Consider the following 68012-nt stretch of genomic DNA (forward strand, 5'->3'; position numbering starts at 1 on the left):
CCATTGCACTCCAGCCTGGGTGAAAAGAGTGAAACTTCGTCTCAAAAATAAAAAAAAGGAAAATTAAAAACTTAGCTGCATGTGGTGGTGTGCACCTGTAGTTCCAGCTACTACAGAGGCTGAGGATGAGGTGAGAGAATAACTTGAGCCCAGGAATTCAAGACCAGCCTGGGCAAGATAGCAAGACTCCATCTCTATTTTAAAAATTAAGTAAAAAAGGCCAGGTGTGGTGGCTCATGCCTGTAATCCCAGCACTTTGGGAGGCTGAGGCAGGCGGATCATGGAGTCGGGAGATCGAGACCATCCTGGCTAACACAGTGAAACTCCGTCTCTACTAAAAATACAAAAAATTAGGCCGGGCGCGGTGGCTCACGCTTGTAATCCCAGCACTTTGGGAGGCGGAGGCGGGCGGATCACGAGGTCAGGAGATCGAGACCACGGTGAAACCCCGTCTCTACTAAAAATACAAAAAATTAGCCGGGCATGGTGGCGGGCGCCTGTAGTCCCAGCTACTCGGAGAGGCTGAGGCAGGAGAATGGCGTGAACCCGGGAGGCGGAGCTTGCAGTGAGCCAAGATTGCGCCACTGCACTCCAGCCTGGGCGACAGAGCAAGACTCCTTCTCAAAAAAAAAAAAAAAAAAAAAAAAAAATACAAAAAATTAGCTGGGCGTGGCGGTGCACGCCTGCAGTCCCAGCTACTCGGGAGGCTGAGGCAGGAGAATGGCATGAACCTGGCAGGCGGAGGTTGCAGTGAGCCGAGATTGTGTCACTGTACTCCAGCCTGGGGGACAGAGTGAGACTCCGTCTCAAAAAAAAAAAAAAAAAAATTAAGTAAAAAAATTTAAATGTAATAAACTAGTTGGAGCGGGTGCAGTGGTTCATGCCTCAATCCCAGCACTTTGAGAGGCTGAGTCGAGTAGATCACGAGGTCAAGAAATCGAGACCATCCTGCCAACATGGTGAAACCCTGTCTCTACTAAAAATACAAAAATTAGCTGGGCGTGGTGGCCTGCGCCTGTAGTCCCAGCTACTCAGGAGGCTGAGGCAGGAGAATCGCTTGATCCCAGGAAGTGGAGGTTGCAGTGAGCTGGGATTGCGCCACTGCACTCCAGCCTGGTGACAGAGTGAGTCCCAAAAAATAAAAAATAAAAAAAAAACTACTTAACATAAGTATTTCCCTGAGCTCTGTGAGCCATTCTGGAAAATTATCTAACTCCAGGAAAGGGTTTTTGGAAACCCCAGCTTTTAAAAAAATTATTTCTTGGGGCCGGGTGCGGTGGCTCATGCCTGTAATCCCAGCACTTTGGGAGGCCAAGGTGGGCGAATCACGAGGTCAGGAGATTGAAACTATCCTGGTTAATACAGTGAAACCTTGTCTCTACTAAAAATACAAAAAATTAGCTGGGCATGGTGGCGGGCGCCTGTAGTCCCAGCTACTTGGGAGGCTGAGGCAGGAGAATGGCGTGAACCCAGGAGGCGGAGCTTGCAGTGAGCCGAGATTGCGCCACTGCACTCCAGCCTGGGTGACAGAGTGGGACTCCATCTCAAAATAAAATAAAACAAATAAATAAAAATTATTTCTTTATATTTATTTATTTATTTTTGTTTCAATAGGTTTTTGGGGAACAGGTGAACAGGTGGTATTTGGTTACATAAATAAGTTCTTTTTTTTTATTTTTTATTTTTTTTTTTTAGAGTCTCGCTCTGTCACCCAGGCTGGAGTGCAGTGGCATGATCTCAGCTCATTGCAAGCTCTGCCTCCCGGGTTCAAGTGACTGTCCTGCCTCAGCCTCCTGAGTAGCTGGGATTACAGGCATGTGTTACCATTCCTGTGAGACGGAGTCTTGCTCTGTCACTCAGGCTGGAGTGCAGTGGCATGATCTCGGCTCACTGCAATCTCCGTCTACCAGGTTCATGCCATTCTCCCGTCTCAGCCTCCCGTAGCTGGGATTACAGACGCCCGCCACCATGCCCGGCTAATTCTTTGTATTTTTAGTAGAGATGGGGTTTCACTGTGTTAGCCAGGATGGTCTCGATCTCCCCACCTCATGATCCGCCCACCTCGGCCTCCCAAAGTGCTGGGATTACAGGCGTGAGCCACCACGCCTGGACAATTTTTGTAATTTTTTAGTAGAGGCAGGTTTTTGTCATGTTGGCCAAGCTTTTTTTTTTTTTTTTCCAAATAGAAATATGATGTCACTATGTTGTGCTGGTTGGTCTTGAATTTCTGGGCTCAAGCAGTCCTGCCACTTAGGCCTCCCAAAGTGCTGGGATTACACATGTGAACCATCACACCCGATCTGAAAGCAAGCTTATCAGGAAAGTAAAGGAATAGCCAGGTGCAGTGGCTCACGTCTGTAATCCCAGCACTTTGGGAGGCTGAAGCTGGTGGATCACCTGAGGTCAGGAGTTCGAGATCAGCCTGGCCAACTTGGTGAAACTCCATCTCTATTAAAAATACAAAAATTAGCTGGGTGTGGTGGTGCATACCTGTAATTCCAGCTACTCGGAAGGCTGAGGCAGGAGAACTGCTTGAACCTGGGAGGCAGAGGTTGCAGTGAGTCAAGATCGTGCCACTGCACTCCAGCCTGGGCAACAGAGTGGGACTCTGTCTCAAAAAAGAAAAAAAAAAAAAGAATAGGAAAGGAATAAAGAATGACTCCTCCATAGGCAGAGCAGTGGCATGGACTGCTTGACTGAGTATACTTACAGTTATTTCTTCATTCTATGCTAAACGAAGTATGGATTATTCATGAGTTTTCCAGGAAAGGGCAGGGATTTCCCAGAACCAAGAGTTCTTCCTTCTTTTAGACCAGATAGGGTAACTTCCAGGTGTTGCCATGGCACTTGTAAACTGTCATGGTCCTGGTGGGAGTGTCTTTTAGCATGGTAATGTATTATAATTAGTGTATAATGAGCAGTGAGGATGACCAGAGGTCACTTTCATCACCGTTGGTGGGTTTTGGGGCTGGCTTCTTTACTGCATCCTATTTTTTTTTGTGTGTGTGTGATGGAGTCTAGCTCTATTACCCAGTCTGGAGTGCAGTGGTGTGATCTCGGCTCACTGCAACTTCTGCCTCCCGAGTTCAAGCAATTCTCCTGCCTCAGCCTCCTGAGTTGCTGGGATTACAGGCGCCTGCCACCATGTCTGGGTAATTTTTGTATTTTTAGTAGAGACAGGGTTTCACCATGTTGGCCAGGCTAGTCTTGAACTCCTGGCATCAAGTGATCTGCCTGCCTCAGCCTCCCAGAATGCTGGGATTACAGGAGTGAGCCACTGTGCCCTGCCAGCATCCTGTTTTATCAGCAGGGTCTTTGTGACCCGTATCTGGTGATACCAGTTCTGCCAACCTCCTGTCTCATCCTGTGAATAAGAATGTCTCACCTACTGGGAATGCAGCCCAGCAGGTCTCAGCCTCATTTTACCTAGCCTCTATTCAAGATAGGGTCACTCTTGTTCAAATGCTTCCTTCCAAAAACAAAGGATAACAGGCTGGGCGCAGTGGCTCACGTCTGTAATCCCAGCACTTTGGGAGGCTGAGGTGGGCAGATCACTTGAGGTCAAGAGTTTGAAACCATGGCCGGGGGCAGTGGCTCACACCTGTAATCTCAGCACTTTGGGAGGCTGAGGCAGGCGGATCACGAGGTCAGGAGATCGAGGCCTTCCTGGCTAACACAGTGAAACTCTGTCTCTACTAAAAATAGAAAAAATTAGCCGGGCGTGGTGGCAGGCTCCTGTAGTCCCAGCTACTCAGGAGGCTGAGGCAGGAGAATGGCGTGAAACGGGGAGGCGGAGCTTGCAGTGAGCCAGGATCGGCCGCCACTGCACCCCAGCCTGGGAGACAGAGCGAGACTCCGTCTCTAAAAAAAAAAAGAGTTTGAAACCAGCCTGGCCAACACGGTGAAATCCCGTCTCTACTGAAAATACAAAAATTAGCCGGGTGTGGTGGCACATGCCGGTAATCCCAGCTACTCGGGAGGCTGAAGCAGGAGAATCACTTGAGCCCAGGAGGCGGAGGTTGCAGCAAGCCGAGATGCCACCACTGCACTGCAGCCTGTCCAGCAGAGTGACTCTGTCTCACACACACACACACACACACACACCACAAAGGATAATAGGAGACAGGAAAATTAGAGGACCATCTGAATCTTAATGTTTTCAAGGTGATTGCAAAAAAAAAAAGGGAGAGACAAGATATGAAGTATTCTGTAAAATGTAAAAAGAAAAGTGTTAAGACTTCAGTAGAGAAAATTATGAAGTATTTGTTCACAAAACTTAAGAAATTTTTTTGTTTTTTGAGACGGAGTTTTACTCTTGCTGCCCAGGCTGGAGTGCAATGGCGCAATCTCATCTCACTGCAACTTTCCCTTCCCGGGTTCATTGATTCTCCTGCCTCAGCCTCCTGAGTAGCTGGGATTACAGGCATGCGCTACCACACCCGGTTAATTTTGTATTTTTAGTAGAGACAGTGTTTCACCGTGTTGGCCAGGCTGGTCTCAAACTTCTGACCTCAGGTGATCCACCAGCCTCAGCCTCTCAAAGTGCTGGGATTACAGGTGTGAGCCACTGTGCCTGGCCTTCCTGTCTCTCTTTTTAGTATATGTGCTGCCAAAGGGAGCACCCGTCTCTCTTTTTAAAAAAAGGAAGGGGCCAGGCACGGTGGCTCTCGCTCAAGCCTGTAATCCAAGCACTTTGGGAGGCTGAGGTGGGCGGATCACGAAGTTAGGAGATCGAGACCACCCTGGCTAACACGGTGAAACCCCGTCTCTACTGAAAATACAAACAATTAGCTGGGCGTGGTGGTGGGCGCCTGTAGTCCCAGCTACTCGGGAGGTCGAGGCAGGAGAATGCTTTAACCTGGGAGGCGGAGCTTGTAGTGAGCCGAGGTCCCACCACTGCACTCCAGCCTGGGCGACAGAGCGAGACTCCGTCTCAAACAAAAAAAAAAGGAAGGAAGGGAGGGTGGGAGGGAGGAAGAGAGGAAGGAAGGAAGGCAGGCAGGCAGAAGATCTGAAGAAATATGAGTGGCCAATAAACACATAAAGATGCTCAACTATAGAGGAAATCAGGGAAACTCAAATTAGTCCCACAGTAAGATACTGTATTGTACCTGTTAGTCTGTAAAAAATTGAAAAGATCTGGACAACGAAGAATCTGATATACTGCAAATGAGACCGTAAATCACTAGAACTGCTTTGAGAAACAATTTGGCACTTTTCTTCTCTTTCTTTTCTTTTGCTTTTTCTTTTTTTCTTTCTTTTTTTTTTTTTTTATGAGACAGGGTCTGGCTCTGTCACCTAGACTGCAGTGCAGTGGTGCAATTATAGCTCACTGCAGCCTTGAACTCCTGGGCTCAAGCAATCCTCCTGCCTCAGCTTCCCAAAGTACTGGGATTACAGATGTAAGTCACTTTGCCTGGCCTTTTTCTTTTTTCTTTGTTTTTGAGATGGAGTCTTGCTCTGTTGCCCAGGCTGGAGTGCAGTGGTGCAATCTTGGTTCACTGCAACCTCAGACCCCTGGGTTCAAGTGATCCTCCTGCCTCAGCCTCCTGAGTAGCTGGAATTACGGTGATCCGTCCCAAAGTGCTGGGATTATGGGCATGAACCTCTGCACCTGGCCTTTTTTTTTTTTTTTTTTTAATTTATAGAGGAAAAGGCTGGTCCAGGTGGTGTGGTGGCTCACTCCTGTAATCCCAGCACTTTGGGAGGCCGAAGCAGGCAGATCACTTGAGGCCAGGAGTTTGAGACCAGCCTAGCCAACATGGTGAAACCCTGTCTCTACAAAAAATACAAAAATTAGCCAGGTGTGGTGGCTGGTGCCTGTAATCCTAGCTACTCAGGAGGCTGAGGCAGGATAATCGCTTGAACTCAGGAGGTGGAGGTTGCAGTGAGGTAAGATTGTACCACTGCACTCCAGACTGGGTGACAGAGTGAAACTGTCTCAAAAAAATTTTAAAAAAGTATAATTTAAATCCTCAAATAGGATTATTGACTTTTTTTTTTCTGTGCACCATGCCTGGCTAATTTTTGTATTTTTAGTACAGTCGGGGGGTTTCACTATGTTGGCCAGGCTGGTCTCGAACTTCTGACCTCAGGTGATCCACCTGCCTTGGCCTCCCAAAGTGCTGGGATTACAGGCATGAACCACCAAGCCCAGCTGAGTTTGGAGCTTTAAATAAAAGAGATCCACCAGCATAAGCCCCAGCCGAATGACCTATTGATCATTAAGGGTTGCCCTGTTTATGGAAGATTTACCAATACTTGAAAAATGGCTTTAATTTGGTATTGGAACTTTTTTTTTTTTTTTGAGACGGAGTCTCAGTTTGTCGCCTGGGCTGGAGTGCAGTAGCACGATCTTGGCTCACTGCAACTTCCGCCTCCCAGGTTCAAGCGACTCTCCTGCCTCAGCCTCCCGAGTACCTAGGATTACAGGCGCCCGCCACTATGCCCAGGTAATTTTTTTTGTATTTTTAGTAGAGACGGGGTTTCACCATGTTGGCCAGGCTGGTCTCGAACTCCTGACCTTGTGATTCGCCTGCCTCGGCTTCCCAAAGTGTTGGGATTACAGGCGTAAGCCACTGCGCCTGGCTGGAGCTTCTTAAAGTAGAGTTTTAAAGCTTTTTGTGAGCAGTTTTGGACCAACCCCAGAAGGAAATGTAGCATATTTTATATGCTCATGATTTCTCTACTGTGTTAACCCTGCAGCTTTTAAAACATTTTTATTTTTAGAGACAGGGTCTTGCCATGTTGTCCATGCTGGTCTCAAACTCCTGAGCTCAGGAATTTGCCGGTCTCAGCCCCACAAAGTGCTGGGATTACAGGCATGAGCCAGTGTGCCCAGCCAAGAAATTATATACTTTTTTAAAAGCCATATTAATTTGTGTGAAACAACTGACTCTGTTATAAACTGTCATGAAAATCCTTCATAATTTGATTTAGTACTTAGGTGGTACTTTTGCAGTGGAAATTATTATTAAAGTCATATATGACTCCAACAAAAACACAGTTTTATTGTATTACAAAGTACTGTATTGATTTGCCAAAATTTTATAATTTGGAAAAGGTATTACCTTCTTTAGATCCGTATTTCTAAAACACTGTATGATTTACAATGCTATATTCTAGGCTGATTATATTAACTGAAAAATATTACCTAAATATTGTTGCACTCTACATTTAAACAGAGGAACCATTGTTCACCTCTTTTATAGCATTTTTTATTTGCTAACCTCATAAAATTTCTATGTGTCAAAATCACACTTCTATAATTGCCAAAGCATGAGCTATTAGATTATTTGAATGTAATTGGGTTTTGAAGTAATTGTGACCACAAAACATTCTTATAAAAGGAGCTTTGTACATTATGTAACTTATAAATCAACTATAGCATGAATTCCAAGTGCTTAATGCTTTTAATAATATGATGTCACAGCCGGGGGAAAAACTCTACGTACACTAATCACTAAAAGCACTGCAGTGGTTTTTATTTATAGGAAATCATTATTTCCGATTACCGAAGGCCAGGTGCTATCTTAAAAACAATGTAGTAAATGAATTTTGTTTCATGTTTCAGGGCAAGTAATTGTCAGCCATTAAATGGTATTTTTGAAACCAGACACAGTGGCTCACACGCCTGTAATTGCAGCACTTGGGAGGCTGAGGCAGATTGATCACCTGAGGTCAGGGGTTCGAGACCAGCCTGGCCAACATGATGAAACCCTGTCTCTACTAAAAATATAAAAATTAGCTGGGCGTGGTGTGCACATCTGAATCCCAGCTACTCAGGAGGCTGAGGCATGAAAATTGCTTGAACCCAGGAGGTGGTGGTTACAGTGAGCCAAGATTGTGCCACTGCACTCCAGCCTGGGCAACAGAGCAAGATCCTTTCTAAAAAAAAAAAATTACCCAGTTTCAGGTATTTCTTCTTCTTCCTCCTTCCTCCTTCTTCCTTCCTTCTTTCCCTCCCTCCTTCCTTCTCCTTCTTCTTTTTCCTCTTCTTCTCCTCCCTCTCTTCCTCCTCCTCCTCCTTCTTCCTTTTTTTTTTTTTTTTTGAGACAGAGCCTTGCTCTTTCACCCAGGCTGGAGTACAGTGGTGCAATCTAGGCTCACTGCCACCTCTGCCTACCAGGTTCAAGGGATCCTCTTGCCTCGGCCTCCCAAGTAGCTGGGACTGCAGGCACACACCACCACACCTGGCTAATTTTTGTATTTTTAGCAGAGACGGGGTTTTGCCATGTTGGCCAGCCTGGTCTTGAACTCCTGACCTCAATTGATCCACCTGCCTCGATCTCCCAAAGTGCTGGGATTACAGGTGTGAGCCACCATGCCTGGCCTGGAAGACTTAATATTATTATGATGTTGATATTCCAGTATTCCCCAGTTCACATATAGATATAAACCAATCCCTATCAAAATCCTCAGCTGGACCAGGAGCAGTGGCTCACGCCTGTAATTCCTGTGGGAGGCTGAAGCAGGAGGATCACTTGAGGCCAGGAGTTTGAGACCAGCCTGGCCAACATGGTGAAACCCCATCTCTACTAAAAATATGAAAAATTAGCTGGGCATGGTGGCAGGCTCCCATGCCCATCAGCTACTTGAGAGGCTGAGGCAGGAGAATCACTTGAACCTAGGAGGCAGAGGTTGCAGTGAGGTGAGGTTGCGCCATTGCACTCCAGCCTGGGCGACAGAATGAGAGTCCATCTCAAAAAAAAAAAAGATCAGCCTGGTAGGTCAGGAGTTCGAGACCATATCTCTACAAAAATTAAAAAATTAGCAGGGCATGGTGGCATGTGTCTGTATTCCCTGGTACTCAGGAGGCTGAGATGAGAGGATCACTTGAACCTAGGAGTTCCAGGCTGCAGTGAGCTAGCAGTTGTGCCACTGCACTCCAGTCTGGGTGACAGTGTGGCATCTCGTGTCTAAACAACCAACCAACCAAACAAACAAATCCCCAGCTGGCTTGTTTTCAGAAATTGACAAGCTCATCCTAAAAATTTATGTGGAGGCCGGGCATGGTGGCTCACATCTGTAATCCCAGCACTTTGGGAGCCTGAGGTGGGTGGATCACTTGAGGCGAGGAGTTCGAGACCAGCCTGGACAACATGGTGAAACTCCATCTCTACTAAAAATACAAAAATTAGCATGGTGGTGCATGCCTCTAGTCCCAGCTACTTGGGAGGCTAAGTTGGGAGAATTGCTTGGACCCGGGAGGCAGAGGTTGCAGTGAGCTGAGATCTCAGCACTTAAAAAAAAATTCTTGTGGAAATTCAAGGAAATTCATATAGCCAAAACAATCTAGAAAAAGAAAAACAAAGTTGGAAAGCTCACATTTCTCAATTTCAAAAGTTACGACAAAGCTACAATAATGAAGATAATTAGTACCGATACAGGCATATAGCTAAGCCCCCAAATTGTGGATTAGCCTGGGAGGGTTTGTGGTTTCACTCAAAGAATTCAAGGGTAAGCTGGTGGTGTTAAACAGCAATCTTTTATTGAACCAGAGCTGCTCCTTGCAAAGCAGGAGTTAACTCATAAGCAATGCACCCAGAGCTGCGCTTGTGGGCAGTTGGCTAGCTGTAATTTTTTTCTTTTTTTTTTGAGATGGAGTCTTGCTCTGTTGCTCAGGCTGGAGTGCAACAGTGCAATCTTGGCTCACTGTAACCTCTGCCTCCCAGGTTCAAGTGATTCTCCCGCCTCAGCCTCCCAAGTAGGTGGGATTACAGGTGTGGGCCACCACGCCCAGCTAATTTTTGTATTTTTTGGTAGAGACAGGGTTTTGCCAAGTTGGCCAGGCTGGTCTCAAACTCCTGGCCTCAAGGGATCCTGTCTTGGCCTCCCAAAATATTGGGATTACAGGCGTGACCCACTGCACCTGGCCTCTTTTCTTTTTTTGAGATAGCGTCTTACTCTGTTGCCCAGGCTGGAGTGCAATGGTACAGTCCGGCTCATTGTAGCCTTGACCTTCTGGGCTCAACCAATCCTCCTGCCTCAGCCTCCCAAATAGCTGGGACCACAGGTGTGTGCCACCATACCTAGCTAATTTCCTTTTTTCTTTCTTTCTTTCTTTCTTTCTTTCTTTCTTTCTTTCTTTCTTTCTTTCTTTCTTTCTTTCTTTCTTTCTTTCTTCTTTCTTTCTTTCTTCTTTCTTTCTTTCTTTCTTTCTTTCTTTCTCTTTCTTTCTCTTTCTTTCTTTCTTTCTTTCTTTCTTTCTTTTTCTTTCTTCTTTCTTTCTTTCTTTCTTCTTTCTTCTTTCTTTCTTTCTTTCTTTCTTTCTTTCTTTCTTTCTTTCTTCTTTCTTTCTTTTTTGAGATGGAGTCTTGCTTTGTCAGGCTGGAGTACAGTGGCACGATCTTGGCTCACTGCAACCTCCGCCTCCCGGGTTGAAGCAATTCTCCTGCCTCAGCCTCCTGAGTAGCTGGGATTACAGGAGCCCGCCACTGTGCCTGGCTAATTTTTGTGTTTTTAGTAGAGACAGGGTTTCACCATCTTGGCCAGGCTGGTCTCGAACTCCTGACCTCATGATCCACCTGCCTTGGCCTCCCAAAGTGCTGGGATTACAGGCGTGAGCCACCACGCCCAGCCTAATTTCTTTTTTTTGTTTTTTTAAGTAGAGATAGGGTCTCCCTACATTGCCCAGGCTGGCTTGAACTCCTGGGCTCAAGGGATCCTCCTGCCTCAGCCTTCCAAAGTGCTGGGATTACAGGCGTGAGCCACCACGCCCGGCCCCTAGTGGCACTTTTCTTTTCTCTGCTGGGATATTCATTTTGGAGGCTGCTGTGGGGACTCTGAAGTAGCCCTATGGAGAGGCCCATGGGATAAACTGAGGCCTCCTACCAGTGAAACCGTGCCCGAAAGAGTTAAAGAAACCAATGACTAGCAGAAATTTTCCAGTTTGCAGGATGGCAGATTAAAAAAAGAAACGACTTGCAGAAATGCTGAAATTCATCTGCTGGTGGGATTAACACGCTGGCTGAAATAGATTGGAACCAATATGGCCAACTGCGGTTTGCACAGAACAAGCTTGCTGATGTCACAGCCCGAACTTCCACTGCATGTTACATACTAACCACCCCCGGAAATTTGCACATGCCCCCCATGAGGTAACATGAAGAGGGAACTGCGCATGCCTGAGCACTTTCCAGGCCTCCCCTTTCCTTCCACCAATCACCTAATCTCAGAATCCACCCCCTAAACCTTTCCTAATAAAATTACCGCCTTAAAGCCGGCACAGGGGAACAGATTTGAGCTAGACTTCTGTCTCCTTATTGGTTGACTTGCAATAAAGCTATTCTTTTCTCAAAAGCCTGGTGTCAGCTGGGCGTGGTGGCTCATGACTGTAAGCCTAGCACTTTGGGAGGTCGAGGCAGGAGGATCATTTGAGCCTTGGAGTTCAAGACCAGCCGGGACAACACAGTGAGATCCCAACTTTAAAAACAAAAAACTGGCCAGGCGTGGTTGCCCATGCTTGTAATCCCAGCACTTTGAGAGGCTGAAGCAGGTGGATCACTTGAGGTCAGGAGTTTGAGACCAGCCTGGCCAACATAGTGAAACTCTGTCTCTACTAAAGGTATAAAAATTAGACGTGTGGTGGCACACGCCTGTAGTCCCAGCTACTAGGGAGGCTGAGGCATGAGAATCCCTTGAACCTGGGAGGTGGAGCTTGCAGTGAGCTGAGATTGTGCCACTGCACTCCAGCCTGGGTGACAGAATGAGATTGTGTCTCAAAAAAAAAAATAAATAAATAAATAATAAAAACAAAAAACCAGCCGGGCATGGTGGCTCACGCCTGTAATCCCAGCACTTTGGGAGGCTGAGGCGGGTGGATCACCTAAGGTCAAGAGTTCAAGACCAGCCTGGCCAACATGGAGAAACCCTGTCTCTACTGAAAATACAAAAATTAGCTGGGTGTGGTGGCACATGCCCGAGGCTGAGGCAGGAGAATCGCTTGAACCTGGGAGGCGGAGGTTGCGGTGAGCCCAGATTGTGCCATTGCACTCCAGCCTGGGCAACAAAAGCGAAACTCCGTCAAAAAATAAATAAATAAATAAATAAAATAAAAATAAAAACAAAAAACCAAAAGCCTGGTGTCATAGTATTGGCTTGTAGCACATTGGCTCAAGCCCGTTTTGCTCTGTAGAATCAACTGCTAGCACCAAATTGCCCACCATGTGAGTGAGCCACATAGGAGGGCTCTCGGAAGGGACCTTCAGCCCCAGTTACACCCTCAAAGGACTGCAGCCCCAGGAGAGACCCCCACATCCAAATCCCCCACCCAAATGACTCCCAAATTCTTGACAAACAGAAATCAAGCCGGGCGCGGTGGCTCACGCCTGTAATCCCAGCACTTTGGGAGGCCAAGGCAGGCAGATCACGAGGTCAGGAGATCGAGACCATCCTGGCTAACACAGTGAAACCCCATGTCTACTAAAAATACAAAAAATTAGCTGGGTGCGGTGGCGGGTGCCTGTAATCCCAGCTACTCGGGAGGCTGAGGCAGGAGAATGGCATGAACCTGGGAGGTGGAGCTTGCAGTGAGCCGAGATCACACCACTGCACTCCAGCCAGGGTGACAGAGCGAGACTCTGTCTCAAAAAGAAAAAAAAAAGAAATCGTGAGCAATGAGTGATCACTGTTACTTTAAGCAACCAAGTTGAGAGGTGATTTCCTATGCAACATTAGGTAACTCAAGTGATCACCTCTCCCCGTCAATCCCCCCCGCCGAGGGTGGTAGCTCTCTCCTGCAATCATCTCTGGGTTATCTAAGTATCCACTTTTGGCCTATTCCTCTGTCTTTCAACAGCCATGTAAAAATTTCCCCGTATTGGCCGGGTGCAGTGGCTCACGCCTGTAATCCCTGCACTTTGGGAGGCCGAGATGGGCGGATCATGAGGTCAGGAGATCAAGACCATCCTGGCTAACACAGTGAAACCGTGTCTCTACTAAAAATAGAAAAAATTAGCCGGGCGTGGTGGCAGGCACCTGTAGTCCCAGCTACTTGGGAGGCTGAGGCAGGAGAATGGCGTGAACCCGGGAGGCGGAGCTTGCAGTGAGCGAAGATCATGCCACTGCACTCCAGCCTGGGCGACAGAGCAAGACTCCGTCTCAAGAAAAAAAATTTTCTCGTATTAAATGCGGCTGAACTTGGAGGCTCATGCCTGTAATCCCAGCACTTTGGGAGGCCCAGGAGACTGCTTGAGCCCAGGAGTTTGAGGCCAGCCTAGGCAAGAAAGTGAGACCTTGTCTCTAAACTTTTTTTTTTTGAGATGGAGTTTCACTCTTGTCACCCAGGCTGGAGTACAATGGTGTGATCTCGGCTAACTGCAACCTCCGCCTCCCAGGTTCAAGCGATTCTCCTGTCACAGCCTCCCGAGTAGCTGGGATTACAGGCGCCTGCCACCACATATGGCTAATTTTTGTATTTTTAGTAGAGGTGGGGTTTCACCATGTTGGCCAGGCTGGTCTTGAACTCCTGACCGCAGGTGATCCGCCTGCCTCGGCCTCCCAAAGTGCTGGGATTACAGGCGTGAGCCACCATGCCTGGCCTCTCAAAAAAATTTTTTTAATTAACTTGATGTGGTGGCTTGCTTCTATAGTCTCAGCTACCTGAGAAGCTGAGGTGGGAGGATTGCTCGACCCAGATGTTGAGGCTGCAGTGAGCCATGATTGTGCAGTGTCCAGCCTGGGTGACAGAGTGAGACCTGTCTCAAAACAATAACAACAAAACAGAAACAAAACACCAAATTAAATGCCCTATATTTGCAATACCTAGTGTGTTTTCAAAATTTTTTATTTATTTTTGAGACAAGGTCTTGCTGTGTCACCCAGGCTGGAGTGTAGTGGCATGATCACAGCTCACTGCAGCCTTGACCTCCCAGGCTCAAGCGATCCTCCTGCCTCAGCCTCCGAGTAGCTGGTACTACAGGGACATACCACAGCATCTGGATTTTTTTTTTATTTTTTTGGGTAAAAACAGGGTCTTGCTACGTTGCCCAGGCTGATCTTGAACTCCTCGCCTCAAGTGATCCTTCCACCTCGGCTTCCTGAAGCACTGGGATTCTAGGTGTGAGCCATCACGTGCAGCCCATCTTCTTGATAGGACCCTTTAGTTTAGTTTAGTTTAGTTTAGTTTAGTTTTGTTTGAGATGGAGTTTCGCTCTTGTTGCCCAGGCTGAAGTGTAATGGCATGATCTCGGCTCACCGCAACTTCCACCTCCCAGGTTCAAGCGATTCTCCTACCTCAGCCTCCCCAGTAGCTGGGATTACAGGCATGCGCCACCACACCTGGCTAATTTTTTGTATTTTTAGTGGACGGGGTTTCTCCATGTTGGTCAGGTTGGTCTTGAACCCCCGACCTCAGATGATCCGCCCACCTTGGCCTCCCAAAGTGCTAGGATTACAGGCGTGTTTTACAAGAAAACATTAAGTATGAAAGCAGTACCTCCGGAATATGCGCGGCCCTCCAAACCCAGCTTTTGAAGAATCTTCACTTGTCCTGGCTGGGCCACCACCTCAGCTCCACCTAAAACTGGGCTGTGCTCTCTTCCCCTCTACATCCCCTGATGGGCCCCTTGCTGCGCCTCCATCCCTTTTTTTTTTTTTTTTTTTTTTGAGACAGAGTCTTGTTTTGTTGCCCAGGCTGGAGTGCAGTGGTGCAAACATGGCTCATTGCAGCCTTGATCTCTTGGGCTCAAAGGATCCTCCCACCTCAGCCTCCTGAGTAGCTGGGACTATAGGTGCATGCCACCATGCCCAACTGATTTTTTTTTTTTTTGAGATGGAGTTTCGCTCTTGTTGCCCAGGCTGGGGTGCAATGGTGCAATCTTGGCTCACTGCAACCTCTGCCTCCTGGGTTCAAGCAATTATCCTGCCTCAGCCCCCCAAGTAGCTGGGATTTCAGGCATGTGCCATCACACCTGGCTAATTTTGTATTGTTAGTAGAGATGGGGCTTCACTATGTCAGTCAGGCTGTTCTCAAACTCCTGACCTCAGGCGATCCTCCTGCCTCGGCCTCCCAGAGGGCTGGGATTACAGGCGTGAGCCACTGTGCCTGGCCTGCCCAATTAATTTTTTTTTTTTTTTTTTTGGAGACAAAGTCTTGCTCTGTTGCCCAGCCTGGAGTGGAATGGTGCCATCTCGGCTCACTGCAACCTCTGCCTTTCGGGTCCAAGCGATTCTCCTGCCTCAGTCTCCCAAGTAGCTAGGACTACAGGCACGTGCCACCACGCCTGGCTAATTTTTGTATTTTTGGTAGAGATGAATTTTCACCATGTTGGCCAGGCTGGTCTTGAACTCCTGACTTCAGGTGATCCACCCGCCTCTGCCTCCCAAAGTGCTGGGATTACAGGCATGAGCCACCACACTCATCCTTGTCTTCTGGTCAGGGAAGACTAACTCCTCTTACCTTGACTATTTCCCCAGGGCCCCAGACACACATCGCCACGCAGGACCTGGGTGGGGAGTATGGAATTTATTTTATTGTTCTGCGTCTGGGTTTGGTTCCTTGGACGTCATGGTTCCTGGATGGGGGTGGGTGGGTCCCACCTCCCTAAGTCATGGTCCCACGGGCCTGTCGGGATTGTTTTCCAGGTTCAAAGTGCACTGAGAAAGCTTCACAGTTTTAATACTTCCTAGATGCTCAACTGAGGCAAAGTGACAAAATGGCCCTCCCACCCCCGCCCGCCACAAAAATAAAACCCCAAGCCCCTGGCAGCTGCTGCTGCAGCCGTATGAAAAAATAATACAAACTCTTCTTAAAAAATAGATTACACAGAAAAAACGCAGAGGACAGAGGGGCATGAGGAGGGGCAGGGAGCCTTGGGGGAGAGGCCCGGGAAGGGGCTCTGAGATGACTGCAGGGGCTGAGCTGCTGGTGGACACCTGCCCTGTCCACTGTGCCTATCCTCTCGCTGCCCGAGCTGGCTCCTCCCCATCAGCGCCGGCCCGGGCACCACAGCTCCACACTCCCTCAAGGGACCCCCTTCACCCTGAGGCTTGGTACCTGCTTCTCACTAAAGTGGCTTTGAGAAAGAAACAAAAAAAAGACCCAAAGCAAGAGAAGGGGCTGTTTGCTCAGCCATCGGGGACCTCTGCCCCAGGGGATCAGCCCTCTCTCTGCTTTGGGGGTTTGGAGAGTCCTCGATACCTGTTGCTACCTAGACACCCCCTGGGGGGAAAACGGGCCCCAGACTCCCCGTTTGGTTCCTGGGAACACAGACACATGGGAACTTGGCCTCTGCCCTGATGTGCGCCCTCCCATGCACCCAAGCGTTATATGGGGCATGGTTCGGAGGCTGCCTCCTGGCCCAGCCTCCAGGGAGCTACGGACCAGACAGGTGGAGCGTGCACAGGGTTGCTGGGGCAGCGGCCTGTGGAAAGGGGCATAACTCACATGGGCCCTCCAGCTCATGCAAGGAGAAGCGAGAGGGGACAGCCCTGCCAAGACAGAGGTTACAGCAGGGCGAGAGCATGGTGTGTGTGTGCAGCTGGGCCGGCTCCAGGCCACGGCAGAGAGAAGGCAGGGGAAGCGGCCCACGGGGTGGGAGAAGGCAAGTCAGGGCCTGGCTCTGAGGAGAAGCCTGGGCCCCCACTGTCCCAGCTGAGGCCACCTCCCACGGAGGAATCTGGCGGGGGTGGATTCTCCGGAGGTGGGGACAGGGGTGGCTGAGTGGCCCTGGCTCAGTCGGGGACCTCAGGGTGGGCAGGCAGTCCACTCTCGCCGCGCCGGTAGGTCTCCCAGAAACCTCTGTCCAGCTGCTCCAGCTGTGGGCCCAGTGGCAGGTGGCCGGCCAGGTGCATGCGGAGGGTCTCCAGCCAGTGTTCCAGCTTCACGAAGGACGGCCTGAGTGACAGGCGGGTGGGGAACGGTGGGTCTGGCTCTCCGGGAATTGGCCCCACCGTCTCCCAGGCCAGGGCCCCATCCTACTCACCTCTTCTCGGGGTCCAGATCGCAACAGCGCACGGTGATGGGGAAGAAGCTCGGGGGGCAGTTTGGGGGGCAGTAGCGGTCCAGGAACCCTCGCACGTTGAGGCCAAAGTCCATGGTGCGGGGCAGGTAGTCGGGGTCTGCGTTCACCCGCCCGATGATCTGTCCAGCACAAGGCCCAGCAGTTACTCCAGGAGGGCCCTCAGCCTGGGCGACTCGGTGCCATCCAGGTGGCTTGAGGGCAGGTGGCACCGGGCCTGGCTGCAGCCTGACTGCGGTACCCCACAGGGGCCAGCCCATGCCTTGCTGTGGGCAGCCTTCCTGGCATGAGGCCCCTGCAGATGCTGAGCCTGCAGCCTGGGTGAGTACGGAGGAGCCCAGGCCTCGACACTGCTGCTACCCACCCCTGGACCTACCTCGCACAGGACGATCCCAAAGGAGAACACATCCACCTTCTCATCATAGCTGCGGCCTGGACAAAGAGACTGACTGTCAGCAGATGAACACACAGGGGTGCCAGGGGTGCCAGGGATGCCAAAAGGCAGGGGACCGGGCCAGCTGGGAGGATGCCCCGGCCGGGAGGTCCAGGCCCAGGAGGCAGATGCCGGCAACCTCTATGGGAACCCAGGCTTAGGCTTTCCCCCAACCCCACCAGGTCTGAGCAAGCCTTTGGGAGCTCTGAGGAGCAAGGGGCAGAGCCCTGGACAAGGAGTTCGAGGCACCGATCAGCTGCATGACTTTGCACAAGTCATGAACTCTGTGCTCTGTGCTGGTCCCAAAAGGCAACCACGTCAAGTCTCCGGAATCCGTGAATGTTACTGGGTCAGAAAAAGGGTCGTTTGAAGATGGGATTAAGGATCTGGAGGTGAGATGGTGCTGGATGATCTGGGTGGGCCCCAATGCCACTGCAAATGCCCTCATGAGAGAGACACAGAGAAGACACAGCAGAAGAGGAGGAGGTGGCCCTGTGAAGACAGGGGTGGAGACTGGAGTGACGCCACCACAAGCCCAGGAATGCAAAACCACCAGAAGGTGGAAGAGGCAAGGAATGCATTCTCCCCTAGATCCCCGTGGAGGGAGAGCAGCCCTGTTGGATTTCAACCTTCTGGCTTCCAAAACTAAGAGGGAATCAATTTCTGCTGTTTATTTTACTTTGAGATGGAGTCTTGCTTTGTTGCCCAGGCTAGAGTGCAGTGGCACGATTATGGCTCACTGCAACCTCTGCCTCCTGGGTTCGAGTGATTCTCCTGCCTCAATTTCCCGAGTAGCTGGGATTACAGGTGTGTGCCACCATGCCCGGCTAATTTTTGTACTTTTAGTAGAGATTCTGTTTCACCATGTTGGCCAGGCTGGTCTCGAACTCCTGACCTCAAGTGATCTGCCCGCCTGGGCCTCCCAAAGTGCTGGGATTACAAGTGTGAGCCACAGTGCCTGACTATTTTCTGTTGTTTTAAATAATCAAGTTTCTAACAATTCATTACAGCAACCTCAGGAAACTGACACAGACTCTCTGAGCCAGTTTCCTTATTGTAAAATGGGAATGATACCAGCTACTTAACGATGTTAAAAAATTGGTACAGGGCCAGGCACAGTGGCTCACACCTGTAATCCCAGCACTTTGGGAGGCTGAGGTGGGTGGATCACCTGAGGTCAGGAGTTCGAGACCAGCCTGGCCAAAATGGTGAAACCCCATCTCTACTAAAAATACAAAAATTAGCCAGGCATGGTGGCAGGTGCCTGCAATCCTAGCTACTTAGGAAACTGAGGCAGGAGAATCACTTGAACCCAAGAGGTGGAGGTTGCAGTGAGCCGAGATCACGCCACTGTACTCCAGCCTGGTTGACAATGCAAGACTCCATCTCAAAAACAAAAAACTGGCAGGGCACGGTGGCTCACACCTGTAATCCCAGCACTTTGGGAAGCCGAGGCAGGTGGATCATGAGGTCAGGAGATCGAGACCACGGTGAAACCGTCTCTACTAAAAATACAAAAAATTAGCCGGGCATCGTGGCGGGCGCCTGTTGTCCCAGCTACTCGGGAGGCTGAGGCAGGAGAATGGCGTGAACCTGGGAGGCGGAGCTTGCAGTGAGCCGAGATCACACCACTGCACTCCAGCCTGGGTGACAGAGTGAGACTCCGTCTCAGAAAAAAAAAAAACAAAAACAAAAAACGAAAAACAAAATACCTGGCCGGGCGCGGTGGCTCACACTTGTAATCCCAGCACTTTGGGAGGCCGAGGCGGGCGGATCACGAGGTCAGGAGATCGAGACCACGGTGAAACCCCATCTCTACTAAAAATACAAAAAAAAAAAAAAAAAAAAAAAATCTTAAAAAAAAAAAGAAAAAAAAGAAAAACAAAATACCCAAAACAATTAGTACTAAATGCCAATTCTCATTTACTGAATGCCAACTAGGTGGAAATGAGTTTACAACCTTTAATCCTCACACTAATCCCTAAACATAGGAAACACTAAGACTTTTTTGTTTTTTGAGACGGAGTCTTGCTCTGTCGCCCACTGCAACTTCTGCCTCCTGGGTTCAAGCAATTCTCCTGCCTCAGCCTCCTGAGTAGCTGAGATTACAGGCGCCCGCCACCACGCCCAGCTAATTTTTGTATTTTTAGTAGAGATGGGGTTTCAGTGTTGGCCAGGCTGGTCTCGAACTCCTGACCTCGTGATCCGCCTACCTTGGCCTCCCAAAGTGCTGGGATTACAAGCGTGAACCACCGTGCCTGGCCACTAAGACTGTTTTATAGTCTTCTTTGGGGGCTATGTTAACTGTGTGTGTGTGTGTGTGTGTGTGTGTTTGAGACAGAGTCCCACTCTGTCATCAGGCTGGAGTACAGTGGTGCAATCTCAGCTCACTGCAACCTCCGCGTGCCGGGTTCAAGCAATTCTCCTGCCTCAGCCTCCCGGGTAGCTGGGACTACAGACATGTGCCACCAAGCCCAGCTAATTTTTTTGTATTTTTAGTAGAGACAGGGTTTCATCATGTTGACCAGGATGGTCTCAACCTCTTGACCTCGTGATCCGCCCACCTCGGCCTCCCAAAGTGCTGGGATTACAGGCTGGTTTTTTTTTTTTCTTTTTGAGACAGAGTCTTGCTCTGTCGCCCAGGCTGGAATGCAGTGGTGCAATCTTGGCCCAATGTAACCTCTGCTCCTGGGTTCAAGTGAGTTTCCTGCCTCAGCCTCCCAAGTAGCTGCGCCACCACACCCCGATAATTTTTGTATTTTTAGTAGAGACAGGGTTTCACCATGTTGGCCAGGCTGGTCTCGAACTCCTAGCCTCAAGCAATCCGTCTGCTTCAGCCTCCCAAAGTGCTGGAACTACAGGTGTGAGCCACTGTGCCTGGACTATTTTTTGTTTTCTTGAGACAGGGTCTCGCTCTGTTGCCCAGGCTAGAATGCAGTGGTATGATCACAGCTCACTGCAGCCTTGATCTCCTTGGCTCAAGTAAATCTCCCGCCTTGGCTTCCTGAGTAGCTGGGACCACAGGCATTAGGCACCACACCACATGCCAGGCTAATTTAACTAGGTTAACCATGATGAGGTGATGGCTGGGGTCTGCCGGCCCTGAACCTGTGTTCATGTGTCACCTGCTTGTAGAAGGACTTTATAACCTATAATCTGGGCATATATAGGACCACTGACAGCAAAGAAATGGACTGAGGGAGGCAGACCCTGTGGGAGACAGAATTATGGTCCCCAAAGATGACTGTGTCCTGATCACTGGGACTTGTATATGTCCTACCTTCCATCGGACTCTGCAGATGGGATTAAGTTGAGGGTCTTGAGATGGAGGGCTGATTTTGGATTATCCAGGTGGGCCCAATGTCACCATAAGGGACCCTATCAGAAGGATGGAGGGCCGGGCATGGTGGCTCATGCCTGGAATCCCAGCACTTTGAAAGGCCAAGGCAGGTGGATTGCCAGGAGTTTGAGACCAGCCTGGGCAACATAGTGAGACCTCCGTCTCTATCAAAAATTAAAAAATTAGCTGGGTGTGGTGTTTCATGCCTGTGGTCCCAGCTATTCAGAAGGCTGGGGTGGGATGACAGTTTGAGCCCAGAAGGCTGAAGCTGCAGTGAGCTATGGTGGCACCACTGCACTCCAGCCTGGGCAACAGAGCGAGACCCTGTCTCTTTAAAAAAAAAAAAAAAAAAAAAAGGGAAGGAGGAAGGTTAGAGCCAGGGAAAGAGATGCGGGGATGGATGCAGAGATCAGAGAAGAGAAGATGCTTTGCAGCCAGCCCTGAAGACAGAGGAGGGGGCAGCAACATGAGGAATGAGGAAGCCTCCACGAGCCAGAAAAGGTAAGGAAACAGGTGCCCCGGAGCCTGTAGAAGGAGCTCACCCTGCCGGCACCTTGATTTCAGCCCGGTGAGGCTGACGCTGGACTTCAGACTCCAGAACTGTATAATCATTTATTTAAGCCACTAAGTGTCTTTTATTTATTTATTTTTTGAGATGGAGTTTCGCTCGTCGCCCAGGCTGGAGTGCAATGGCGCGATCTCGGCTCACTGCAACCTCTGCCTCCTGGGTTCAAGCGATTCTCCTGCCTCAGCTTCCCTAGCAGCTGGGATTACAGGCACCCGCCACCATGCCCAGCTAATTTTTGTATTTTTAGTAAAGAACGGGGGTTTCACCATGTTGGCTAGGCTAGTCTTGAACTCCTGACCTCAGGTGATCTACTCACCTCAGCCTCCCAAAGTGCTGGGATTACAGGCGTGAGCCACCGTGCCTGGCTGCCACTAAGTGTCTTATAGGAGAAACAGGACCCACAGGGTAACTGAAGAGCCAAGGAGGCTGGGAGGGGCCAGGGGCTCGGGAGGTTGCAGCTCTGCTGGGCTCCCCCATGGCTTCCCGTGAGGGCCATGATGGGCAGGGCCGAACCACTCACCGTTGATCATCTCGGGCGCCATCCAGTAGGGGTTGCCCACCACGGTGTAGCGCTTCTTGCGGTCTGGCTTCTTGAGGCTCCGCAGGCCCTCAGGCTGAGTCTTCTCGTCCACCATGAGCCGTGCCAGCCCGAAGTCAGCCACCACCACATTCTTGTTCTGGGAGGGTGAAGCCGGGTCACGCTGCGACCTGATCCTGGTACTGCCCGCTTGGCCTGCCCCTCCCCAGGACCCCAAGCCAACCCGTAGACAGCCCAGAGAACATACCTCTGATACGCTGTATTGGCACAGGGTGGGGACCCCTTCCTTCCCTAAACCCATCGGCTCTTTGCAAATGGGGCTGCTGGAAGCATCTGAAGATAGCAGTGTGGCTTCCTCCCTCCCACCACACGCTGCACCCTCTGCCCCCTCCCCACTTGCTCCCCAAACCGTCCCAGCGGCCCCACTGCTCCCTCCTGCAAGCGCTCCCTCCCACCTACGAGGGCATTGACGCTGCTTTGTTTCGGAAAGAAGACAGGAATTATTATTATTTTTTTTCAGACGGAGTCTCGCTCTGTTGCCCAGGCTGGAGCACAGTGGCATGATCTTGGCTCACTGCAACCTCCGCCTCCCAGGTTCAAGCGATTCTCCTGCCTCAGCCTCCCGAGTAGCTGGGATTACAGGCGCCCACCACCACGCCTGGCTAATTTTTGTATTTTTAGTAAAGACGGGTTTCACCATACTTGGCTAGGCTGGTCTTGAACTCCTGACCTGAGGTGATCCACCCACTGCGGCCTACCAAAGTGCTGGGATTACAGGAGTGCGCCACCACGCCTGGCCCAATTTTATCTTTATTTATTTATTTAATTATTTTTTGAGACGGAGTCTTGCTCTGTTGCCTAGGCTGAAGTGCAGTGGTGCGATCTCAGCTCACTGCAAGCTCCACCTCCTGGGTTCACGCCATTCTCCTGCCTCAGCCTCCCAAGTAGCTGGGACTACAGATGCCTGCCACCATGCCCAGCTGATTTTTTGTATTTTTAGTAGAGACGGGGTTTCACCATGTTAGCCAGGATGGTCTCGATCTCCTGACCTCGTGATCCGCCCACCTCAGCCTCCCAAAGTGCTGGAATTACAGGCATGAGCCACCGTGCCTGGCCTAATTTTATCTTTAATATTCCCAATAAGCAGGTGAGGTCTATGTTTTTTGCTTTTCAGGTTTGATTTTTTTTTTTTTTTTTTTGAGGCAGAGTCTCCCTCCCATGGCCCAGGCTGGAGTGCAGTGGCACCAACACAGCTCATTGCAGCCTCGACTTCCCAGGCTCAAGCGATCCTCCCACCTCTGCCTCCTGAGTAGCTGGTACTATAGGTACTTGCCACCACGCCAGCTAATTTTTTCTTTTTCTTTTTTTTTTTGAGATGGAGTCTCGTTCTGTCACCCAGGCTGGAGTGCAGTGGCGTGATCTCGGCTCACTGCAAGCTCCGCCTCCCGGGTTCACGCCATTCTCCTGCCTCAGCCTCTCCGAGTAGCTGGGACTACAGGTGCCCGCCACCACGCCCGGCTAATTTTTTGTATTTTTAGTAGAGATGGGGTTTCACCGTGGTCTCTATCTCCTGACCTTGTGATCCGCCCGCCTCGGCCTCCCAAAGTGCTGGGATTACAAGCGTGAGCAACCGCGCCCGGCCAATTTTTTCTATTTTTTTGTAGAGACGGGGTTTTGCCATGTTGCCTGGCTGGTCTCAAACTCCTAGGCTTAAGCAATCTGCCCACCTTGGACTCCCAAAGTGCTAGGATTACAGGTGTAAGCCAACACAGGTCTATGTTTTTTATTTTTTTATTTTTTTTGAGATGGAGTCCCACTCTGTTGCTGGAGTGCAGTGACGTGATCTTGGCTCACAGCAACCTCCACCTCCTGGGTTCAAGCAATTCTGCCTCAGCCTCATGAGTAGCTGAGACTACAGGCACCCGCCAGCACACTCAGCTAATTTTTGTAGTTTTAGTAGAGAAGGGTCTCACTGTGTTGGCGAGGCTCGTCTTGAACTCCTGACCTCAAGTGATCTGCCCACCTTGGTTTCCCAAAGTGTTGGGATTACAGGCATGAGCCACTGTGCCTTGCTTGTTGTTGCTTTAAAAACAGGGGCTCTAGGCCGGGCGCGGTGGCTCACGCTTGTAATCCCAGCACTTTGGGAGGCCGAGGCGGGCGGATCACAAGGTCAGGAGATCGAGACCACGGTGAAACCCCATCTCTACTAAAAAATACAAAAAATTAGCCGGGCATGGTGGCGGGCGCCTGTAGTCCCAGCTACTCGGAGAGGCTGAGGCAGGAGAATGGCGTGAACCCGGGACGCGGAGCTTGCAGTGAGCCGAGATTGCGCCACTGCACTCCAGCCTGGGCGAAAGAGCAAGAATCCGTCTCAAAAACAAAAAAAAAACAAAAAAAAAAACAGGGGCTCGCCCTGTTGCCCAGGCTGGAGTGCAGTGACACAATCAGAGCTCACTGTAGCATTTACCTCCTGGACTCGAAGCATCCTCCCACCTAGCCTTCCAACTAGCTGGGACTACAGGCCCATGTCACCATGCCTGGCCTGACTCTAGTGTTAAGAGGCAGGGCCTGTTAAGAGGTGATTGGGTCATGAGGGCTCTGTATGAATTAATGGATTAATGGGTTATTGAGGGAACAGGTTAGTTATCACAAGAGTGGGTCTGTATAAGGGTCAGTTTGGGGGTCTCTTGTCAGCCCCTCTTGCCATGTGATGCTTTTTTTTTTTTTTTTGAGATGGTGTCTGACTCTGTCACCCAGGCTGGAGTGCAGTGGCATAATCTCAGCTCACTACAACCTCTGCCTCCTGGATTCAAGCAATTCTCCTGCCTCAGCCTCCCAAGTAGCTGGGATTACAGGCATGCGCCACCATGCCGGCTAATTTTTGAATTTTTAGTAGAAACAAGGTTTTGCCATGTTGGCCAGGCTGGTCTTGAACTCCTGGCTTCAAGTGATCCACCCACCTCGGCCTCCCAAAGTGCTGGGATAACAGGTGTGAGCCACAGTGCCTAGCCTTGTTTTGTTTTGTTTTTTGAGACAGGGTCTGGCACTATCTCCCAGGCTGGAGTAACCTCCACCTCCCAGGCTCAAGTGATCCTCCCACCTCAGCCTCCCAGATAGTTGGGACCACACGCTTATGCCACCACGCCTGGCTATTCTGTTTTGTATTTTTGGCAGAGATGGGCTTTCGTCATGTTGCCCAGACTGGTCTCAAACTCCTGAGCTCAAGCAATCTACCTGCCTTGGCCTCCCAAATTGCTGGGATTTTAGGTGTGAGCCACTGTGCCCAGCACATTTCTGTTGTTTTGAGCCATCTGGTTCACAGTACGTCATGATGGCAGCCCCAGGACACGAATCCACTACCTCTTCAGACGGGCATGGTTACTCGCTCCTCTGCTTTCAGTGGAGAACCGGGCTCCCCTCCCTTGCCAATCCTTAGACACTGGGTTCTTTGCCTGCCCATCCCCTGCTTAAATATCCACCTAAAGCCTCCTCTTTTTTTTTTGAGACGGAGTTCACTCTGTCACCCAGGCTGGAGTGCGGTGGCGCGATCTTGGCTCACTGCAAGCTCCGCCTCCCAGGTTCACACCATTCTCCTGCTTCAGCCTCCCAAGTAGCTGGGACTACAGGCACCCGCCACCATGCCCGGCTAATTTTTTGTATTTTTAGTAGAGATGGGGTTTCACCGTGTTAGCCATGTTGGCCAGGCTGGTCCTGAACTCCTGGCTTCAAGTGATCCACCCACCTCGGCCTCCCAAAGTGTTGGGATTACAGGCGTGAGCCACAGTGCCCGTGTTAGCCAGGATGGTCTCGATCTCCTGACCTGGTGATCCACCTGCCTCGGCCTCCCAAAGTGCTGGGATTACAGGTGTGAGCCACCGTGCCCGGCCAAGCCTCCTTTTTCAGGAAGCCTGCCTTGACCACTCCAGCCCACACGCCTATGCCCCCCACTCTGTGGCCCCCAGATGCTGGTGCTGTCTGGTGTAGCCCGTGGCCACTTTGCTGTGGGCTGTGCTCTATGAAGACCACGGTCCTGGTCCTTTGCAGCTTACATGTCACTTTCTCCTTCATTGATTTATGAGACCCTTCTACCAGCCTGGGATGCTGATGGTCCACCATGAGTCAGTGGCAGAGACAGGACTCAAACCCAGGTCTGTCTGCCTCCTGACCCTGCGCTCTTCCCCACGGGCTGCTGCCCCCCACCCCCACCTCAAATTGAAGTCACGGAGGCAACCCAGGGGCCTCCAGTTCTGGGAAGGCCCTGAGGCTGGGAGTGGGTGGGCTCCTGCTGTCTCCCCGACACCCAGCCACATTGGGGGGGGCCCTGGTACTCACCTCACGGACCAGGCAGTTGTGGGAGTTGAGGTCTCGGTGGATAATGTTCATGGAGTGGAGGTAGGCCTGGGGACAGGGACACGGGAGTCAGGGGGTAGCTGTGCAGAAGGACCCCAGCCCATTCTGGCCCCCCAGGAACTCCCTCCGCTCCCACCCCAATCAGGCCAGTTGGGACGATTCTTCCCACTCTCCCATCGACCCCCTCTGCCCTCTTTCAAAGCTTCTTTGTGGGTTCTGTTTGCAAATTCCTGGTGGGATTATGAATGGAGTTGGAGCACCCGGCTCACTCACCATCCCCGACGCGATGTCCTTGGCAAAGCTCACTCTCTGGCTCCATGGGTACTGGCTGTCCTGGGATGGAGAAAGAATGGCCAGGGTGGGGCCGGCGGGGGCCCCGGTGGCAGGGATGGTTGCATGAGAGAGAGAGGCAGGAAGGGGCAAGTGTCCTAGAAGGTCCCACGGGCTCCCCAACACCCCGATTTCTTTGGGCACCCACAACTGTCTGCTTCTAAGGAGTATGAGTCAACACAGCTCACAGACGTTATTTCCTTTTTTTTTTTTTTAGATGGAGTCTCACTCTGTCACCCAGGGTGGAGTGCAGTGGTACCATCTCAGCTCCCTACAACCTTCGCCTCCAGGGCTCAAGTGATTCTTGTGTCTCAGCCTCCTGAGTAGCTGGGACTATGGGCATGTGCCACCATGCCCGGCTAATTTTTTGTATTTTTAGTAGAGATGCGGTTTCACCACGTTGGCCAGGCTGGTCTTGAACTCCTGACCTCAGGTGATCTGCCCACCTTGGCCTCCCAGTGTTGGGATTACAGGCATGAGCCACTGCACCCGGCCTCAAGCAATTCTCTTGCCTCAGCCTCCCAAGTAGCTGGGATTACAGGTGTCCACCACCAAACCCAGCTAATTTTTGTAGTTTTAGTAGAGACGGGGTTTCACCATGTTGGCCAGGCTGGTCTCAAACTTCTAACCTCAAGTGATCCACCTGCCTTGGCCTCCCAAAGTGCTGGCCTTACAGGCGTGAGCCACCGTACCCGGCCCCTACAAACATTATTTCCTAACAGAACTGATTTCAAACTCTAAGCAGGAATATTCCTCTATAGCTCCCAATCTGCCTCCTCTGAGAAAACAAGCTATATTTATTTTCTATAAAATCTCATCTTTCTGTTGGGTGCAGTGGCTCACGCCTGTAATCCCAACACTTTGGGAGGCCGGAGCAGGTGGATCACCTGAGGTCAGGAGTTTGAGACCAGCCTGACCAACATGGTGAAACCCTGTCTCTACTAAAAATGCAAAATTAGCTGGGTGTGGTGGCGGGCTCCTGTAATCCCAGCTACTCGGGAGGCTGAGGCAGGAGAATCGATTGAACCTGGGAGACGGAGGTTGCAGTGAGCTGAAATCGCGCCATTGCACTTCAGGCTGGACAATAAGAGCAAAACTCCGTCTCAGAAAAAACAAACAAACAAAAAAACTCACCTTTCTAGGTTTTTAAAAAATTGGAACCTACTTTCACAGACAGGTAAGAGGTAGAAGGGCCCAGTAAGGTCACCTGCAGAGTGGCAGCACTGAGCCACACCAGGAGAACAGGGCTTTGGGCTCAAATCATTTGGGGGAGATGCCTCATTCTCAAACCCCATCCCCTTGGAGATCTTTATTTTTTATCAAGACAGGGTCTCACTCTATCACCCAGGCTGGAGTGCAGCCTTGACCTCCTGGGCTCAAGTGATCCTTCTGCCTCAGCCTCCCGTGGAGCTGGAACCACAGGCATGTGCCACCACATTTGGCTAATTTTTTTTATTTTTTTTGTAGAGATGGGATCAGGATCTCATTATGTTGTCCAAGCTGGTCTTGACCTCCTGACCTCTAACGATCCTCCTACCTTGGCCTTCCAAAGTTTGGGAATTCAGGTGTGAGCCACTACACTTGGCCTAGCCCAGAGTTTCTAAATTACACCTGACAACGGAACCCGTTGTGTCAAGTTACACCTAGCAGGAGCCCATAGGGTCCACACCTTGGATACAAGGTAATCCAACCTGAGGAAGATCCCATGGTCTCAGGGTGGTACAGAAATGGGGCTGGAGGCCAGGACTGGATCCCCAGGGTGTGGTCCAGCACAGGGCTCTGTGAGGCTTCCTCCAAGCGCTTTTTTTTTGAGACGGAGTCTCGCTGTCACCCAGGTTAGAGTGCAGTGGTGCAATCTTGGCTCACTGCAGGCTCTGCCCCCTGGGTTCTACGCCATTCTCCTGCCTCAGCCTCCCGAGTAGCTGGGACTACAGGCACCCGCCACCTCACCCGGCTAATTTTTTGTATTTTTAGTAGAGACGGGTTACCAGGATGGTCTCAAACTCCTGACCTCAGGTGATCTGCCAACCTCGGTCTCCCAAAGTGCTGGGATTACAGGTGCCCGCCACCACACCCAGCTAACTTTTGTATTTTTAGTAGAGATGGGGTTTCATCATGTTGGCCAGGCTGGTCTCGAACTCCTGATCTCAGGTGATCTGCTGGCCTCAGCCTCCCAAAGTGCTGGGATTACAGGCATGAGCCACTGCACCTGGCCTGAGTACTTTATTTCTAAAGATGGATTTGTAATTTTATAAATCCTTAAGGAAAGCTCTGATTTTTATTTTAGTTTTTGAGATAGGGTCTTGCTCTGTGGTCCAGGTTGGAGTACAGTGGTGAGATCACAGCTCACTGCAGCCTTGAATTCCTGGCCTCAAGTGATCCTCTTGCCTTGGGCTCCCAAAATGCTAGAATAATAGGTGTGCACCATTGAACCTGGCCTTTCCCAGCTTTAGATGGAGTCGATCGCTCCCCTATTTGATTAGGAATCGGAGTTCAGAGGGCCTTTGAGACCCCTGTGGCTGCCCCCCATTGAAGAGATGAGACTGAGGCTCACAGAGGGAGCTGCTTTGCCCGGGGCCACGCAGCGGGGGTGGCTGGCTCTGCCCAGGACTCACCATGCTCTTGATGATGCCCCGGAGCGTGCCGCCCTTGATGTACTCAGTGATGAAGTTGAGCCTCTTGTCCTTGTAGAGTACCCCAATGAACTTGAGCACGTTGGGGTGTTCCAGGCATCGCATGACCTTCACCTGGCGGGGCACAAACAGGCTGGGGCCTGGCCTAGACTCTGTGTGGTCCAAGCTGTGCTTGGGTCTGCTTCTCCCTTCCCCATCCCACCAGAGCTGTAGGAGGTCTCAAAGATACAGAACCCCCAGTTCCCCTCTCCTGCCTCTGCCACACCCACTGGCGTGCTGTGCCCTCTGCTTGAGCTGCCCCCATCCCCAGCAATGCTCTTTTTCCCAGTCCCCTGCCTGCATTTACTTTCTTTCTTTCTTTTTTTTTTTGAGAAGGAGTCTCACTCTGTCGCCCAGGCTGGAGTGCAGTGGCACTATCTTGGCTCACTGCAACCTCCACCTCCTGAGTTCAAGAAATTCTCCTGCCTCAGCCTCCAGAGTAGCTGGGATGACAGGCACTCACCACCACCATGCCGGGCTAATTTTTGTATTTTTAGTAGAGACGGGGTTTTGCCATGTTGGCCAGGGTGGTCTCAAACTCCTGACCTCAGGTGATCCGCCCGGCTCAGCCTCCCAAAGTACTGGGATTACAGGTGTGAGCCACTGCGCCCGACCAATGCAGTTACTTTTTTTTTTTTTTGGACACAGGGTCTTGCCTTGTTCCCCAGGCTGGAGTGCAGTGGTGCGATCATGGCTCATTGCGGCCTCCAACTCCTGGGCTCAAGCGATCCTCCCACCTCAGCCCCCCGAGTAGCTGGGATGACAGGTGCACATCGCCAAGCTTGGTTAATTTAAAATTTTTTTGTAGAGACGGGGTCTTGCTATGTTGCCCACGTTGGTCTCAAAGTATCCTCTCTCCTTAACCTTCCAAAGTGCTGGGATTATAGGTGTCAGCCACTAGGCCTGGCCTGCTCGCTCTTCTTTCAATGGTTCCCAGAGTCCTTTTCGGACCTGTGTTGATGGGGCAGGGGTGAGCACCTGGAAGTCCCTCTGGAGGGAAGAGGGCATTCCGCTCACTGACCTCCTTGAGGAACGTCCTCTGGGTCTCCTCGTCGAACCGGATCAGCTCCTTCATCACCATCACCTCACCTGTCTCACGGTGTGTCACCTGCGTGTGGGACACAGAGGTGTGAAGACAGAGGCTCTGCTGTAAGCCCGCCTTCTAGGAAGCCCCATCTCCACCCAGCACTGCCAGGGAGATGTGCAGATGGCTTCATACTCTAGGCTGTGCATGGGATGCTCCCAAATACCCAAGTGGATGGGATGTATTAACCCCTTGTCTTTTTTTTTTTTTTTTTTTTTGAGATGGGGTCTTGCTGTTGCCCAGGCTGGAGTGCAGTGGCATGATCATAGCTCACTGCAGCCTTGAACTCCTGGCTCACAATCCTCCTGCCTAAGCCTCCCAAGTAGCTGGGACCACAGGCATGCACCACTATACCCAATTAATTTTTAAATTTTTTGTAGAGATGACGTCAAGGCTGGTCTTGAATTCCTGGGCTCAAGCGATCCTACAGCCTTAGCCTCTCACAGTGCTGGGATTACAGGGATAAACCACTGTGCTGGCTAGGAGCCACCTTTCAATGACCTCCCGCACATAAGGTCTCAGTCTACCTGACCTGTAGGAGGTCCCCTGCTCCTAATTAGCTCCAGGAGGCCAAGGGAGGAGAGGGCACTGGCCAGGGAGTCTAGAAGCCAGATATCCCTTCCACTGTGTATCCATAGACTGGGGAGGAAGGAGGACGGAGGGGTCCCACCCAGACTGTCCCCAGAGACCCTGGCATGCCCTGTACCTTGATGGCCTGGCCGAAGCAGCCCTTGCCCAGCACCTCCCCATGGATGAGGTCCGACGGCCGGAAGATGCGGTGTGGCCGGCAGACTACGCGGAGGGACTCAGAGCGACCCAGGTCCTTGCGCTGGGAGGCCGGGGAGCCCAGTGAGCCGGCACCCGGAGACCTTTCGATGCTGCAGCTCCTCCTGGGGGGCATACATGGTGCCCAGTGCCACCAGGGGACAGGTGGCACCCGGCCAAGGCCCTGCCTCTTCCTCCTCCTGCCTGCATGCCCCTGTCCATGCCAGTCTGTGCAATCACCCCCTGCTTTGGGAGGGCCCGCCTGGGACAGTCCAAAGGCTGCCCATCCCAGTGTCTCGGCCTATCCTGGCTCTAGTGGCAGCCCCCAGCTCCCCCCAACCCCTCAGATCCCGCTCTGTCATCCTCTTTTTTTTTGAGACAGAGTCTCACTCTTGCCCAGGCTGGAGTGTAGTGGCGTGACCTTGGCTCACTGCAACCTCCACCTCCTGGGTTCAAGTGATTCATCTGCCTCAGCCTCCTGAGTAGGTGGGACTACAGGCACCCGCCACCAAGCCCAGCTAATTTTTGTATTTTCAGTAAAGATCGGGTTTCACCATATTGGCCAGGCTGGTCTTGAACTCCTGACCTCAGGTGATCCACCTGCCTCAGCCTCCCAAAGTGCTGGGATTACAGGCATGAACCACTGTGCCTGGCCCCGCCCCTGGCTTTTAAAAAAATTTGTTTCCTCTTTTGTTTTGAGGCTGGGTCTTGTTTTGTCACCCACCTCCCTGGCTCCAGCCTCCCTGGCTCAAGCCTCCCTGGCTCAAGCCTGGGCTGCATTTGTGCAGGGATGGCTCCCCAACCTAGGTCCCACAGCCCCTGAGCCCCATCAGGAGTGAAAGCACCCAGCTGAACCGAGGAGCAGGCTGACTTACAAGACAGGTTTCTGCCGGGCAGAGCCGCCCGCCTCCCCGCTGGGAGTATAAGCTGGAGAGCTCAGGGGGCTGGTCTCAGGCCCTGGCCCATGGCCCAGTGTATCGTGAGGGTCATGCTCGAGGGTCAGCTGGAGCAGGCGGCTGGTTTCCTGAATCAGCAGGTCAATCTGGGGACAGCAGGCATGTGAACGGGGGTGGAGTGGGGAGGGGGCTAGGCATGAAGGCACTACCTCCCATCCTGCCCCCCAGACTCAGGACCGTACCTCGTCCAGGGGCACATTTCGGATGGGCGTGCCATTGATTTCCAAGATCCGGTCTCCGACGTGGATGGAATTCTTCACATCTGGGCTCATGCAGCCCGGATCCACTCTGTGGGTAAGGCAGGGGTCAGGCCAGTGCCCACCTGTCCCTCAGAGCCCCAACAGGAAACCAAGGCGAACGGGACCAGATCCAGGGTGAGCAGGCGGAGGATTCTACTTCGTGTGACTGGGAAGTAGCAGATGGCCAGAACACCGAGTTCTGGTTTCAGGGGAGGAATTCTGTAATCAATTACTGATGTCTGCCACAGGTGTGAGCTGGAGAAAGGTGGCGTGCTTGTAGGCACTGGCCACCCACACGAGATGCTCAGCTGTTCCCATTCAATGGACCATTGTCTCCACCCTGGGGGAACAGATCTATCTATCCTTCCAACTCCCAGGTATGCTTGGTCTCGATTTTTATTTTTTTTTTTTTTAGAGACAGAATCTCACTCTGTTACCCAGGCTAGAGTGCAGTGGCGCAATCTCAGCTCACTGCAGCCTCCACCTCCCGAGTTCAAGCGATTCTCGCACCTCAGCCTCCTGAGTAGCTGGGATTACAGGTGCACACCACCACACCCAGCTAATTTTTTTTGTATTTTTAGTAGAGATGGGGTTTCACCACATTTCCCAGGCTGGTCTCGAACTCCTGAGCTCACGCAATCCACCCACCTTGGCCTCCCAAAGTGCTAGGACTGGCCGGGCGCAGTGGCTCACGCCTGTAATCCCAACAGTTTGGGAGGCCAAGGTGGATGGATTACTTGAAGTCAGGAGTTTGAGACCAGCCTGGCCAACATAGTGAAACCCTGTCTCTAATAAAAATACAAAAAAATTAGCAGAGCATGGTGGCGGGTGCCTGTAGTCCCAGCTACTCGGGAGGCTGAGCCAGGAGAATGGCGTGAACCCAGGAGGTGGAGCTTGCAGTGAGCCGAGATGGTGCCACTGCACTCCAGCATGGGGGACAGAGCCAGACTCTGTCTCAAAAAAAGAAAAAAAAAAAAAAAAAAAAAAATTAGCCGGGCGTGGCAGTGGGCACCTGTAGTCCCAGCTACTTGGGAGGCTGAGGCAGGAATTGCTTGAACCTGGGAGGTGGAGGTTACAGTGAGTCAAGATTCTGCCACTGCACTCCAGCCTGGGTGGGCAGAGCGAGACTCCAACGCAAAAACAAAGTGCTAGGATTACAGACATGAGTCACTGTGCCTGGCCTGCCTGGTATGCTTGGGGCAGATGAGTGCCTTGGGTCCCAAAAAGGTCCCGGATTAGTGGCTTCCTATCTGACTCCCAAACTCGCCCTGCAAGAGGAGGCCAAGCTCTATTGCTCCTGCATTGGCAGGAGGGAGCTGGCAGCTTGCCCTGAGCCACAATGGCAGGGTGAAGACGGGACAGAGACCCTCGATCAGTTGCCCATAAGCTAACTCACAAAAAGACCAATTTGCCAAATTTACTTATTTCTTTTAACTCTTCAGTGTTAAGGACCTGGTTTTCTTTTCTTTTCTTTTTTTTTTGAGACAGAGTTTTGCTCTTGTTGCCCAGGCTGGAGTGCAATGGAGTGATCTCGGCTCATTGCAACGTCCGCCTCTCAGGTTCAAGTGATTCTCCTGCCTCGGGCTCCTGAGTAGCTGGGATTACAGGCATGTGCCACCACGCCTGGCTAATTTTGTATTTTTAGTAGAGACGGAGTTTCTCTATGTTGGTCAGGCTGGTCTTGAACTCCTGACCTCAGGTAATCTGCCCACCTTGGCTGCCCAAAGTGCTGGGATTATAGGCGTGAGCCACCACGCCCGGCCTGGGACCTGGTTTTCATTTTGCCTCATAAAAGCTTTTTAGGGAATGCTCACTTTGTCTCTGCCTTAGGTCCTGGAGATGGAAAAGGGGATGGGGGTAAGGCAGAGAGGAGATTGAGAACTTTAAGAAAAACAGGGCCAGGTGTGGTGGCTCATGCCTGGAATCCCAGCACTTTGGGAGGCCAAGGTGGGAGGATTGCTTGAGACTAGGGGTTTGAGACCAGCCTGGGCAGCATAGCAAGACCCCATCTCTATGAAATTTTTTAAAGAAAATTAGCTGAGCATGGTGGCATTCCTGTAATCCCAGCTATTTGGGAGGCTGAGGTGGGAGGATCACTTGTGGTCAGGAGTTCGAGACCAGCCTGAGCAAAATGGACCTCACCGTTACAAAAAATAAAAAATTAGCCAGGTATGGTGGTGCTGCCTGTAGTCCCAGCTACTCGAGAGGCTGAGGCGGGAGGATCGCTCGAGCCCACGAGGTCGAGGCTGCAGTGAGCTATGATCCTGTCACTGCACTCCAGCCTGGGCAACAGAGTGAGACCCTATCTCAAAAAAACAACCAAGCAAACAAAAAGACTATTCTTGTATGGGGGAGAAGCTCTTCCTTACAGTAACAAATGCAGAAGGAAGAACAGAGTTAGAAATTCAGCATTTGGTAGCCACCCTAGTAATAATCGCTACAGGCAAGAATCATCAATAGATGCTAAAATCATTTGGGGAAGGGTTTTTGGGAACAGGATATTTACAGACTCAAATATCACAAATGGTTTATTGATGACAAAGGGAAAAAAATCCTTACAGTAGAGAAAAAACAAGTAATCAAAGTGAACATCCTCAGCAAAGGGCACACTGACATCATATGTCTCCCGGCAAGATCCACTCGGAAGGACAGAGGATCACTTATGCAGTATCAGGCCAGACCCGCAGAGCCTGTCTCCCTAAGAGGAAACATCAGTCAAACCCAAATGCGAGGGCGGGTGCGATGGCTCATGCCTGTAATCCCAGCACTTTGGGAAGCTGAGGCGGGAGGATCACTTGAGCCTAGGAGTCTGAGACCAGCCTGGGTAACACAGTGAGACCCTGTCTCTCTTTAAAAATAAATAAATAAATAAAGGAAAAATATTTTACTTTAATGACTGGCCTGTATACTTCAAAAATGTCAAGATCATGAAGAGGAAATGGCCAGGCGCAGTGGCTCCCAGCACTTTGGGAGGCTGAGGTGGGTGGATCATTTGAGGTCAGGAGTTCAAGACCAGCCTGGGCAACATGGTGAAACCCCGTCTCTAATAAAAATACAAAAATTAGGCATGCATGATGGTGCATGCCTGTAATCTCAGCTACTTAGGAGGTTGAGGCAGGAGAATCACTTAAGCCCGAAGGTGGAGGTTACAATAAACTGAGATTGCGCCATTGCACTCCAGCCTGGGCAACAAGAGCAAAACTCTGTCTCAAAAAAAAAAAGATACTGATGAGACATGACGATTAAATGCAATGCTGATCATGGATTGGACTGTGGATGAGGGGGAGATTGCTATAAAGGACAGTTCAGTAGTTCAATATAGAGACAACTGGCAAAATTTGAATATGGTCTGTGTATTAGACAATGGTATCAATGTTAAATTTCCAAAATGTGATCACTGAACTATAAGATACAATTGATAATTATATAAGAGAATGCCTAGCCAGGCGTGGTGGCCCATGCCTGTAGTCCCAGCTACCTGGGAGGCAGAGGTGGGAGGATCACTTGAGCCCGTGAGGTTGAGGCTGCAGTGAGCTGTGATTGCATCACGCACTCCAGCCTGGTTGACAGTGATACCCTGTCTCCAAAAAAAAAAAAAAAAAAAAAGAAGAGAAGGCCCTTCTTTTGAGAATATCTAGCATATTTGTGGGGGAGTCAACGATCCCTGCAACTTACTCCCAAATGATCAATAAATAATAACATGTACATATATGTGCAAATATAAACAAGCCACTAAACATGTATATGTATCTGTATCCGTATCTGTATATATAGAGAGACACACATATAACTTCCAAATATGGCAGTTACGAATTGGTGAACCTTGGTGAAGGGTGTGTATATATTCAACGGACTTATTATTTTAGCAAATTTTCTATAAATCTGCAAAATATGAAGATGAAAAGTTGAAAAAAAAACAAAGAAAATATTTTCACTGATACGGGCTTTGCATGCATATAACCTTAAAAATAAGCCAGGCATGGTGGCTCATGCCTGTAATCCTAGCACTTTGGGAGGGCAATGTGGGAGGATCACTTGAGCCCAGGAGTTCGAGACCAGCCTGGGCGACACAGCAAGACTCAGTCTCTACAAAAAATTAAAAAATTGGCCAAGCACGGTGCCTCACGCTTGTAATCCCAGCACTTTGGGAGGCCGAGGCGGGCGGATCACGAGGTCAGGAGATCGAGACCTTGGTGAAACCCCATCTTTACTAAAAATACAAAAAATTAGCCGGGCGTGGTGGCAGGCGCCTGTAGTCCCAGCTACTCGGAGAGGCTGAGGCAGGAGAATGGCGTGAACCCGGGAGGCGGAGCTTGTAGTGAGCCGAGATCACGCCACTGCACTCCAGCCTGGGTGACAGAGAGAGACTCCATCTCCAAAAAAAAATTTAAAAATTAGCTGGGTGTGGTGGTGTGTGCCTGTAGTCTCAGCTACTCAGGAGGCCGAGGTGAGTGGATTGCTTGAGCACAGGAATTTGAGGCTACAGTGAGCTATGATTGTGCCAGTGCACTCCAGCCTGTATGACAGAGCAAGACCCTGTCTCAAAAAAAATTGTGTATATATATATATATATATATATATACATATATAAATTCCTTAGAATCTAATATCCTCTCCCTTGGTTTGCTAAAGCAGCAGGTGGCCTGGATAAATTAGACCTTCCTTAAAACGCTGCTATACACAAAATGAAAAGCGGTCAACTAAAACCAGTTAAAAACAGCAAGTCTTTGGCAAGTTGGGCTCTTTCTGGGAAGGGTGTGGCTCTTTGCAGAAATTACTGGGATGTTCCAGATGTTGGCTGGGCAGAATGCTTACCCAGTGAGGCAGACAGGGAGGAGACGTCATTAATTATCTTCTTTATTTTTATTTTAGAGACAGGGTCTCGCTCTGTCGCCCAAGATGGACTGCAGTGGTGTCATCATAGCTTGCTGCGGCCTCCACCTCCTGGGCTCAAGCAATCCTCTCACCTCAGCCCTCCAAAGTGGCTGAGACAACAGGCATGAGCCACTGCACCCAGCTGACTGTCTTCATTTCTAAAATTCTGCCTGGATTTCAGGGACCAGCTGCAGCCTCTGACTCTGTGGGGACCTCCCTTGGCCCTCTGGTAAGAGCCGCTGGCCTGGGAGTTTCCTCATCTCTTTCAGCAGCTGTCTGCTCACTCATGTACATAAAGCAGCTGCTGGCTTGGCTGATGTCAAGGGATGGAGACCCACAGTCAAGCCCAGTATAATTTTCTGTCCCCAGGGCCACCTTCACATCTCACCAGTGCCTATGCAGTGCCAGGCACCTGCCAGGTGTACAAGAAACATTCACGGCGTCAAATGAAAGCTAGCACTTGGGAGGGCCGGGCGCGGTGGCTCACGCCTGTAATCCCAGCACTTTGGGAGGCTGAGGCACGCAGATCACGAGGTCAGGAGATCGAGACCATCCTGGCTAACACGGTGAAACCCTGTCTCTACTAAATATAAAAAAAAAAATTGGCCAGGCATGGTGGCGGACGCCTGTAGTCCCAGCTACTCGGGAGGCTGAGGCAGGAGAATGGCGTGAACCCAGGAGGCGGAGCTTGCAGTGAGCCGAGACCACACCACTGCATTCCAGCCTGGGTGACAGAGCGAGACTCCGTCTTGAAAAAAAAAAAAAGAGAGAAAGCTAGCACTTGGGCCGGGCACGGTGGCTCACACCTGTAATCCCAGCACTTTGGGAGGCCGAGAAGGGAGGATCACTTGAGCCCAGGAGTTTGAAACGAGCCTGGCCAACATGGTGAAACCCTGTCTTTACTAAAAATACAAAAACTAGCCACGTGTGGTCGCCTGTAGTCCCAGCTACTCAGGAGGCTGAGGTGCAAGAATTGCTTGAACCTTGGGGGTGGAGGTTGCAGTGAGCTGGTATCACACCACTGCACCCTAGCCTGGGCGACAGAGTCAGACTGTCTCAAAAAAAAAAGAAAGTGACCAATTGCCCAAAAGTGGAAACACTGCATGCTACTTCTCAAGGTGTCAATAAAGGCTCCACAGAAATCTTAGAAGGCTCCAATGTATCCAACTTCCTCATTGTTCAAACAGACCCCCAAAGCCCAGAGAGAAAGGAGCTGCTCAAAGTCACACAGTAATCTAATCTTTATTGGCCCTGCCCCATTTTTTTTGAGACAGGGTTTTGCTCCATTGCCTAGGCTAGAGTGCAGTGGTGCAATTATAGTTCACTGTAGCCACAACTTCCTGGGCTCAAGAGATCCTTCCGCCTCAGCCTCCCAAGTAGCTGTGACTACAATGTTGCCCAGGCTGGTTTCGAACTCCTGGCCTCAAGTGATCCTCCCATCTCAGCCTCCCAAAGTGTTTCGATTATAAGTGTGAGCAACCATGCCCAGCCTTTACGTGTTCAGTGATTTCACCATGCCTGGCTAATTTTTTTTTTTTTTTTTTTTTTTTTTGTAGAGATGCAGGTCTCGCTATATTGCCCAAGCTGGTCTCAAACTTCTGGCCTTAAGTGATCCTCCCACTTTGGCCTCCCAAAGTGCTGAGATTACAGGTGTGAATTACCGCGCCCGGCCTCTTCACTCATTCCTGACTTGGTTCCTCCTCTTTCTTGTTGGATCAGACATGGACTAAAGAAAATGTCTTTTTATTTTTTGAGTGTGTTTTTTTTATTTTTATTTTTTTGATACAGAGTTACACTCTTGCTGCCCAGCCTGGAGTGCAATGGCAGCCTGGGCTCACTGCAACCTCCACCTCCTGGGTTCAAGTGATTCTCCTGCCTCAGCCTCCCAAGCAGCTGGGACTATAGGCACACACCACCATGCCCAGCTACTTTTGTATTTTTAGTAGACACAGGGTTTCACCACATTGCCCAGGCTGGTCTCAAACTCCCGACCTTAGGTGATCCACCCACCTTGGCCTCCCAAAGTGCTGAGATTACAGGTGTGAACCACCACGCCTGGCTGAAAATGTCTTTTTATTGTATCTGGCATTTGTAATGGTATTCAGAGGAATGACTGGGCCAGAAATCTGGTAAACCAGGTTGACAGAACTGGGCCCCATCTGTACCCAAACACTCGCCCATTCATTTTTAGGGCCCCCAGTGCCAGACTCTGCCACCCACATCAACAGCCACAGCCACACCGACGGCAGCCTCGACAGGCCGGCCACTCACCCCTGGACGCGGACGGTGTGTGAGTGCTCGGTGCCGCAGCCCGGTGGGCCGTGCGGAGGGTCGATGGAGACTGAAAGTCCACGCTTGCCATGAGATGAGGCTGGGATGGACACTAGGGTGACGGTGTGGGGCAGGTGGGAGCTGGGGGAGTCGGGCAGGATCTGCTCGATGACGGGGGTCACCACAGTCTGGTAGTAGCAGTGCCCGCTGCAAGAGCCACCAGGGGTGGGAAGAAAAGAGTGTCAAGGGCGTCATCAACATCTCTGCAGCCCCCAGCCCCAGGCTCTTCCCCCACCGGCTTCCTTTTTTTTTTTTTTTTTTTTTGAGATGGAGTCTCGCTCTGTTGATTACAACACTGCACCCCAGCCTGTGTGACAAAGCGAGACTCCGTCTCCAAAGAAAAGGAAAGCTAGCAATTGTCCAAAAGTGCAGTGGTGCGATCTCGGCTCACTGTAACCTTCGCCTCCTGGGTTCAAGTGATTCTCCTGCCTCAGCCTCCTGAGTAGCTGGGATTACGGGCAGGCACCACTATGCCTGACTGATTTCTTATTTTTAGTAGAGACGGTTTCACCATGTTGGCCAGGCTGGCCTCAAACTCCAGACCTCAGGTGATCCGCCTGCCTTGGCCTTCCAAAGTGCTGGGATTACAGGGGTGAGCCACTGCACCTGGCCAGCTTTCTTTTCTTTCACTCCTCCTACGGAACTGGGAGCAGGAACTGTCCGTGCCCAGCCAGCCCTTGTCCCTCTGAGTCATTCGGGTCTGTCTACTCGCTGTGATCCTGTAAGGCGGCCAGGACAAGGCCTGAGGATAAATCCAGTTCAGGAGGAAGTCATTAAAAGCCCATCTGGGATCAAGCCACGTTGTCCTCTAATCCAGCTTGATCAGTGTTGTATAAGAAAGAATCTGTCTGGGTTTTGTCCTGATTCCTGGGAGGGAGACTCTAAGTCCTTGGAATGGGGTATCTTTGTTATTCATGAGCCCCTTGGACTATTCCTGAGTTGATACTAATGAGATGACTCAGCCCTGCAAAGACACATCATGTGATTTGAAGAGGGTTGCAGCTTTCAGCCAGCCTGACCTCCAAGAATGGGGGCTAGAGACTAAGTTTGATCATACGGCCAATGACTCAATCAGTCATGATGACGTAATGAAATCCCAATAAAAACTCTGGCTGCTGAAGCTCAGTGAAGCTTCCTGGTTGGTGATCACACTGATGTGCTAGAGGAGGGAGGGGAGATGCTTCTTCATTTGGTCGGACCTGAGCTGTGTCCCTCATAATAAAACTGGAATCTAAATGGAAGCTTTCCTGAGTTCTGTGAGTCCGTTAGCAAATGATCAAACTTGGCAGGGTCTTGGGAGTCCCTGAATTTGTAGCCAGTCGGTCAGAAGTATGAGTGGGTTGGGGACCCTTTAACTTGTGGCTGGTGTCTAAAGAGGGAGCAGTTGTGCTGGGGATGGTGTCCTTAACTTGTGGCATCCACCCCAACTCTGGTGGTTTGTGCCAGCACCATGCTGCAGTCATGGCCAGTAAGAAAGCTGATGTCTGAGGCTTTTTTTTTTTTTTTGAGACAGAGTCTTGCTCTGTTGCCCAGGCTGGAGGGCAGTGGCGCAATCTCGGCTCACTGCAACCTCCACCTCCCAGGTTCAAGTGAGTCTCCTGCCTCAGCCTCCTGAGTAGCTGGGATTACAGGCACCCGCCACCACACCTGGTTAATTTTTGTATTTTTAATACAGATGGGGTTCCACCATGTTGGCCAGGCTGGTCTTGAACTCCTGGCCTCAAGGGATCCACCTGCTTCAGATTCCCAGAGTGCTAGGATTACAGGCGTGAGCCAGCATGCCTGGCCGTCTGAGGCTTTTTCACACTGACTTCTGTGTGTTATTTCTCACTTGTTTCCATGCCAGGATGGGAAAGGAGATAAGAATATTTGCCCCAACAAACCTCACCCCATGGGAAAGGGCAGGAGGCCCGGGTGTGGGAGAGTCAGCATCCTTGCAGATTTGTGACACAGGTGAGCCCCCCAGGCTCAGGGAGGGGCCAAGGCACTCACCAGTACAGCTTGGAGTGCTCCACCAGCGTGTAGGTGTCCCCGTCGCCGATAAAGGTCCCACAGGTGAGGCAGATGAAACACTCGGGGTGGTACTTCAGCTCCCCAGCCACCTGGTGCGGGGGTGAGGAGGGAACAGCCCAGCTCAGCAGCCCCAACAGCCCCCACAGATCCTCCCCTAGGCCTCTTCTCCAAAGGGTGTCACCAAAAAAACAACTGCGGGGACCCGGCTGGCTAGCTGCTGAGCTCCTGGACAGAGCTGGCTCCACAGATGGGGGCGCTGAGGGATACAGACAGACAGGCTCAGAAAGCAGCTCCAAAGACCAGCAAAAAGGAGACCAGGGGAGACGATGATGGGAGAGAGACCTGGAGCATGGGGTCTGCTTGGATACCCCCACCCCAGGTAAGTGTGCAAGGCAGGTGGCGCTCACCATAACCAGTCCCTTGGTGATTTGCTCCGAGCAGCCATGGCAGGACTCGCCATAGCGGGCCCAGTAGTCCTTCTTGCAGAAGAGCTGTCCATCCTTCTCATAGTACTGGTGCGACAGGGAGGCACTGCAGTCACAACACCTGCAGGAGAGGGGCCGGGCTGAGACGTCCACTCCCACCCTCCTCCACCGCACCTGGGCCCCCGCCTCGGCTACAGGCACCTTTGTAAGAATTACAACAAGTTTTCTTTTTGTTTTTTGAGGCGGAGTCTTGCTCTGTCGCCAGGCTGCTGTGCAGTGGCTCGATCTCAGCTCACTGCAACCTCTGCCTCCTGGGTTCAAGTGATCCTCCTGCCTCAGCCTCCTGAGCAGCTGGGACTACAGGCACGCACCACCACACTCAGCTAATTTTTTGTATTTTTAGTAGAGACGGGGTTTCACCATCTTGGCCAGGATGGTCTCGATCTCTTGACCTCGTGATCTGGCCACCTCGGCCTCCCAAAGCAGTGGCTCACACCTGTAATCCCAGCACTTTGGGAGGCCGAGGTGGGCAGATCACTTGGGGTCAGGAGTCTGAGACCAGCCTGGCAAACATGGCGAAACCCTGTCTCCACTAAAAATACAAAAACTAGCCAGGCATGGTGGTGGGCACCTGTAATCCCAGCTACTCGGGAGGCTGAGGCAGAAGAATCGCTTGAACCTGGGAGGCAGAGGTTGCAGTGAGCCAAAATTGTGCCACTGCACTCCAGCCGGGACAAGAGAGTGAGACTCTGTCTCAAAAAAAAAAAAAAAAAAAGCAGAATGGAGGAGAATCCCCAGGTGTGCAGGGTCATCAAAACCAGGGTTCGCCCGTTTGCTCACTAGAGGCCACCAAGGAGGCCTGGTTGGTGGGGCCTTGAAGGGCAGATGGGGAGGAATGCCAGGCTGTAGGTGCCACAACACAGGCCAGGGGTTAGACCTACATTCCCGGCTTTTTCCCAGCCAAGCATCCCGGTGGGGTAGGGACCAGCAGCCCTGCCCAGCCAGGATGAACAAATATAGAAATGTGGGTCTGGGATGGGCATGGTGGCTCATGCCTGTAATCTCAGCACTTCAGGAGGCCAAGGTGGGAGGATCACTTGAGGCCAGACGTTTGAGGCCAGCCTGGGCAACACAGTTAAGACCCCATCTCTTAAAAAAATTATGAAAAAATTAGCCAAGATACAGTGGTGTGGTCCTGTACTCCCAGCTACTAGGGAGGCTGGGGAGGGAGGATCACTTGAGCCCAGGAGTTCAAGGCTGCAGTGTGCTATGATTACACCACTGCACTCCACCCTGGGTGACACAGCAAGACCCTCTCTCTAAAAAATAAACAAAATGCGGGTGCCCCAGTGAACCTGCAGGCACACACATACCCCCCTGGGTCCTGCTGTGGGTGGGCATGTCTGGGTCAGGGTACAGACCCACACAGAGAACAGGCTAGGGGGTCTGTCCCGCTCTGCCACTGTTTGGGTGCTATTGGTCGGTCACACAGGAACATAAGAACCAGGCTCTCTATAGGGCCACAATCTAGGAGAGAGGCAGGTAGGAAAGACTGGGACCTGGATGAGATGAGGGACTCCTAAGGGCTGTTTCCTATCCAGGAAACTCTCCACCGCCTGGGGCCTGCATGGGTATCACTCATGGGCTGTCTGCTAATGCTAATTAACTGTAACTAGGGAACTGGGGTTGAGGAGGGGAGTTCAGCAGTAAGCTGGCGGGACACTGTCCCTTTAAGAGGATCCAGCCAGTTCCCCTTTGTCTGGGAGCCTGGGGGAAGGGCTGGGAGTAAAGGGGGAGCAGAAAATGCCAGGGTTGGGAAGCATGTGGGTGGGGGGCGCATCCAGGAAGGGGGGTCTGGTGCATTCCTCCATGGGGGTGGGGAATGCGGAGGCTGGGCCACTGGAGATGGTGGCGGTGGCAGGGGTGGCGGGAGACACGACGTCAGGGTCAGGGTCACTGCCCCCACTCGGTGCACAGCAGGAGGGAAGGCGGTGAGGGGAGTGGCCCCCAGGGCACCTCCTGTCTCGGGGCTCTAACCTAATTCGAAAGGAGTGCTGCAGCCGGAAGGCCAGGCCGACTTTGGGTCCTGCCCTCATGGAAGCCCCCACGCCCGGTGCAGACCAATGACCCGCTTCCTGCCCTTACACCGATCACACATGACCTCAGTCACAGGGGTGCCACATCGCAGGAGTGCCCCTCACTCCTGCCTGCAGGAAGCAGGGCCCCCGCATGCCTCTGCAGTGGGCGGTGGGTGGGTGGGGGATTAGGAACTGCTGTAACCAAGTGTCCCCATCCCGGGGAGGGAACGCTCTTCCGCAGCCTGGAAACTGCGACTGGTCCATTCACTCGCTCACGCAGAAACTCACAAACCTTCATCACTGTTGCTCACTTTCAGCAGCTGTGAAAGACCCGGTGGTGATGACTCACCCGAGGGTTTGAGTGCGCTTGGCTTCCCCTCTGGTCACCACTTCCTTGATGCCTGTTCTACCAGACACTAGGTCTGCCCACCAGTGTCTGCCACTGACCTGCCAGCTCCCCGTGGCCCCAGGCTGGGCATCCACAACGCTTGGCCCAGAAGAAAGCATAAGCAATTCCTGCCGGCGAGGCCCCCGCTGTGCACCCAGCATCCTCAGAACCACCCTGAGACCCCGTCTCTGCCTCCATTGCAGACAGGGCACCCAGGCCTGGCCCGGGCTGACTTGGTGGCTCAGTGGCTGGGGCTCAGGGCCTCAGTGAACCTTTGAGGATGGAGAGCACGCAGGAGTTCCTGTCCCTGCCCCTGCCCTGCCCCTCACCCCTCAGGCCTGCATTCTGGCAGGAGCTAGAGGCTGACGGGCCTGGCTCTCTTGAGTGCCCCACACAGAGTGCCTGACTGTCCCTAAGAAGGATGTCAAGGGAGGTGCGCCAGGTACTGAGGCTGTGCAGAGCTGCCCTGGGGCCAGCCAGAGAGGAACTCCCTCGGGGGAGAGCCGTGCCCTGACCCCACTCCAGGGTACCCCTCCCTGAGAGCAGGGTAGGACAAAGCGAGGCTGGGGCAGGAGAAGGGGGAGGCACTCGGAGGGCATGAAAGGGGTGCTCTGCAGCCCAGGTGGCTGGCTGGGCTGGGAGACAGCAGTGGCTTCCGTAATGACAGGAGTGGAATCATCGATCTACCCAGGGCCACGTCCCTGGCCACCAGGTGTGAAGAAACAGCAGGTGGAGGACCGGCCTCATGGGGAGACTGTCCTGGAAGGGCCCGAAGCTTTGGCAGTGGCCTGCTCCCAGACAGCAGCCGATGGTGACCAAGGAGTTTCAGTTCTGCCCCAGAGCCTGGACCTAGGTGGGTGGGCTTCCAGACCCAGGCCTTACACCAGGGGTCCTGCCTGGGGCCCGGGACAAGTAGGGAGGGGGATTCCCACTTACTTAGTCCTCTGGAGGAAGCGGCGTCTTCTTGGGGCTGAAGCCAACAGCATCCTCTGTGGCTACACTGGGGGCTCTGGAGGTCTAAGGGAGGGCAGGGGTGGCCAGACCAGCCGCTTCCCCATCCTCCCTCAGGAGCTCAGGATTGGAGGCTGCAGAGGGTGGGGCCAGCGTGGCTGCAGCGCACAGGAGGAGGATGCAGCCGCGTGGGTGCCAGGGGACTTGGTCTGAGCCTGCAACAGGAAGTGGCTGAAGCACCCTTTGCCCGGGCTTTGGTGCAGGTGGGGAGCGAGCGATCTAGGCTTGGACCCCAGGCAGGGAGGCTGTGGCCATCCCTGGCCCTCAGTCCTGAACACACACTGTAGGCTCCTCAGCCTTGGCCCTGGTAACGGTACTGAAGGCCTCAGGCTTCTCTGGGGACAGGAACAAGCTCAAAAGCAGCTGCCTCTTCCACTGCTGCCCCCAAGGGAACAGAGGTCGACTTCCTATGGACAGTTTGTCCTCGCCAAAAAGGTCTCCTGAAGAAAGGGAGGTTGCATCCCGCCGCTGCTTCAACCACACAGGCCAGCAGCATGCTCAGCCCTCCTTGCCCAGGGCCAGCCCACCCAGCTGCCAAAGAGATGCTACCAGGGCTGTGGCAGCCCTGGGGGTTGTGCACTGGAGGCATCCTGTAGGGGACCTCGCAGAGGCAGTATCTGAGCCAAAGGGAAGCCTGGACCAGTCCAAGCCTGGTCATAACCTTCCGGGAGGCGGGGCCTGCAAGGGGGCGGGGCCTGCAAGGGCCTGGGAGGTCAGAACAGAGAAAGGGGCAGGCCCCGGAGTGATAACCCTCAGGGCTAATACCAGAGGTCCCACGGGCCTGCAGCAATTGTTCCACTCTACAAAGAGAGGCAGCATCTGGTCCCGGCTGAGCCCTCCAGCAGCCTGCAGCCCCCATCACAGCACTTATGATCCTGTCTGTCCTATCAGCGTGGGACTTTCAGAGCAGGGGCCAGGGGACAGGAGCAGCTCTCAGACGCTCACGTTATGACATTCAAAGGTGCACAGCTGGCTGTGCGCAGTGGCTCATGCCTGTAACCCCAGCACTTTGGGAGGCCGAGGTAGACAGATCGCTTGAGGTCAGGAGTTCGAGGCCAGCCTAGCCAACATGGTAAAACCCCGTCTCTACTAAAAACACAAAAATTAGCTAGGTGTGGTGGTGTGCGCCTGTAGTCCCAGCTACTGGGAAGCTGAGGCAGGAGAATCGCTTGAACCCGGGAGGTGGAGGTTGCGGTGAGCTGAGATCACGCCACTGCACTCCAGCCTGGGCAACAAAAGCGAGACTCTGTCTCAAAAAAAAAAAAAAAAAAAAGCTGCACAGCCAACGGCACCTTCCACGGGGCCCACAAGGCTCTATGCACCCCTGGCCACTGACTGCACTCCCGCACGCTGGCTTTGTGGTCCTCAGTTGTGCTAAGCACATTCCCACCCCAGGGCCTTTGCACATGCACCACCCCCCACGCCCGACATCCTCTAAACACTGCTCCCTTCAATTCTGTCCCTTAAACATCACTTCCTGAGAGTGTAGTCCCCCAGCACCTGACATTACATTTGTTCACTGAGTGTCTCGCCCACTAGAAGGCAGGGACCCTGTTGGTCTGGGAGGTGTGGGACTAAGCTGTGGTTACACTGTAGGCTCTGAAGCCAGGCTGCCTCAGTTCGAGTCCTGATTCTACTCCTCACACGCTGTGAGACTTTTGGCAAGTGACTGAACTCTGCACCTCATTTGTAAAATCGCTTTTTAAAAATTTGAGATAGTGTCTCGCTCTGTTGCCCAGGCCAGAGTGCAGTGGTGTGATCACAGCTCAATGCAGCTTCAACATCCTGGGTTCAAGTGATCCTCCCATCTCAGCCTCCTGAGTAGCTGGGACTACAAGTACGCACCACCACGCCTGGCTAATTTTTTTGTAGAGATGGAGTCTCACTATGTTGCCTAGGCTGATCTCAAACTCCTGGCCTCAAGCAATCCTCCTGCCTCAGCCTCCCAAAGTGCTGGGATTACAGGCGTGAGTTACCAGGCTTGGCCTTAAAATCGCTTTAATATTGCCGGGTGCAGTGGCTCACGCCTGTAATCCCAGCACTTTGGGAGGCTGAGGTGGGTGGATCATGAGGTCAGGAGATTGAGACCATCCTGGCTCACACAGTGAAACCTCGTCTGTACTAAAAATACAAAAAAAAAAAAAAAAAAAAAAATTAACCAGGTGTGGTGGTTGGCGCCCATAGTCCCAGCTACTTGGGAGGCTGAGGCAGGAGAATGGCGTGAACCTGGGAGGCGGAGCTTGCAGTGAGCCGAGATTGCGCCACCGCACTCCAGCCTGGGCGACAGAGCGAGACTCATCTCAAAAAAAAAAAAAAACTGCTTTAATAAATAAATAGCAACCCTTCCTGGGTTGTCGTGAGAGGGGCCTAATGCAGAGAGGGCGCGCCATAATTATTTGCAAGTGACTGACTCAGGGACCTTAGGAAGTTCCACTGGGAGGGGCACGCAGAGGGGCCAGGAAGGTGGAAATCACTGGTCACCTCCCCAGTGGGGCTGGAGGCTGCAGACCCCTCATGGCCTTATCACATTGCTCCTTCCCGAACACCTTCAGAGGGGTGAGGGGCCCTGGAACAAAGGTCTTAGTGCATGAAACGAGGTCTGGGCCGGGCCCAATGCCTCAAGCCCAGGGCCCGAGGGAGACTACGCAGAATCTAGCACCTTGGGCATCCCACTGAGAGCCAGCCTGGCTGTGGTCAGTCATGCACCCAGGTGAGCAGTGACCCCCTCTGAGCTGCTTTGCTCACTGTCATGCGGTGAGGACTACCAGCTTTGGGGACTGTTGGGAGTATCACACCCACAAGCCACGAGGTAGAAGCCATGGCTCTTACTTCCGGTGGATCTTCCCCCATAGCGAGACTTTTTTTTTTTTTGAGGTGGAATCTTGCTCTGTCACCCAGGCTAGAGTGCAGTAGCGCGATCTTGACTCACTGCAATCACCGCCTCCCGGGTTCAAGCGATCCTTCTGCCTCAGCCTTCTGAGTAGCTGGGATTACAGGCGCCCACCAACATGCCCGGCTAATTTTTATATTTTTAGTAGAGATGGGGTTTCACCATGTTGGCCAGGCTGGTCTCAAACTCCTGACCTCAGGTGATCCATCTGCCTTGGCCTCCCAAAGTGCTGGGATTACAGGCATGAGCCACTGCACCTGGCCTCTTTCTTGTGTTTCACTACACCAGGGACAGCACAAACATGTCTCCTCCTTACTGCCCTGACCTGGGGACTCACCCCTCTCCTGGTGAGTGATTTTGGGCAGGCCGCTCCAAAGCCAGGTACACCCATCCTGTATCACGGCTTCCCTCCTGTGGCTTCTGTGGCTGTACTCCTGACCCTCTCTCCATCACCCAAGGCTCCATCTCCCCACTCACCACAGACACAGGGGTCCCCAAAGTTCTTCCCTTCATGCGTCTTGGCCCCATCACAAATCCCACTCACCATCTCAGGGCCAGCTCCGAGGAGCCGTTTTTTCTGACTTTCCTACCTCCAACTGGACTCAGGCTCCCATGGCTAGCTCTGGGCAGGGCATAGCCACCCTGGATAGCCCATGTCTCCTCCAGCTCAACACAGATGAGCCTGTCTCCTCCCCAACCTGACCCCCAACTCCATCAGAGTCAACAAACCACCACCTCCCCAGGGCCCAGGTTAGAAAACCAGACGGCTTCAGGTTCCACCCTGCCATTCGCCAGTGCCCATGCCCTCCCCGAAGCCCCTGCCTCCTTCCTTCCTTCCTTCCTTCCCTCCCTCCCTTCTTTTCCTACCTTCCTTCCTTCCTTTCTTTTTCTTTCTTTTTTTGTCATCCAGGCTGGAGTGCAGTGGTGTGATCATAGCTCACTGCAACCTCCACCTCCCAGGCTCAAGCAACCCTCCCATGTCAGCGCCCTTGAGTAGCTGGGACTACAGGCACCACCACCACGCTCAGCTAATTTTTTTGTAGAGATGAGGTTTCGCTATGTTGCCCAGGCTGGTCTCGAACTCCTGGGCTCAAGAGATCCACCCGCCTCCACCTCCCAAAGGGCTGGGATTATAGGCATGTGCCACCGCCAGCCCCTGCCTTTCCTACTCTGTGGCGATGTGGAGTGAGAAGGTTTGAGTCCCAGCTCTAGATGTTACAACCTTCAGCGAGGCACTTGATTGCACGGAGTCTCTGTTTCTCCCGTGCAAACTGGGCACATACAGTCCCTCATAGAGTTATGATGAAGATTTAACAAATTAGCATGAAGAGTGCTCAATGCATGGCAGCCAATATGACAAATACTCACCAAAAACTGTCCCTTCTGCCTGAAATTCTCTCCATCCTCAGTCACTGTCCCAGGTCAGGTCCTATGAGCTCGGACTCTTGAGTTACTGGGACAGTCCCTTCCCTGCCTAGATACCACCACCAGCCCACTGGGATGGCATTCTTCAACAGCAGGTCACCCCAGTCCCTCCCCGGCTTTCTGCCGGCTCCCTTCTGACTTTGTTTTTTTTTTTTTTTGAGATGGAGTCTCGCTCTGTCACCCAGGCTGGAGTGCAGTGACGTGATCTCAGCTCACTGCAGCCTCCGCCTCCCAGGTTCAAGTGATTCTCCTTCCTTAGCCTCCCGAGTAGGTTGGATTACAGTCATATGCCACCACACCCGGCTAATTTTTGAATTTTTAGTAGAGACGGGGGTTTCACCACGTTGGCCAGGCTGGTCTCGAACTCCTGGGCTCAAGTGATCCACCTGCCTCGGCCTCCCAAAGTGCTGGGATTACGGGAGTGAGCCACCTTGCCCGTCCTGACTTCTGAAGCTCCTTATCTTGGCATTCTAGGCCCTTCACGAATCAGTCTCAACTTTGTTTCTTGTTGGATCCCTCAACTTATTCTGTTCCTTCCAAGTGAATTGTTCCTGTTCCCTCAGCAGTCCGCACCATCCCACCGCTGTGCAGATGGTTTTCTCTGCCTGTTGAGAGCCCTCTTGCCCCCCGAAGGCCTCCTTCTGAGCACCTGATGCAGAACCCCAGGGCATGCTGTCTGTCTCCTTTCAGCCACACCGAGTGTGTTCATTTCACTCACTGGCTGTGTGACTTTCATCAAGAGAATTAACCTCTCTGTGTCCCAATTTTCTCTCTGGCAAAACAAAGACAGCACTAATATCTAACTATGCAAAGTGCTTAGAACAGGGGTTGTCCCTTACTGAATGTTAGAAAACGTTAGACGTTATTCCTAAAAAAGAAAAAACAGGCTGGGCACGGTGGCTCATGCTTGTAATCCCAGCACTTTGGGAGGCCGAGTTGGGAGGATCACTTGGACCAGTTGGAGCTGGAGGCTGCAGTGGGCTATGATCTCACCACTGCACTCCAGCCTGGGTGACACAGCAAGACCCTGTCTCTAAAAAAAAAAAAAAAGAAAAGAAAAGAAAAAACAAAAAAACAAAGTGAGGCTGGGTGCAGTGGCTCATGCCTATAATCCCAGTATTTTGGGAGGCTGAGGCGGGCAGATCACTTGAGGTCAGGAGTTCCAGACCAGCCTGGCCAACGTGGCGAAACCCTATCTACTGAAAATACAAAACTTAGCTGGGCGTGGTGGTGCACACCTATAATCTCAGCTACTCGGGAGGCTGAGGCAGGAGAATCGCTTGAACCTGGGAGGTGGAGGTTGCAGTGAGGCGGGATCGCACCACTGCTCTCCAGCCTGGGCGACACAGCAAGACTGTCTCAAAAAAAAACAAAAACCAAAAAATAAACCAAGGCAGAAGCCTAAAATAAAGTCCTGGTGGTGGATATCTTGACCCCTGCTGGGCATCCCAGCTTCACCTTCTACTCTTTTATGGAGTTTTCTCCCCTGAATCTTGCTGTTGGGTGACTATGCCTATAATTCTCTCCCACTCCATTTGTTTTCCTTTCTTTCTTTTTTAAAAATTGAGACAGGGTCTCGCTCTGTTGCCCAGGCTAGAGTGCAGTGGTGCGATCATAGCTCACTGCAGCCTCCACCTCCCGGGCTCAAGTAACTCTGCCACCTCAGCCTCTGGAGTAGCTGGGACTACAGGTGTGCGCCACCATGCCCAGCTAATTTTTTGTATTTTTGGTGGAGACAGGGTGTTGCCATATTGCCCAGGCTGGTCTCGAACTCCTGAATTCAAGTGATCTGCCCGCCTCAGCCTCCCAAAGTGATGGGATTATAGGTGTGAGCCACCACGCCCCACATCCACTCTACTTTTCTACCCAGGAAATCTCACATCTTTTGAGACCCCTGCTCTGGCTCAAGGCAGGTAGACCCCTGCTCCTGGCTTCTCAGGATGGTCCCTACTGGGTGACCTTCAGGTCCTCATGTACTCTATCCTCCACCACAACCCTGACCCTACTTTCTTCCTACCTGTGGATGTGTGTCTGGAGGCTGGGGCTGGTGTGACTGGGTTATGCATCTTCACAAGCAGCCTGGAAGACACTGAGGGTGGCCTGGTTTCCCTCAAGGCCTGGTTTGTCTTCCTTCCCTGCAAGAGCATGAACACCCAGAAGGCAGGAGGGACATTCCTTCCAACTCTTCCCCGTCTGGGTGCCAGCAGGGGGCTGAATTGCAGGCACTGGCTCAATTGGAGGTCTCTCCCATCCTCTCTAAGATTTAGATCTCAGAGATATAGGATGACAACAGAGGCCAAGGCGTTAGCTCACGCCTGTAAGCCTAGCACTTCCAGAGGCCAAGGCAGGAGGATTGCTTGAGGTCATGAGTTCAAGACCAGCCTGGGTCTCAATAGTGAGACCCTGTCTTTATACAAAGTTTAAAAAATTAGCTGACCATTGTGGTGTACACCTATAATCCCAGCTACTCGGGAGGCTGAAGTAGGTTGCAATGAGCTGAGATGGCACCACTGCACTCCAGCCTGGGCAACAGAGCAAGGCCATTTCAAAAAAAGAAAAATACATAAAATAAAATAAAATGAGGCCGGGAGCGGTGGTTCATGCCTGTTATCCCAGCACTTTGGGAGGCTGAGGTGGGAAGATCACTTGAGGTCAGAAGTTTGAGACCAGCCTGGCCAACATGGCAAAACCCCGTCTCTACTAAAAATACAAAAATTAGCTGGGCATGGTAGTGCACGCCTCTAATCCCAGCTACTCCAGAGGCTGACACAGGAGAACTGCTTGAGCCCAGGAGGCAGAGGTTGCAATGAGCCAAGATCGCACCACTGCACTCCAGCCTGGGTGACAGAGCGAGACTCCGTCTCAAAAAGAAAAAAAAAAAATAGATAAATAAAATGACAACAGGAAGGCCTGTAGGGATTTTCTAGTCAAAACACCTCATGTCATAAATGGTAAATTGAAGCCACGAAGTCACAACGGGGGACGGCACCAGGAGGCATATCCCAGCCTCTCCCATTCCTTGACCAGCCTGTCCTCTCTGGCAGGCCTTGCTTAGGGCAACACAGGCCCTGGGTACCCCACCCTACCTGAAGCAGTCTGCGTGCCAGTCCGCGTTCAGGGCCTGGAGGTACTGGCCATCATAGATCCTCTGGCCGCAGCTTGCACACACGGGCAACTCGCTTCCTGCAGGGGTGGGAAGTGAGTTGGGAAGCGTTCTCAGGAGGTGTGATCTGGTGCAGGCCCAGCCTGCCCTGCCCAACCCACATGTACCTACACCTGCACCAATCCTCGCACACTGCACACGTGCAGGACCCAGGCAGGGCAGTCGCTGTGCCAAACAGGAGAAGAAAGGGCGCTGGCCTGAGTCTTGCTGAGATACCGACTAGGTTGCCAAGCCTCTCTGGCCCTGTTTCCCTATGTATCAGCCTAGGAGGAGGATCAGGTCCATCCTCCCGCTATAGCATTGGGTCTGGCAAGGTAAATGGGGAGAAAGGAAGCAGTGGCTTTAGGGATAAGGCAGTGGGTGACATTCCTATCACAGCCTCCTTTCCTCCCTCTCCTGCCCAGGAAGAAGTACTAAGAGGGCCCTTCAAAGGCAGGGACTGGACAGGGCTGGATTAGTGCATCTTGGGCTGAAGCCACCTGGGAGGTCAAGGGCAGGAAGCCTGGAGGTGCCGGCCCTAACAGATCCTTGGCAATGAATGCCCTGGCTTGGCGAGGGGAAGGGGCTGCAGAGCTGGGTACTCCCAGACACCTGTCCCAGGGAGGCCTGGCACCTCCTCTAGCCAGCCACAGGCATGCTTAGTCATCCTTGGGGCCTGGCACCCTTGGAGCTGGTGGGCCCTGGAAAATGCCCCAGACCTGCCCCTCCCCACTGTACAGAAGGGGAGACTGAGCCCCAGAGATGGCATGGCTTGCCCAGTCACATAGCTAGGTCCCAAGGCCACAACAGCCTGCCCTTCTGTGAAGATGCAGGTACCTTAGGTAGGTAGGGGCTACAGGAAGGTGGACCCCTACCCCAATCAGGTTTTCATGGGCCTGGGAAGAGTTGGTGGCAGGGGGAGGTACGGAGTCAGGCCCTGCCTTGGGGCCAGGTGGATCTATGTGACAGGTCAGTGAAGAAGATCCAAGGAGGGGCCCCCAGACCCTGTCCTAGGCTGGGGGTCTGGGGGGAGTCCTTGAACCCTAACTGCAGTGCAGTACTGCGCCTTGGGCCCCAGTGAGGGAGAAGGGGCTAAAGAGGAGGTTAGGATGAGTCATGCTCCCAGCCAAGACTGACGGCAGGCACCGGGTTTGGGGCACGGACAGGGAGAGTGGATGAGGGTCCCGCAGTACACTGCCTCCGGCTTCCTGGACGCCTATCTCCACTCTACCCATCTGGCCCCCAATCACCGATACCGGGGGGCAACTACCCAGTTTCCAAATGTACAGAAGGGGAAACTGAGGCCCAGGAAGTCAGCGCCTGGCTCAAGGTCACGGATCCGGGCAGGCACCCGGCGGCCACTGGGACCCAGGGCTGCGGCTTCCCCAGCCGCTCTTTCTTCCGAGACTGGATAAAGGGTGGCCCCAGGGCGAGGCCCGGGTGGTGGACAGAGCACGCGGGTGGAGGCCGGCGCAGGGTGGGCAGTGCCTGGGAGTCCTTCGCGGGGGGGAGTGGGGGGAGGAAAAGGGTCCGGGGCCCCACAGACCCTCAGGAGGGCAGCTCGCCGGAGGCCGGGGAAGGGGATCCCGGGCGGGAGGGGGACAGGGAGGGGCCTGCGGGCTTCGGAAGGACGAGCTCATCCCGGAGGAGGCAGGGGCGCGGCCTCCTGGCAGACCTGGCCCCCTCCCGTGCCCCAGGCTGCCCCGGGCACCCCCCCAGGCCCTCGCCCCACACCCCGCGGCCCGCGCACCTTCCTCTCCCATACGTTCTTCCCTCCAGGTGCAACAAAGTAGCGTCAACCTCATGCACTCGACGGGGGGCGGGGCCCGGCGGGGCTGGGGCTGGGGGCGGCCGGGCCCGCGAGCTCGCCCACCGCCGCCGGCCCAGGGAGGCGGGGGCGGAGGGCGCGGGCCAGGCCGGGCCGGGGGCGCCTCTCGGACACCGGCGGGGAAACCGGCTCGGCGCCGCAGCGGCTTGGGGAGCGAGCGGAGGGGCGGACCGAGGCGGGGCCTGCGAGCTGCGGCACGGGGGCGGGGCGCGGGCGGCCGGCGGCGGGAACGGCCCTGCGCGGCCCCGCCCCCACCCGAAACCCCGCCCCACGCCTCTGGGGGCCACGCCCCGCTGCGGCCCGGCCTCGGGGCGCCGCGAGACGGCGCGCCCCGCCCCTCCCCGCCCCTTCCGCCCTTCATTCATTCTTCTTTCTCCCAGCGACAGGTCTCGGCTGGGAGCTGCGAGGCCCAGCTGTCTCGGAGGGCCGCTCGCTCTGCTGGGGCATCCCAGGAGGATGTAGGAGCCTAGAGAAGGGGCCTCTGCTTCCCTGCGGGAGGCCCCCACAGACCCAAACAAGCTGCAGCCAGGAACTCGGACCAGAGCTGGAGGAGGCCTGGTGGACCCCCAGGACACTGGTGGTCGCCTTGGGGAGGGGAGGGAGGCGGGCCGGGTTTTGTCCCTCTCTCTGAGGCCTGCATTGAGGCCAGGCTGGGCCCGGGGAAGGTGATGGTGCGCGTCTCAGGCCTCGCGAATGAGCAGCACCGGAGAAAGGAGCGAGCCCCTGCCAGGCGGTAACAGTTGTACTCTTCTCAGTGCCGGTTACCTGGAGCTGGGGCTGCCCTGCCCAGGGTCCTGGAGGGGGCACGGGTTTGGTCTGAGTCAAGCGTCCAAAGAATTGGGTGGTCCGGGCCAGCACTGATGGTGGAACGCCCTACCTAGATGTGGACAATTCTAGAATGCTGGACATGGGCAGGAAGCAACCCTGTCCCCGCTAGGTCTACCTCCCACGTCATCCCTCTGCCCAGGAAGCAGTGACCCGAGTGGAGCCACGTGCCCATGTGAACCCAGTGAACAAGAGGCAGCGCTAGCCCAGCTCCAACTCTAGCCGTCATGTTTGTGAGGAGAGGTCTAGGCATGTCTGCAAAGTGGGGGGCACTCACCCCTGGGTGCAAAACAATTACGTGGGGAGGGAAGAAAATGCTAGATTTTTTTTTTTAGATGCGATCTCGCTCTGTTGCCTAGGCTGGAGTGCAGTTGCGGGATCTCGGCTCACCGCAGTCTCCACCTCCGAGGTTCAAGCAATTCTCCCGCCTTAGCTTCCCAAGTAGCTAATATTACAGGCGTGCACCACCATGCCCGACTAATTTTTGTATTTTTTAGTAGAGATGGGGTTTCACCATGTTGGCCAGGCTAGTCCTGAACTCCTGACTTCAGGTGATCCACCCACCTCGGCTTCCCAAAGTGCTGGGATTACAGGTGTGAGCCACCACTCCTGGCCGGAATTTTTAATTTCTCGTGAGAAAGAAGGCTGGGCACAGTGGCTCACACCTATAATCCCAGCACTTTGGGAGCCCAAGGTGGGAGGATCACTTGGGGCCAGGAATTGGAGATCAGCTTAGGCAATGAAGTGAAACCCTGTCTCTTCTAACTTTTTTTTTTTTTTTGAGACGGAGTTTCACTCTTACTGCCCAGGCTGGAGTGCAATGGCGCGATCTTGGCTCACACCAACCTCCGCCTCCCGGGTTCAAGCCATTCTCCTGCCTCAGCCTCCGCAGTAGCTGGGATTACAGGCATGCGCCACCACGCCCAGCTAATTTTGTATTTTTAATAGAGATGGGGTTTCTCCATGTTGGTTAGGCTGGTCTCGAATTCCAGACCTCAGGTGATCCACCCACCTCGGCCTCCCAAAGTGCTGGGATTACAGGAGTGAGCCACCGCACCCGGACTTTTTTTTTTTTTTTTAATTAGCCAGGCATGGTGGCTCATGCCTGTAGTTCCAGCTACTTGGGAGGCTGAGGTGGGAGGATACTTGACCTCAGGAGATTGAGGCTGCAGTGAGCTGTGACTGCACCACTGCACTCTAGCCTGGGTGACAGAGACCCTGTCAAAAAAGATGGGGAGGGAAAAAGAGGGGAAGGAAAGAGGGGAATGAGAGGCTTGTAACTTGGCTGTAGGGCATATACCAGGCAGGACCCTGGCTGGAAACAGAAAGTGCCACTTAGTGGGGCTAACTGGGGAGAGTTTGATAAAGGGGATGTTTACAATGCACTGGGGAGGGGGGATTAAAGGAGATCAGTAAGGACTGGCACAGTTGGAGGGGTGGCAGCAGTTACCAGCCCAGGGTAAGGGGGCATCGAGGGGGTCCCTGGAGGAGAGGCCTGCCTGAGAGGAGCTGTGCAAGAGGGGTCCCCAGTTCTGGGGGACTCATGGGGAAGAGGGCCCAGAAGGGCTATTCTGATCTGACTCCCCCGCCCTTCTTATTCTTCCATTGCCTCCCATTAACCAATCCCGTCTGGATGCAGCGGGCAGGGCCGTGTTGATGCTGTGCCCACAGTGCAGGGCAGAGAAGTGCACAGTGGCCTGGAAGGGCTGTGAGCCTGAGCCAGCTTGGTTGAGTGATGTTATCCAGTTTTGACTAAATTAACCCTCACAGAATGGACTCATAGCTGAAAACAATTCCTGCAAAGAAAGCACAGATTGGGCCTGGCGCGGTGGCTCACACCTGTAATCCCAGCACTTTGAGAGGCTGAGGTGGGTGGATCATGAGGTCAGGAGATCGAGACCATCCTGGCCAACATGGTGAAACCCCGTCTCTACTAAAAATACAAAAATTAGCTGGGCATGGTGGTACGTTCCTGCAATCCCAGCTACTCGGGAGGCTGAGGCAGGAAAATTGCTTGAGCCAGGGAGTTGGAGGTTGTGGTGAGCCGAGATCGCGCCACTGCACCCCAGCCTGGTGACAGAGCAAGACTCCATCTCAAAAAAAAAAAAAAGAAAGCACAGATTGAAGATGATGCAGACTGGGTGCAGTGGCTTATACCTGTAATCTCAGCACTTTGGGAGGCTGAACCAGGAGTATTGCTTGAGGTCAGGAGTTCAAGACCAGCCTGGGCAACATAGTGAAACCCCCTCACATCTCTACGGAAAAAAAAAATTATCTGGGTGTGGTGGTGGGCACCTGTAGTCACAGCTACTCAGGAGGCTGAGGTGGGAGGATCGCTTGAGTCCAGGATTTGGAGGCTCTAGTGAGCTCTGATTGTGCCACTGTACAGCCTGTCTCAAACAAACAAAAAAAAAAAAAAAAGAAGAAGAAGATGCTAACACATCCAGATGAGCGAAAAGATGGAGCTGGCACGTCCACACCCTGTAGGAGCTCCTTGTCAGCTGCAGTTCCAGGTGAAACATCAGATCTGACATATTCAGTTACATTGCTCATGCAAGATTTTTTTTTGCTGAAAGCAAAAAGGATTTTTGCTTTTTATTTTTATTTATTTATTTATTTTGAGATGGAGGTTTGTTCTTCTTGCCCAGCCTAGAGTGCAGTGGCACGATCCCAGCTCATTGCAATCTCCGCCTCCTGGGTTCAAGCAATTCTCCTGCCTCAGCCTTCCAAGTAGCTGGGATTACAGGTGTGCACCACCATGCCTGGCTAATTTTTTGTATTTTTAGGAGAGACGGGGTTTCACCAGGTTGGCCAGACTGGTCTCGAACTCCTGACCTCAGGTGATTCACCCGCCTAGGCCTCTCAAAGTGCTGGGATTATAGATGTGAGCCATCTCGCCTGGCTGCAAAAAGGATTTCTTGACTTTTTTTTTTTTTTTTTTTTTTTTTTTAAGAGAGACAGGGTCTCACTCTGTTACAAAGGGTGGAATGCAGTGGCACGATCATAGCTCACTGCAGCCTCAAAATCCTGAGCTCAAGTGATCCTCCCACCTCAGCCTTCTGGGTAGGTGGGCCCGCAGGCACACACCGCCACGTCTAGCTAATTTTTATCTTTTGTAGAGATGGGGGTCTTACCATGTTGCCCAGGCTAGTCTCGAACTCCTGTGCTCAATTGATCCTTTCCAGTTTGTGTTCCCAAAGTGCTGGGATTATAGGTGTGAGCCACTGAGTCCGGCCTGATAAAAGTTTTTTGTTTTGTTTTTTTGAGATGGAGTCTTGCTCTGTTGCCCAAGCTGGACTGCAGTGGCGCTAACTCGGCTCACTGCAACCTCTGCCTCCTGGGTTCAAGTGATTCTCCTGCCTCAGCCTCCCGAGTAGCTGGGATTACAGGCGCCTGCCACCACGCCTGGCTAATTTTTGTATTTTTAGTAGAGATAGGGTTTCACCATGTTGGCCAGGCTGGTCTTGAACTCCTGACCTCAAGTGATCATCCCACCTCGGCCTCTTAAAGTGCTGGGATTACAGCGTGAGCCACCACTCCCGGCCAATAAAAGTTTTTTCTATGAGGAGTTGAGCGCCCCATGGGAATGGCTTACTCACTCTAGAGGTTAGAATTGCCCAGTTGCAAATTTGTGCCTGTCTGGACACAAGCCAGTAACAAGCAGGAGGCTCCTTGGGGATGCTGCCATAACGTGAGCCCAAGGCTGTTGTTGAAGGCAGGGCCAGAGCCTGAGCTGTCCTAGCATGCAAAGCAGGCTGGCGTCATGGGATCCCTGCTGTCAGACCCTGCCTGCTCACTTCTCGCCCACTCTGGGTGACCTCACTCAGACGCGTGGCTTGGTGACTCCTCCGACCTCTCCTCAAACTGCAGACACAAGAAACCGAATGTCTATTTGGGATCTCCACTTGGATGGCAAATGGGACCTCATACTTAACATATCCAGGTCAGGGCTCATAATTTGTGCCCGGATGGTTCCTCCCCAGGTGTTTCTTATCTCAGTAAATGACACCACCATCATCCAGTAATTTAGGCTAAATTCACAGGCATTTTTTTTTTTGAGACAAGTTCTCCCTCTATCACCCAGGCTGGTGGGCAGTGGCACAATCAAAGCTCACCTCAGCCTTGACCTCCCAGGCTCAAGCGATCCTCCCATCTCAGCCTCCCTAGCTGCTGGAACTACAGGTGTACTATATGGCGTGACTGCTCCTATTCCCTCTCTTGACTCCCTGCCTCTGATCCATTGGCAAATCCTATTGGCTCTGTATGTAAAACACATCCGGAATTCCAGCACTTCTCCCTCCTTCTTGGCCTAGTTAGGTATTTAGAGCAACAGCCTCCCAAGTCACGTCCCTACGCCCTGTCATCCTGCAGAGCCTCTGAACATGTGTGACATTCCTTTGCTTTCTAACCCTAAGGTCCTTGCTTCTGCGCTTATGGGACCTAGCCTCTGGCTACTACTTTGCCCTTATTTTTATTCTCCTTGGTCATTTTTGTTAAAATCATGATGGTCAGTCATGGTAGCTCACACCTGTAATCCCAGCCATTTGAGAGGCCAAGGCAGGAGGATCCCTTGAGGCCAGAAATTCGAAACCAGCCTGGGCAACATAGTGAGACCTCATCTCTAAAAAAAAAAATTAGCCAGGTATGGTGGCACGTGACTGTAGTCCTAGCTACTCGGGAGGCTGAGGCAGGAGGATTGCTTGAGACCAAGTCTCACTCTGTCACCCAGGCTGGAGTGCAATGGTGCAATCTCGGCTCACTCCAACTTCTGTCTCCTGGGTTCAAGCAATTCTCCCGCCTCAACCTCCTGCGTAGCTGGGATTACAGGCGCCCGCCATCATCCCCGGCTAATTTTTTTTTGGCATTTTTGTAGAGACGGGATTTCACCATATTGGCCAGGCTGGTCTTGAACTCCTGACCTCAGGTGACCCACCCGCCTCGGCCTCTCAAAGTGCTGGGGTTACAGGCATGAGCCACCGTGCCCGGCCCCTTTCTCTAATTAAAAAAAAAGAAAAATCGTGGTGCACTTCTCTGCTGTTCTAACTTCCCAAGTACGTGTTTGTTACAGGGCTTTTGACTTGAGGCCAGGTCCCTTAACCATCCTAAGTTAGGGTGGTAACATTCCTTGTCACTATCTCCTCCCTGGCTTTTTATCTTCATAGCACCAATTTACCTGGCATTAGAGTTATTACTTATTCACTGTACTGTATCAGTTTCTCCTGGCTGCTATGAAAAATTACCAGAAACTTCGTGGCTGAAAACAACAGACATTTATTTTCTCACAGTTCTGGAGGCCAGAAGTCTGAAATCAGATTGTTGGAAATCAATCCTGAAATCAACCTGCTGTGTCTTCTTTCAGGCATTTTATAGTTTTGGGTTTTACATTTAGTTATTTAATCTGAGTTAATTTTTGTATATGGTGTAAGATAAGGATCGAACTTTTTTTTTTTTTTTTGAGACAGAGTCTTGCTCTGTTGCCCAGGCTGGAGTGCAGTGGCGTGATCTCGGCTCACCACAACCTCCGCCTCCCAGGTACAAGCAATTCTCCTGCCTTAGCCTCCCAAGTGGCTAGGCTTACAGGCGCATGACACCAGGCCCAGCTAATTTTTGTATTTTTAGTAGAGACGGGGTTTCACCATGTTGGCCAGGCTGGTCTCAAACTTGTGATCTCAGGTGATCCACCCGCCTCAGCCTCCCAAAGTGCTGGGATTACAGGTGTGATCCACCACGCCCGGCCCCCAGACTTTATTCTGAGACAGGGTCTTGCTCTGTCACCCAGGCTGGAGTGCAGTGGCACGATCTCAGCTCACTGCAACCTCTGCCTCCCTGGTTCAAGCGATTCTCCTGCCTCAGCCTGCTGAGTAGCTGGGATTACAGGCACCCACCACCATGCTCAGCTAATTTTTGTATTTTTAGTAGAGATGAGGTTTCACCACGTTGGCCAGGCTGGTTTCAAATTCCTGATCTTGTGATTCGCCTGCCTTAGCCTCCCAAAGTGCTGGGATTACAGGCATCAGCCACCGTGCCCAACCACTTTATTCTTTTGTATGTGGGTATCCAGTTTTCCCAACACAATTTGGCTTTTTTGTTTTGTTTTTTGTTTTTTAAAGAGAGATGGGATCTCACTATGTTGCTCAGGGTGGTCTCGAACTCCTGGGCTCAAACAATCCTCCCGCCTTGGCCTCCTAGAAGTGCGAGGATTACAGGCATGAGCCACCGTGTCCAGCCACCAACATCGCTTGTTGAAGAGACTATTCTTTCCCCATTGAATGGTCTTAGCATCTGGTCAAATATCATTTAATCATATACATGAGGGTTTATTAATATTTCTGGGCCATTATGAATATTCTGTTCTGTTGGTCTGTTTGTCTGTCATTATGCCAGTATCACACTGTTTGGGTTACTGTAACTTTGTAATATGTTTTGGCATCACAAAGTGTGAGTCCTCCAACTTTGTTCTTCTTTCTCAAAATGTTTTGGCTCTTTGGAGTCCCTTGAGATTTCACATGAGGTTTAAGATGAAATTTTCTGTTTCTGCAAAAAATGCCATTGGAACTTTGATAGCAATTGTGTTGAAACCATAGATTGTTTTGAGTACTATAGACATCTTAACAATTAAGTCTTACCATCCATGAACATGGATGTAAATTTTTATATTTACCTGTCTTCTTTAATTTAATTCAGCAATGTTTTACAGTTTTCAGTGTACAAATCTTTCACTGCGTTGGTTAGGTTTATTTCTAGTATTTTATTCTTTTTGATGCTATTATAAATGGAATTGTTTCCTTTTTTTTTTTTTTTTTTGAGATGGAGTCTCGCTCTGTCCCCCAAGCTGGAGTGCAGTGGTGTGATCTTGGCTCGCTGCAAGCTCCGCCTCCCGGGTTCACGCCATTCTCCTGCCTCAGCCTCCCGAGTAGCTGGGACTACAGGTGCCCGCTACCATGCCCGGCTAATTTTTTTTGTATTTTTAGTAGAGATGGGGTTTCATCATGTTAGCCAGGATGGTCTCGATCTCCTGACCTTGTGATCCACCTGCCTCGGCCTCCCAAAGTGCTGGGATTACAGGCGTGAGCCACTGCACCTGGCCTGGAATTGTTTTCTTAATTTCCTTTTTAGATTGTTCATTGTGAGGATATGGAAACCCAACTAATTTTGTGTGCATGTTCGATCTTTAGGAGTTTTTACATATAAGAGCCTGTTATTTGTGAACAGAGATAATTTTACTTCTTTCTTCTCAATTTGGATGTCTTTAATTTCTTTCTTTCTTTTTTTTTTTTTTTGCCTAGTTGTTCTGACTAGGGCTTCCAATACTATGCTGAATAGAAGTGCTAGGAGTAGGCATCCTTTTCTTATTCCTAATCTTAGAGGAAAAGCTTTAAGTCCTTTTTATTTTTTTCGAGACAGGGTGTCACTCTGTTTTCCAGGCTGGAGTGCAGTGGCATGATCACGGCTCACTGCAGCCTCAACCTCCCAGACTCAAGCAATTCTCCTGCCTCAGCCTCCTGAACAGCTGGGACTACAGGCATGTGCCACTATGCCCGGCTTATTTTTGTATTTTTTTGTAGAGACAGGGCTTTGCCATGTTGCCCAGGCTTGTCTCGAACTTCTGGGCTCAAGAGATCTGCCTGCCTTAGCCTCCCAAAGTGCTGGGATTACAGGTGTGAGCCACCGTTCCAAGCCCAGTCTTTCACCATTAAGTATGATGTTAGCTGTGAGCTTTCATCTATAGCCTTTATTAGGTTGAAGTGGTTTGCCTCTATTCCTAGTTGGTTGAATGTTTTTTATCATGAAAGGGTATTGGATCTTGCTGCTTTTTCTGCAGCAATTGAGATGATCATGTAATTGTCTTTCATTCTGTTTATATGTTATATTTCACTGATTGATTTTCATATGTTGAAACATCCTAACATTTCAGGAAAAATTCCACTTGGTTATGGTGTATAATCCTTTTAATCTGCTATTGAATTTGGTTCGCTTGTATTTTGTTGAGGATTTTTGCATAAATGTGCATAAAGGATATTGGCCTGTAGTTTGCTTTTCTTGTGTCTTTGGTATTAGAATAATGCTGGCCTCTTAGAAGGAGATTGGAAGTGTTCCCTCTTCTTCAGTTTTCTGGAAGAGTTTCAGGAGGATTGGTGTTAATTTTTTAAATGTTTGTTAGAATTCTCCAGTGAAGCCATCTGCTCCTGGGCTTTTCTCTGTTGGGAGAATTTTTATTACTGATTTAATCTCCTTACTCATTATTGGTCTATGCTGATTTTCTATTTCTTCATGATTCAGTCTTGGCAGCCTGTGGCTTTCTAGGAACTTATCCATTTTATCTAGATTTTCCAATTTTTTTTTCCTCAGATGGGGTCTTACTCTGTCACCCAGATTGGAGTGCAGTGGCACAATCATAGCTCACTGCAGCCTTGACCTCCTGGGCTTAAGTGATCCTCCTGCTTTGGCCTCCCAAAGTGTTGGGATTATAGGTGTGAGCCATCGTGCCCAGCCCCAGCTTCTCATAAGAATACCTATGTAGCATTTAGGGCCCAGCAGGATAATCTCCCTGTCTCTCAAGATCCTTAACTTAATCACAACTACAAAGACCTTTTTCCCATGAGCTAACTCTTAGGGGCGGAAGTGTGTCTCCTCAAAGTTTATATGTTGAAGCACTTACTCCAATACCGCAGCATATGACTGTATTTGGAGATAGGGTCCTTAAAAAAAAAACTTTTTTTTTTTTTTTTTTTGAGGCAGTCTTGCTCTGTTGCCCAGGCTGGAGTGCAGTGGCGCAATCTCGGCTCACTGCAACCTCTGCCTCCTGGGTTCAAGCGATTCACCTGCCTCAGTCCCCGGAGTAGATGGGATTACAAGCATGCACCACCACACCCAGCTGATTTTTTTTCTTTTTTTTTTTTTGTATATTTAGTAGAGATGCGGTTTTGCCATGTTAGCCAGGCTGGTCTTGAACTCCTGACCTCAAGTGATCTGCCTGCCTCGGCCTCCCAAAGTGCTGGGATTGCAAGCATGAGCCACTGTGTCTGGCCTGTGTTATTCTTAAAGCAGTGCCCATCTTAGAGTTTACAGTCTGGTGTGGAGAGACAGAAAACAAAGAAGTAAAATATATTTTGTACATGGTGACAGGTGCTCTGGAGTCAAAGAAGGCAAAGACAGGCTGGGCACGGTGGTTCATGCCTGTAATCCCACCACTTTGGGAGGCCAAGGAGGGCGGATCACCTGAGGTCAGGAGTTCAAGACCAGCCTGGCCAACATGGTCAAACCCTGTCTCTATAAAAATACAAAAAATATTTGCCGGGCAATGATGGTGGGTGCCTGTAATCCCAGCTACTCAGGAGGCTGAGGCGGGAGAATTGCTTGAACCCAGGAGGTAGAGGTTGCAGTGAGGTGAGATTGTGCCATTGCACTCCAGCCTGGGCGACGGAGTGAGACTCCATCTCAAAAAACAAAACAAAACACAAAACAGAAGTAGAGCCAGGTGAGGGAGTGCTGAGCAGGGGAGGATGGTGCAGCTTGCAATTTTATTTATTTTTTAAATAGAGATGGGGTCTCACTGTGTTGCCCAGGCTGGTCTTGAACTCCTGGCCTCAAGTTATCCTCCCACCTCAGCCTCCCAAAGTGCTGGGATTACAGGCACGAGCCACCACATCCAGCCCAATTTGCAATTTTAGAAAGGGGTCAGTGTAGGACCCTCTGGGAAGGTGACACTTGAGTCAAGACCTGAAGCAGTTGAGGGAGCCAGAAACACAGATAGCTGAGGGAAGGGCATTTTGGGCAGAAGAGATAGCAGATGCCAAGGCTGGCAGTGGGGTGACCTGCTGCACTCAAGGAAAAGTAAGATGGCCAGGGCGACCGCATGGCTCGAATAGCAGAATGTGAGGTCAGGAGAGCTGCTGCCATGCAAGTAGGGGCTTCTTGGCCATAGAAAGGCCTCTGGCTTTATTTCTGAGTGAGACAGGAACCACTGCAGGACTTTGAGTAGATGCATGACCCGAGTTGACTTATGCTTTGAAAGAATTGCTTTGGGCCAGATGTGGTGGCTCATACCTGTAATCCCAGCACTTTGAGAGGCAGAGGCAGGAGGATCGCTTGAGGCCAGGAGTTCGAAACCAGCCTGGCCAACATGGTGAAACCTTGTCTCTGCTAAAAACACAAAAATTAGCCAGGCATGGTGGTGCATGCCCGTAGTCCCAGCTACGCAGGAGGCTGAGGCAAGAGAATCACTTGAACCCGGGAGGCAGAGGTTGAGTGAGCTGATATCATGCCACTGTACTCCAGCCTGGGCAACAGGGCAACAGAGTGAAACTCCATCTCAAAAAAAAAAAAAAAAAAGGATTGCTTTGGTTGCTGAGTGGAGAGAAGGCCGAAGGGGAGCCAGGGGAGAACCAAGGGGTTCAGGGAGCTATTTCAGTAATTCAGGCAAGAGATACTGGGGACTGCGGTTTAGCCCTGAGATGTGGTAGGACTCTGGATATATTCTTTTTTTTTCTTTCTTTTTTTTTAGACAGAGTTTCGCTCTTGTTGCCCAGGCTATAGCGCAATGGTGCAACCTCGGCTCACCGCAACCTCTGCCTCCCATGTCCAAGTGATTCTCCTGCCTCAGCCTCCTAAGCACCTGGGATTACGGGCATGCACCACCATGCCCGGCTAATTTTTTTGTATTTTTAGTAGAGACAGGGTTTCTCCATGTTGGTCAGGCTGGTCTCGAACTCCCGACCTCGGGTGATCTGCCCGCTTCGGCCTCCCAAAGTGCTGGGATTACAGGTGTGAGCCAGTGTGCCCAGCCGACTCTGGATATATTCTGAAGGTGGTGCTGTATTATCTGCTGGTGAATCTGCTGTGGGGAGTGAGGGAAGAGCAGAGTCAGAGACGGTTCCAGAGTTGCAGACCGGAACCTCTGGAAGAGTAGGGCTGCTCTTTACTGAGATGGGAAAGGCAGGGAGGGAAAACCACACTACCTAGGCCATGTCTATGAGATTTCTAGGTAGAGATGTTAGAATTGGCCTTGGATGTGCAAGTCCTGGGCCCAGGGGAGTGGTCCATGCTGGAGAGGTGAATTTGCGAGTCACCAATGAATAGGTGGTATTAAATATTTAAAGCCACGAGCACACCAGGTGAGGTGGCTCACGCCTGTAACCCCAACACTTTGGGAGGCCAAGGCCAGGAGTTTGAGAGCAGCCTGGGCAACATAGCAAGATTCTTTTTTTTTTTGAGACGGAGTCTCGCTCTGTCGCCACGCTGGAGTGCAGTGGTGCAGTCTTGGCTCACTGGAACCACCGCCTCCTGGGTTCAAGTGATTCTCCTGCCTCAGCCTCCCAAGTAGATGGGATTACAGGCCCGCACCACCACACCCAGCTAATTTTTGTATTTTTGGTAGAGATGGGGTTTCACCATGTTGGCCAGGCTGGTCTTGAACTCCTGACCTCATGATTCGCCTGCCTCAGCCTCCCAAAGTTCTGGGATTACAGGTATGAGCCACTGCATCCGGCCACAACATAGCAAGATTCTATCTCTATAAAAAATTTAAAAATTAGCCGGGCATGTTGTTATGCACCTGTAGTTGGGAGGATTGCTCCAGCCCAGGAGTTTAAGGCTGCAATGAGCTGTGATAGCACCACTGCACTCCAGACTGGGTGAAAGACTGAGGCCCTGTCTCTAATAAATAAATAAAACTGCGAGCTATGAGAAACCAAGACAGGGAGTCCACAGGCCTGAATGCTGGGGCTTACTGACTTTTAGAGGCCAGAGACCTGAGGAAAGACCAGCAATGGATATTTTTGTTGAGTGAAGTAATGAATGGATGGATGAATGGAGGGATGGACTGGTGGGTGGATGGATGGGTGGGTGGATAGATGGGTGGGTGGGTGGATGGGTGGAAGGAGACGTGGATGGATGGATGAATGGTTGGGTGGGTGGGTGGATGGGTGGGTGGATGGATGGATGGATGGATAGGTGGAGGGACGGATGGATGGGTTGTGGACAGATGGATGGATGGATGGATGGATGGATGGATGAGTGGGTGGATGGATGGATGGATAGGTGGAGGGATGGGTGAGTGGATGGAGGGATGGGTGGATGGGTAGAAGAGTGGATTAATAGATGGATAGGTGGATGAGTGTATGGATGGATGGTGTATGGATGGATGGATGGGTGGGTGGGTGGATGGATAGATGGATGTGTGGGTGGATGGATGAGTGGATGGATGGACAGATGGATGGATGGATGGATGGATGGATGGATGGATGGATGGAGGGATGGGTGAGTGGATGGAGGGATGGGTGGATGGGGGGAAGTGTGGATGAATAGATGGATGGGTGGATGAATGTATGGATGGACGGTGTATGTATGTATGTATGGGTGGGTGGGTAGATGAGTGGATAGCTGGGTGGGTGGGTGGATGGATGGATGGATGTGTGGGTGGATGGATAGGTGGGTGGATGGGTGGGTGGATGGATGGATGAGTGGATGGATGGAAGAGTGGATGGGTGGATGAGTGCATGGATGGACAGATGGGTGGATGGGTGGATGGATGGATGGATGGATGG

The 68012-nt window shown here is 51.8% G+C and overlaps 1 protein-coding gene across 2 annotated transcripts; it reads right to left on the reverse strand.

The window, feature by feature from the left end:
• Positions 1–15447: 15447 nt before the first annotated feature.
• On the reverse strand, positions 15448–54805 carry LIMK1 (LIM domain kinase 1). 2 transcript variants are annotated; one of them, XM_055292850.2, is made up of 16 exons: positions 54565–54805; positions 52759–52855; positions 41863–42001; positions 41435–41544; positions 39383–39589; positions 32180–32285; positions 31917–32083; positions 30983–31166; positions 30214–30300; positions 29136–29267; positions 26464–26523; positions 26173–26238; positions 21823–21979; positions 17338–17393; positions 16926–17083; positions 15448–16837 (listed from the first exon to the last, which is right to left on the reverse strand). In XM_055292850.2, exons 1-16 carry the CDS (start codon positions 54617–54619, stop codon positions 16675–16677), a joined length of 1944 nt encoding a protein of 647 aa, XP_055148825.1. In that variant the 5' UTR covers positions 54620–54805; the 3' UTR covers positions 15448–16674. The 2 variants fall into 2 exon arrangements, with proteins under 2 accessions (XP_055148825.1, XP_055148826.1); XM_055292851.2 differs by lacking the exons at positions 52759–52855; positions 54565–54805 and adding an exon at positions 45283–46025.
• Between the last annotated feature and the right edge of the window lie 13207 nt (positions 54806–68012).

Source organism: Symphalangus syndactylus, chromosome 9 (assembly GCF_028878055.3).
Source record: "Symphalangus syndactylus isolate Jambi chromosome 9, NHGRI_mSymSyn1-v2.1_pri, whole genome shotgun sequence".
In the NCBI taxonomy this organism is placed as follows: Eukaryota; Metazoa; Chordata; class Mammalia; order Primates; family Hylobatidae; genus Symphalangus; species Symphalangus syndactylus.

Coding starts and splice junctions, on each gene's coding strand:
- LIMK1 (XM_055292850.2), bottom strand. CDS start 54,619: ATGAGGTTGACGCTACTTTGTTGCACCTGGAGGGAAGAACGTATGGGA. Junction 29,268..30,213: donor AGAGGACGTTCCTCAAGGAG/GTCAGTGAGCGG, acceptor GTGCCCCGCCAG/GTGAAGGTCATGCGATGCCT. Junction 26,239..26,463: donor AGGACATCGCGTCGGGGATG/GTGAGTGAGCCG, acceptor CCCTGTCCCCAG/GCCTACCTCCACTCCATGAA.